This window comes from Diabrotica virgifera, chromosome 9 (assembly GCF_917563875.1).
Source record: "Diabrotica virgifera virgifera chromosome 9, PGI_DIABVI_V3a".
NCBI classification, from domain to species: Eukaryota; Metazoa; Arthropoda; class Insecta; order Coleoptera; family Chrysomelidae; genus Diabrotica; species Diabrotica virgifera.
The window spans coordinates 147603629-147675717 of record NC_065451.1 but is presented as its reverse complement, the minus strand read 5'-3'; the positions used below and the strand labels follow the sequence as shown (position 1 = coordinate 147675717).

Below are 72089 nucleotides of genomic sequence, written 5' to 3'. Positions count from 1 at the left end.
ATTTGTTGGTATTTCGATTTTAACGCTGGCATTTTCAAGTGTAACGAATTGACGCTAATGATATTTTTATATTTTTTCATAAATGCTTGGACATGGTCTATAGTTTTCGTCGATCCTCCCGATAATATAGCATGTTCGCCGATATAAGCCGCAAATAATTTGCAGACTGTCGTAAATATATCGGCGATCGACTTTTGTAGTGACGAAAATGACTTTCTATATGAATTTTGGAACCCAGGTATGTTTTTGAAAATAGTCAACAATTCAGGCTTTGTAAATCTAATTATATCAGCGTCAAAGGGTTTGGTCTCGAGTATATATCTATCGTATCTATTTATTATAAATTTCTGAATCTCTTTTGCCTGCTCTACGATCCCCTTGTCGTATGAGGACACAAATAATGATGAATGTTGCAGTTGGATGTTACAGAATGTTGGAACCCAGGTATGTTTTTGAAAATAGTCAACAATTCAGGCTTTGTAAATCTAATTATATCAGCGTCAAAGGGTTTGGTCTCGAGTATATATCTATCGTATCTATTTATTATAAATTTCTGAATCTCTTTTGCCTGCTCTACGATCGCCCTTGTCGTATGAGGACACAAATAATGATGAATGTTGCATTTCATCATTATGTAGAACCATAACGATAACAAGGCATTATATTTACTCGCATCTCGCCCTTTATATGTACCGACGTCATTTATAATTGCCTGGAATTTTAATTTGATGTGCAACAAACTGTATCCTGATATGTATGTGGGTTCCGCGAGGTCTATATATTGCGACAATTCCGATTGTAGGGCTCGATCTGTAAGCCAACTACAAGTTATTCGCAATAATGTCTTTATGTAGCCGTGTTTTTCGAAATCGTTCCAAGTTAGTAAGTCAGTCGAGTCCAAACAATAATACGCGCGCGCATACAATTGTATTGTGCCAGCGTTAAAGAATTCAGTTTTTTTGGTAATTTGGCCATCGTTTCTGTAATATTTAGTTAAAAGATAAGTGATGTACGGTTTACAGACACGAGGTATCGCGCCTGCTACACAATAGTACTGGGCTATATAGAAATTTACGTCGTTAATTTTCGGGTAAGCCATGAGACAATTATAAGGGTTATCGGAGAGAATTTGAAATTTCTGATAAAAACTCGAATTAAGTAATACGTCTCTATGCAATTTGATGGAATTTTTTCTTTCTATAGTTTTAATACACGTACGTATGGGGACGAGATCGGTGTCTGGATGGTAAATCATTTCTTTATTAGATGGAGTTTTGACAGATGAAGGTATACGCGCCTTTACTATAGGGACGGTGTGTAAAGACGCGCCGAAGGTACCAAGTCAATTTTGGTGATGCACGAGATATGGGGTAAATCTTTAGGGAAAAGTAAACGGTAAACCGGTGTCACGAAACCACCTACCGGTCGCCCACTATTGTCAGACTATTTATTGCACTTTCATAAAGTGTAACAAGACAGCCAAATGGAAACAAATGCATTAATATATGTTACAGCTCACTTATATATCCTTCTTCTAAAACATTGAAATTTACTAGGTGGCTTTAATAATATGATCACCCACTGTAAGGTCACTAGGAGCAAAAGCTTCATCTTTGATTGCAGTAGGGTCAAAAGGAAAAATCCCAGTCGCCCTAAAACCGGAAGTATCATTGGAAGGAGTTGCAGCTTTGATCCAAGCCCGTGAACAAACTTTTCAAAATTTGCTCTTTGTAATGAGGCGACCAGCGCTTACTTCGACGAGAGAATCACCTTTTTGAGCATGCTGAGTCCAAAGTAGCATCACGTCATCGTCCCAATAAGATTGATAAGCACGAAACACGCTTTTGTCCATTGGCTGCAGCTCATGAGTGGTATTGCTTGGTAAACAAAACAACGTTATGTATAGGACTGTTATGTCATTAGCATCTGCAGCCTCTACAATGTTAGCATCCAAATGAGAAGACATACCGTCAAAGATCAGAAGAGCCGGTCCTGGTGCTTTGTATTTAGCAAAGTGATCAAATCACTTAATAAATGTTTGGGTGGGTATTCATCGAACACTAGGGTGTCATAACAACAATGCTGCCAGGTGGTAAATATTCGGCGCATTCTGGACGCAACCTTTCTCCTTTAAAAATAATGACTAGAAGAATAACTTGGCCAAGAGCATTACCACAAGAAACAATTGTAACATTCTCGCCGTGTTCAGAAGCAATGTTGCTAACACGTTAACACGCCGTGTTGCGAGCTAAAACTGGCGGAGGTTTATGCAAACACAAACGGTTACCTTTCTCATGGACGTTGTAAATCGATTGAAGTTTTTTCATGAGGTTCATTTCGATAATGACATCTCTTAGCTTATCAAAATAGTCACCCAAATGAATCTGTTAAGCTTTTGAGCTCTGACTGGGTTGAGATTTTGATATTTTATTTGCTGATGTCAGCGTGTCTCTGTATAAACAACTTAAACCATTTTCTCAGTGCAGAGCCTAACTCATCATTGAATGGATTTTTTATTTTGTTGATTTGACAAAAAGAATAAACAGTCTGTTTCACCAATTTCGGTGTGATGGGCATTCCAACATCAGCTTAGCGATTAATTCTGCCGCACAGATGCTGCTCTTGTTCAAAGGTCAAAATAGACTTACGACCTGTTAATTTTTTAAAACTACCTGAAGTCAGATGGTTCCGAAGAGTTTTTCTTGGAATACCAAACCTCTCGGCAGCTTTTCTGATAGCCATACCGTCATTGAGAATAGCATTCTTTAATGATACGTCGAACACGCATCGACACTTAGAACCGTGCGAGTTTCACAAATCGCGCAGATATCCCCACTCTGTTCCACTTCTCCGAAACAACACTGGCAGAGGAATATTTAGGGAATCCACAAGCAGAGATCCGCCAGTCCTGAAGCGACAGCTTTGGGCTCCACAACCAGCCAACTAAGGTGAGCTAGGTAGGCCGACCTGAGTACCGAGGCACCGTGGTGAAGTGATCTCGCAAGCTAAGGCAGGCCAACTCGAGCCGCAAGGTGTACCGTGGTGAGGTAATTTGCGGCAAGCGTGGTGAGCGAGCTCCGGATAAATTTATATACACACACTCAAACTTATATGTAATCACCATGTATTTCAAAGTAATATTTATTTCTTTTGAAAAAACTTGTTATTGTTGCGAAGATTAAAGGTTTTTATTGAAAATAAACAAATATACAAGACAATCGGAGAGTACAGCTCTGTACGGTATAGGTTATTTGCTTGAGTTGCAAGTTGAACAAAAATAAATAAACTAACTTTTGCGTCCAAAAACGAAAATATACCTCATGTGGGGTTATAGAACTTACCGAGGAAAGATTATTGGTCTTGTGGAGAAAATAATGTTCTCAGATGAACATAGCTGCAGAGCTAAGCGTAATACAGGGCGTTCTGTCCAAAACATATGCTAGGTAACAGGAACTAGGAAAGCTCAAAAATAAAGCAAGGGAAAGTCGCCAATAACGGCTCTCCGCGATCGTTTAATTGTCCAGTCAGCTGGAAGACACCCAACCCTTTCTCACCTGCAGCTCCAAATGCAGCTTTTGGAAGCTACATGTGTAATTGTTTCAGTTGAAAGGATAAGAAGAAGAGTTCGTACCAAGAAGTATACATCAGGTAACAGTTATGGGTTCCCGAGTTAACCAGGCAGCACAAGATTGATCGCCTAAATTGGTGTCTTCACCACCAAAACTGGAACATTGGGAATTGACAAAGTGTGCTATTTTCAAAAACAGTCAGAATTTAATGTAATCAGCTGGAAATTCAGATGACCCACGAAATCGTATACTTAGAGGTCAAGGAAGACAAGCAAGAACCAAAAATTGTCAGATCTGTTCACAAATATACAAGGGGAAGTGTAATGTTCTGGAGAGGAATTGTGATCCGTAAAAAAACTCCTTTAATTTTCATCCAATCAACTTTAACTGCTCACAGGTATGTTGATAACCTGTAGTCAGGCTCTGGAGAGGCGCAGCAGGAAAAAATTTAATTTTATTGCATGATAATGGACCTCTACATACCATTAGAGTGACTACAGACATCACTGAAGCAGAAGGTATCCCTTGTTTGGAGTGGCCTGCTTGCTCACCCGAGCTTAATCCTATAGATTATTTGTGGGATATGCTTAAAAAAAATTAGAGCTCGCCGGGATAATCCACAAAACACCGCACGGCTAGTACAAGCTGCTTTTAAAGGATGGAGCAACCTACCACAACAAAATGTTGATAATTTGATTAGGAGCGTGCCCACGCAAACTGAAGCTTGCATAAGGACTAGAGGTGATAACACTGACTACCACAAAATACAAAAAAAAATAAAAGCAAGTTAAACATTATTCGTTTTACATTGAAATTTTGTATGCTATTGACTTTAAAACAACTACTTTCAATTTGTTTGTTAATTACTTTAATGTCTTATTTAATTGTTATGTAATTATTATTAAATTGCTTTAAAATAAATATTGTTTGATTTCGTGTGTTCGTTTTTTGAAATTCGCCCGAAATGATAAGAAATATCAGGTGATTCCATATAAGTTTGGGTGTGTGTATTTGTATAGCGTGATTGTTTTGCAAACTTACACTGTGCTGAGGTGTGAGAACATTTCGGATTATTGTTAATTTTGCTCTTCTTTTTCAGACGTCTATCCGGAGGGAGACTTCGCTGCGACGAATAGAATTATATTTTATTTTTATTTCTTTTGTAAATAATTAGACCGAATATATTTATTTTGTTTTAACCTGTGTTTTACGTCTCTGTCTGCCTCTACGTTTCTGTCGTCTTAGAAGAACTACCTATCACAATTCATCGCGTTTGCTAGGTCTTCTTCCGTCCATGACCGCCCAAGTTGTCAAGCCACCTTTATCTGAAGCCAACAAACAAAAATACTTACAGAAAATACATTTTAAAAGTAAAACAAACAATAATTTATTTAAATGTAGTAATGAAACACAGACTTACTCACAATCATTTAATAATACTTTGACGACCGGTTTCGATCTCTACACTATTCAGATCATCTTCAGGTCGGCGTTACAAGTAGTTAAATGCTACAATTAAAGAAAACCAGAGTTAGAACATTCTCTGGTTGTACAAATGCTAATAGAAAGCCAAAATTTGAAAAAATTTTGAAAAAAGTTTTGAAAAAAGGGGGTGTGCAACTGTTGACATTTCAGAACAACAAACCGATACATACAAATGCACACCTATGAGAAACAGATACTCATAAATACAGTTTATGACTATTTGTTAAAAAAGGGCTATCACCTAGCTATCCTATTAGCATAAGTTGGACGTATAAACATGTTATCAACGAACTGGCAACGCATGCCTTGTAACGGCATGTAAGTGGATCAAAACAATATTACTATTTATTATTTTTGAGTTTTGAAGCATTTTTAATTTTTGATTAATATTTTTAATAAGATTTTAAATTTTAAAAGTTTTTACCTTTTTCAACAAATAGTCATAAACTGCATGCATCCATGTGCTTATACATGCTTATGAGTATCTGTTTCTCATAGGTGTGCATTTGTATGTATCGGTTTGTTGTTCTGAAATGTCAACAGTTGCACACCCCCTTTTTTCAAAATTTTTTCAAATTTTGGCTTTCTATTAGCATTTGTACAACCAGACAATTTTCTAACTCTGGTTTTCTTTAATTGTAGCATTCAACTACTTGTAACGCCGACCTGAAGATGATCTGAATAGTGTAGAGATCGAAACCGGTCGTCAAAGTATTATTAAATGATTGTGAGTAAGTCTGTGTTTCATTACTACATTTAATATGGACTCACATATGCAACCCATTCAATATTTGAATAATTTATTTATTTATTAACGGTTTCACCATTGTTCAAAAAAGTAATACAATGAATTATAAAATAGTTGGCATAGTTAAATTCTAACATATACAATAAAAACAATATAAAATGTGTTAAATATGATGTAACACCATAAACAAACTAAACATGATCAACACAATCTAACAATTGCCTAAAAGAATAAATTGAACTAAAAAATGGATCAACAGTATATGTGCTAAAGTGCCTAAGAGCTCTAGTCATCGGATTATTTCTACCATAATTAGTACGGTGATACCCAATATAGAATAAAGAAGGATTTCGTAAGTTGTAACTGGTTGTATTAATTCGGATTTCCGATAGTAATTCAGGACAGTTAACAAAGCCGTTAATTAGTTTATAGATAAAAAGCATTTCTAGTTTTATTCGTCTATTTACAAGAAGTGACAAATTCAAATGCTGAAGAACATCATTGTTGTTAAAATTATTGAGAATCTCCAATATAAATCTAGCGTATCGAGCAAAACGTACTTGAATATTCTCAATTAAGACTTTGTCAACCTCATAATAAGGAAACCAAATAATGGAAGCATACTCTAGGGATGATCGAACTATTGAACAATATGAAACTCGAAGAACTGATACAGAAAAAACTTTTGTATTCCTTTTTACAAAGCATAGAGAACTGTTAGCATTCGATGATAGAACATGCAGGTGAGATTTAAAATTTAATTGTTTATCAAAAATTACTCCTAGATCTCTCATCTCATCAACTCTAGACAACATATTTATACCAATATTATATTCATACAGATATGTAGTGTTAGTTTTTGAGAAACTAATAATATGACATTTGTCGATATTTAATAATAAATTGTTGGAAATAGACCATTCATATATACTGTATCCAAGTCATTTTGTAGAATTTTACTATCCAATAAGTTCTCTACAATGTGAAATAATTTTAAGTCATCAGCAAAGAGTATAAAGTTAACATTTTCAATTGCAGATGATAGATCATTGATAAAGAGGTTAAATAATAATGGTCCACAATGTGAGCCTTGTGGTACTCCTGAATGAACCTGAATTTCATTAGATATGTAACTGCCAATTTTAACACGTTGTTGACGACCATAAAGAAAGCTACTGAACCAGGTCACAATGCCATTCCCTAAACCAAGATTCTTCAACTTATATATAAGTAGGTCATGATTGACTCTATCGAAGGCTTTAGAGAAGTCTGTAAATACAGTCAACTTGTAATCCCTTTTCAATAGCCTCTAATATGAAACTGTGATAACAATGTAAATTTGTAACAGTAGATTTACTTGATTGAAAACCATGCTGTTGTGGTATACATAATTACATTTTTACATGCCCAATTTAAGTGACGAGTTACTAATTTATCCAACAATTTAGGTAATGTTGATTGTATGCATATACCCCTGTACTTTTTGATATTTTCCCCATCACCTGATTTATAAATTAGTGTAATAAAACTATCCTTCCAAAAAGCAGGAAATTTTTCTGTTTCCAAAGACAAGTTAAACAAATATAAAATGGGATAGGATAAAGTAAATTTGCAACATTTAATTAAAAGAGCAGGAACACCATATGTGCCAAATGAAGACTTGTTTTTTAATTTGTTAATACCTTCGAACACTTCAATAATACTTTAAGTTACCCTGTTTAAGTCAATTACATCAATAGAGGTAGTAGTTGGTAATGTCATTTTTTTATCTGAATATACTGTGCTAAAGTTTTCAGCAAAAAGGTTATCAACAGTTTGACCATCAGAACTACGTTCATCATTTAAAAACATTGTATTGGGATAACCATCAGATTTACGTAAAGCATTGACAAATATCCAAAAACAACTAGGATCGTTCGAAATATTTGTTTCAGTTTTAATCAAATAGTTTCTATAACAAATCTCACTCAGAGCCTTACATTGTAAGCGTAGTTCACAAAATTTATGATAGTCGAAAGGATTAAGTGTTTGTTTGTATTGTTTGTGCTGCATTTTTTTTTCTTAAAAACCAAATTTTTTAATTCTCTTGTAGTATATATAATAATAGGAGTTATAACATCGTTTTAAGCGAATAAAAGAGTTTAAACAAATAGTGTTTTGTATGGAAATTCAACACGATCCATTTGAGAATTTATATTATACCCCTAAGATATGCTCCACACATAAGTCGACATATTTGGAAAGACGTTATATTGCGATTTGTATTAAGTCTGAAGCCGGCCACTCACGATACTGTGGCGTCATTCAATTTTGTCGAATTCGACTAATTGGCAAAAATTTTAACCGTGTGTGACCGTGTATTTAACAAAATCGTTAAAATTTTACCACAGAGAAACCGGCAGTACTGGAGAATTGGTATCATCGACGATTTTGTCGAACGACCCCGTAATATCGTGACTGGCCGGCTCAAGCCATGATTGTATTTTCTGAGAGAAATATATTTTCAAAGGAGACATGAATGCTAAATCCAAAGGCTGTAAATTAGGGAAACTATGAGGAGAAAGGCAGACAAGGAAGGCTATTTCAATCAGTTCAAGATTTCTTCTATGACTATAATGTCCATCCAAAACAAGCACTACAGGATCATCTTCGGTTGGTTTTACATGCGAAATAAAATGTTTAATCCACTGTGTAAATATATGCTGTTGAACCCAGCCTGATGGATGACATGCTACTATGGATCCCAGAGGAGCACCATCTAACAACTCAGCTTTCTTGCTTTTCCGGGGAAACACGAACAAAGGGGACAAATCCACCAATTGCGCTCATACAAAATACCACAGTCATAGAAAAGAGGAGAGATCGGAAACTCTATAGGCAAAACTGGTCCCGTATTCCAACACCATCGATATTTTTGGAACCCAACTAAGCATTATAAGTGGAAGATTTCTGTAACGATTTGGAAGATCTCTGTAATGTTTTGGAAGATATCTGTACCGTTTTGGAAGCATTGCTAGGCATACCAAATTCTATAATGTGCTTGTTATTAATTTTTAGTTTTTGCCATAAACCATAGTTTTGTTATTAACCATAAAAATAAAAATAATTTTATTGCAAAAATAAAAAATTAATAACATGCACATATAGAATTTAGCATGAGCAGCGGTGATATTTAAAAAATGAGATGTATAGACAATGTAAGAACAATAATAAAACCAACAAATAATAACAGTAATAATTATTATTGTAGGCTTTTATCTTCTGTTTGTCTAGTGTCTAGGGTTGATTCTTTGGTCACAGGTCGATTTTAGGATACAGCAAATACTTTACTCGTAAATTACAAGGATAATGTAACAACTAATGTGAACGGTAATTAACACTGAACTTCTAAAACGGCTTTATAGCAAAAATATGCTATCTTATTTCGTCGTTCGTCTTTATTCTGATGAAAAATGCCGTCTGTCCCCTATCATTAGCGTCTTAATGTCAACTCGACTTTTCTCTGACTTTCTGACTACTGTCACTTGGCCATGATATGTTGAACCTATAGATCTATCGCGTTTTTTTATTATTAGGGAAATGCCACTTAACTGGCTTTCGGCTCGCGTTTATGATAAAATAAAATAACTTAAACGAATGTAATCCTACATTATTTATATAAATCTTGACGACATGAATCTTGAATATATTAAATTGTTTTCATAACACAATGTAAAATAATTTTCGTTCTACCTTAGGAATTATTCACATTACCTGGAAACAACTAGGTATAGTTGAGGGAAGAAAAATAATTTATACACTGAAAAAATGTCTATTAATAACCAAAATATGAAACATTCACTTCACTAATCACTTCAGTACGGAATAAAAACAATAGACAGATAAAAAATTGATAATAAAACAATATAAAACGCATACACAACAATTACAAAATGATACACGCAATTCAATACAAGACAAGGTTGCCACATTTTGTTAGCTAAAATCTACTAAATCAAAAGCTAAAACCGTATTAAATTATTTGAATATAATTTAGGTTTTTTTATGATAAAAACAGCAGCTAACTTAACTAGAAATTAATGTAATGTGAATGTAAAAAAAAACAAACTTTTTTTACATTCTAACAGGGAAACAAAATGACCTAGGTACTTAATTAATTTTTATCAGTTTTATATTTAATATTTTTATATAATATCTTTTCATCCATTGATTTTAACATGTCCATGCCTGGATCAAATTTGGTACAATTCCCAACCTAATTCATACCTTCTTTGACAAATAATCATAAAAATACGTGATCCAAAACAAAGTTTTGTACCGGGTGGCCAACTAAGAACGGCCGTCGGCTATATCTCAGAAACGGATTATGTCAGAGCTTCGGGATAAAAAATTTTATGACAAAAGTGACCTCGAGAAAAGCCTGGAAATTATTTTTAGAATTGTAGGTCTACCGCTAGATGGCGCAATTTAAACAGAAAAATTTAAAAAGGAAAATTTGACAAAATTTTACCAATTAACAGGCATTCAAAATACGATCATCTTATTCTTCATAAAATTATGCGTATATTTTGTAATACAAGTTTTGGTCAATCTTTTAAAATAAGAGGTAGGGGAGAGTGGGAACCTTGTTACGGAAAAGTGCTTGTAAGTCCGGTTCTGCTTAACCGATCTTTACAAATTTGGTCTTGTTGTAAACAGCTCTTTACTGGCAATGTAGGAGTTATAATGTCGAAGCAACCTAATATGTTTGGTACCTGCTAGAGGGCGCTATTTAATTTTTATTTTAAATCTAGTTTTCCTTGAAAAATATTAAATAGAAACATACCGTTTTATTATCAGATTATAAAAGAAGAATAAATTAGCAATAAAATACCGAAAACAGCATGTCGATATCTTCTTCCAATCCGGAGATATCTTAAAAAACGTGTTAAATGGGAGAAACTTTTATGCTTAACTTAACAGTAGTTATAAACCCACTAACTTAACTAATAATTGCATAGGTCTTACAAATTACATTAATTTACAATAACAATACATTGTAAATCATAAATTATAAAAAAAAATGCTCAGATACAATTGGCTTTTAACTACATAAATTAAAATTTATACTTACCTACTACCAATAATACACAAACTAAGTACCTAAGTAAATTCCAAAATAGTAATTACTGAGAAAAAACTAAGACTAATGGCGCCCAAGGTGCTCAAAATGTTGTCCATCGTTTGCAATACAAGACAAAAGTCTCCGACGAGTGGATAAAACGGAAGCTTCAATTTCTGCTACTGGGATGCTTTGTATTGCATCTCGTATTCTTTGAATCATATTATCCCTTGTCGTAGGTCTATTAATAAAAACTATCTCTTTTATTCTTCCCCACAAATAAAAATCCAAACACGTTAGGTCGGGGGACCTTGCTGGCCAAGCAAATAGGCTTCCACGTCCTATCCACCTATCAGGATAGGTTTGGTCTAAGAAATTCCGAACACCTCTATAGTAATGTGCTGGGCACCCATCATGCTGAAAAATCATGTCTCGACGAGTTGCTAATGGTACGTCTTCTAAAAGTAGTGGCAATTGGTTCATTAGAAAATCTAAATAATTTTCTCCATTCAAATTTTCATTAAAAAAATATGGTCCAATTATTTGTCCACCTAGAATACCGCACCATACATTCATGCCTATTCTGTAACTCATTTCGATGATAGAAGTCAGTAAAATCGAATAGAAGTGACCAAGTCGAATAGAAATAGTCCAAATCCGTATTCCATAACTACTTCGGAATCTCTACAATCGTAATGTGAATAGAAATCACTTCGACAGCATTTACCCTGTCGAGATGAGATTTCGATTATCGGAATTCATACCTATTCTGTAACTCATTTCGATGATAGAAGTCAGTAAAATCGAATAGAAGTGACCAAGTCGAATAGAAATAGTCCAAATCCGTATTCCATAACTACTTCGGAATCTCTACAATCGTAATGTGAATAGAAATCACTTCGACAGCATTTACCCTGTCGAGATGAGATTCCGATTATCGGAATTGTAGTTGACGCAAGCGCATTTTGTTTTGTTTTGACGTTTATATTTTATCAAAAATGAATAACCATTCTCAATTTCGTTGCAAAACGAAAATACAGCCGAACCATATTCCAGTCCAATCAGAGAGTGCTGCAAGCACCTCTACCGGTTTCGAAACTTATTAGTCTCTCATCAGGAGGCACATATGCTGCTCTCCCTGATCCAACCAAAACAAACCTCAGCGTGCAGTCCCGAATTGCAACGAACGAAATGGCATAGATGCCCTAGCGGCAACTGCTAGCAAAAGACTAAGTTTTCACTCTAATGGCATATAGCATATCCCACCAGAATGAAAACAATGGGAACCTTCTCTGGTTACACCTCCGAGGCTTCTACAATTTGCAAGCCATACGGATGCTGAGACTAAGGAAGATGAGGGAATTCTACAATTTACAATTCACGTCCCATCTGCTCAGCGCGGTAAAGTTCCAACGAGACTGGTTCCCTTCATACTCCACACAGAGTAAATGTAAATCAAAAATGAATAACCATTCTCAATTTCGTTGCAAAACGAAAATACAGCCGAACCATATTCCAGTCCAATCAGAGAGTGCTGCAAGCACCTCTACCGGTTTCGAAACTTATTAGTCTCTCATCAGGAGGCACATATGCTGCTCTCCCTGATCCAACCAAAACAAACCTCAGCGTGCAGTCCCGAATTGCAACGAACGAAATGGCATAGATGCCCTAGCGGCAACTGCTAGCAAAAGACTAAGTTTTCACTCTAATGGCATATAGCATATCCCACCAGAATGAAAACAATGGGAACCTTCTCTGGTTACACCTCCGAGGCTTCTACAATTTGCAAGCCATACGGATGCTGAGACTAAGGAAGATGAGGGAATTCTACAATTTACAATTCACGTCCCATCTGCTCAGCGCGGTAAAGTTCCAACGAGACTGGTTCCCTTCATACTCCACACAGAGTAAATGTAAATCAAAAATGAATAACCATTCTCAATTTCGTTGCAAAACGAAAATACAGCCGAACCATATTCCAGTCCAATCAGAGAGTGCTGCAAGCACCTCTACCGGTTTCGAAACTTATTAGTCTCTCATCAGGAGGCACATATGCTGCTCTCCCTGATCCAACCAAAACAAACCTCAGCGTGCAGTCCCGAATTGCAACGAACGAAATGGCATAGATGCCCTAGCGGCAACTGCTAGCAAAAGACTAAGTTTTCACTCTAATGGCATATAGCATATCCCACCAGAATGAAAACAATGGGAACCTTCTCTGGTTACACCTCCGAGGCTTCTACAATTTGCAAGCCATACGGATGCTGAGACTAAGGAAGATGAGGGAATTCTACAATTTACAATTCACGTCCCATCTGCTCAGCGCGGTAAAGTTCCAACGAGACTGGTTCCCTTCATACTCCACACAGAGTAAATGTAAATCAAAAATGAATAACCATTCTCAATTTCGTTGCAAAACGAAAATACAGCCGAACCATATTCCAGTCCAATCAGAGAGTGCTGCAAGCACCTCTACCGGTTTCGAAACTTATTAGTCTCTCATCAGGAGGCACATATGCTGCTCTCCCTGATCCAACCAAAACAAACCTCAGCGTGCAGTCCCGAATTGCAACGAACGAAATGGCATAGATGCCCTAGCGGCAACTGCTAGCAAAAGACTAAGTTTTCACTCTAATGGCATATAGCATATCCCACCAGAATGAAAACAATGGGAACCTTCTCTGGTTACACCTCCGAGGCTTCTACAATTTGCAAGCCATACGGATGCTGAGACTAAGGAAGATGAGGGAATTCTACAATTTACAATTCACGTCCCATCTGCTCAGCGCGGTAAAGTTCCAACGAGACTGGTTCCCTTCATACTCCACACAGAGTAAATGTAAATCAAAAATGAATAACCATTCTCAATTTCGTTGCAAAACGAAAATACAGCCGAACCATATTCCAGTCCAATCAGAGAGTGCTGCAAGCACCTCTACCGGTTTCGAAACTTATTAGTCTCTCATCAGGAGGCACATATGCTGCTCTCCCTGATCCAACCAAAACAAACCTCAGCGTGCAGTCCCGAATTGCAACGAACGAAATGGCATAGATGCCCTAGCGGCAACTGCTAGCAAAAGACTAAGTTTTCACTCTAATGGCATATAGCATATCCCACCAGAATGAAAACAATGGGAACCTTCTCTGGTTACACCTCCGAGGCTTCTACAATTTGCAAGCCATACGGATGCTGAGACTAAGGAAGATGAGGGAATTCTACAATTTACAATTCACGTCCCATCTGCTCAGCGCGGTAAAGTTCCAACGAGACTGGTTCCCTTCATACTCCACACAGAGTAAATGTAAATCAAAAATGAATAACCATTCTCAATTTCGTTGCAAAACGAAAATACAGCCGAACCATATTCCAGTCCAATCAGAGAGTGCTGCAAGCACCTCTACCGGTTTCGAAACTTATTAGTCTCTCATCAGGAGGCACATATGCTGCTCTCCCTGATCCAACCAAAACAAACCTCAGCGTGCAGTCCCGAATTGCAACGAACGAAATGGCATAGATGCCCTAGCGGCAACTGCTAGCAAAAGACTAAGTTTTCACTCTAATGGCATATAGCATATCCCACCAGAATGAAAACAATGGGAACCTTCTCTGGTTACACCTCCGAGGCTTCTACAATTTGCAAGCCATACGGATGCTGAGACTAAGGAAGATGAGGGAATTCTACAATTTACAATTCACGTCCCATCTGCTCAGCGCGGTAAAGTTCCAACGAGACTGGTTCCCTTCATACTCCACACAGAGTAAATGTAAATCAAAAATGAATAACCATTCTCAATTTCGTTGCAAAACGAAAATACAGCCGAACCATATTCCAGTCCAATCAGAGAGTGCTGCAAGCACCTCTACCGGTTTCGAAACTTATTAGTCTCTCATCAGGAGGCACATATGCTGCTCTCCCTGATCCAACCAAAACAAACCTCAGCGTGCAGTCCCGAATTGCAACGAACGAAATGGCATAGATGCCCTAGCGGCAACTGCTAGCAAAAGACTAAGTTTTCACTCTAATGGCATATAGCATATCCCACCAGAATGAAAACAATGGGAACCTTCTCTGGTTACACCTCCGAGGCTTCTACAATTTGCAAGCCATACGGATGCTGAGACTAAGGAAGATGAGGGAATTCTACAATTTACAATTCACGTCCCATCTGCTCAGCGCGGTAAAGTTCCAACGAGACTGGTTCCCTTCATACTCCACACAGAGTAAATGTAAATCAAAAATGAATAACCATTCTCAATTTCGTTGCAAAACGAAAATACAGCCGAACCATATTCCAGTCCAATCAGAGAGTGCTGCAAGCACCTCTACCGGTTTCGAAACTTATTAGTCTCTCATCAGGAGGCACATATGCTGCTCTCCCTGATCCAACCAAAACAAACCTCAGCGTGCAGTCCCGAATTGCAACGAACGAAATGGCATAGATGCCCTAGCGGCAACTGCTAGCAAAAGACTAAGTTTTCACTCTAATGGCATATAGCATATCCCACCAGAATGAAAACAATGGGAACCTTCTCTGGTTACACCTCCGAGGCTTCTACAATTTGCAAGCCATACGGATGCTGAGACTAAGGAAGATGAGGGAATTCTACAATTTACAATTCACGTCCCATCTGCTCAGCGCGGTAAAGTTCCAACGAGACTGGTTCCCTTCATACTCCACACAGAGTAAATGTAAATCAAAAATGAATAACCATTCTCAATTTCGTTGCAAAACGAAAATACAGCCGAACCATATTCCAGTCCAATCAGAGAGTGCTGCAAGCACCTCTACCGGTTTCGAAACTTATTAGTCTCTCATCAGGAGGCACATATGCTGCTCTCCCTGATCCAACCAAAACAAACCTCAGCGTGCAGTCCCGAATTGCAACGAACGAAATGGCATAGATGCCCTAGCGGCAACTGCTAGCAAAAGACTAAGTTTTCACTCTAATGGCATATAGCATATCCCACCAGAATGAAAACAATGGGAACCTTCTCTGGTTACACCTCCGAGGCTTCTACAATTTGCAAGCCATACGGATGCTGAGACTAAGGAAGATGAGGGAATTCTACAATTTACAATTCACGTCCCATCTGCTCAGCGCGGTAAAGTTCCAACGAGACTGGTTCCCTTCATACTCCACACAGAGTAAATGTAAATCAAAAATGAATAACCATTCTCAATTTCGTTGCAAAACGAAAATACAGCCGAACCATATTCCAGTCCAATCAGAGAGTGCTGCAAGCACCTCTACCGGTTTCGAAACTTATTAGTCTCTCATCAGGAGGCACATATGCTGCTCTCCCTGATCCAACCAAAACAAACCTCAGCGTGCAGTCCCGAATTGCAACGAACGAAATGGCATAGATGCCCTAGCGGCAACTGCTAGCAAAAGACTAAGTTTTCACTCTAATGGCATATAGCATATCCCACCAGAATGAAAACAATGGGAACCTTCTCTGGTTACACCTCCGAGGCTTCTACAATTTGCAAGCCATACGGATGCTGAGACTAAGGAAGATGAGGGAATTCTACAATTTACAATTCACGTCCCATCTGCTCAGCGCGGTAAAGTTCCAACGAGACTGGTTCCCTTCATACTCCACACAGAGTAAATGTAAATCAAAAATGAATAACCATTCTCAATTTCGTTGCAAAACGAAAATACAGCCGAACCATATTCCAGTCCAATCAGAGAGTGCTGCAAGCACCTCTACCGGTTTCGAAACTTATTAGTCTCTCATCAGGAGGCACATATGCTGCTCTCCCTGATCCAACCAAAACAAACCTCAGCGTGCAGTCCCGAATTGCAACGAACGAAATGGCATAGATGCCCTAGCGGCAACTGCTAGCAAAAGACTAAGTTTTCACTCTAATGGCATATAGCATATCCCACCAGAATGAAAACAATGGGAACCTTCTCTGGTTACACCTCCGAGGCTTCTACAATTTGCAAGCCATACGGATGCTGAGACTAAGGAAGATGAGGGAATTCTACAATTTACAATTCACGTCCCATCTGCTCAGCGCGGTAAAGTTCCAACGAGACTGGTTCCCTTCATACTCCACACAGAGTAAATGTAAATCAAAAATGAATAACCATTCTCAATTTCGTTGCAAAACGAAAATACAGCCGAACCATATTCCAGTCCAATCAGAGAGTGCTGCAAGCACCTCTACCGGTTTCGAAACTTATTAGTCTCTCATCAGGAGGCACATATGCTGCTCTCCCTGATCCAACCAAAACAAACCTCAGCGTGCAGTCCCGAATTGCAACGAACGAAATGGCATAGATGCCCTAGCGGCAACTGCTAGCAAAAGACTAAGTTTTCACTCTAATGGCATATAGCATATCCCACCAGAATGAAAACAATGGGAACCTTCTCTGGTTACACCTCCGAGGCTTCTACAATTTGCAAGCCATACGGATGCTGAGACTAAGGAAGATGAGGGAATTCTACAATTTACAATTCACGTCCCATCTGCTCAGCGCGGTAAAGTTCCAACGAGACTGGTTCCCTTCATACTCCACACAGAGTAAATGTAAATCAAAAATGAATAACCATTCTCAATTTCGTTGCAAAACGAAAATACAGCCGAACCATATTCCAGTCCAATCAGAGAGTGCTGCAAGCACCTCTACCGGTTTCGAAACTTATTAGTCTCTCATCAGGAGGCACATATGCTGCTCTCCCTGATCCAACCAAAACAAACCTCAGCGTGCAGTCCCGAATTGCAACGAACGAAATGGCATAGATGCCCTAGCGGCAACTGCTAGCAAAAGACTAAGTTTTCACTCTAATGGCATATAGCATATCCCACCAGAATGAAAACAATGGGAACCTTCTCTGGTTACACCTCCGAGGCTTCTACAATTTGCAAGCCATACGGATGCTGAGACTAAGGAAGATGAGGGAATTCTACAATTTACAATTCACGTCCCATCTGCTCAGCGCGGTAAAGTTCCAACGAGACTGGTTCCCTTCATACTCCACACAGAGTAAATGTAAATCAAAAATGAATAACCATTCTCAATTTCGTTGCAAAACGAAAATACAGCCGAACCATATTCCAGTCCAATCAGAGAGTGCTGCAAGCACCTCTACCGGTTTCGAAACTTATTAGTCTCTCATCAGGAGGCACATATGCTGCTCTCCCTGATCCAACCAAAACAAACCTCAGCGTGCAGTCCCGAATTGCAACGAACGAAATGGCATAGATGCCCTAGCGGCAACTGCTAGCAAAAGACTAAGTTTTCACTCTAATGGCATATAGCATATCCCACCAGAATGAAAACAATGGGAACCTTCTCTGGTTACACCTCCGAGGCTTCTACAATTTGCAAGCCATACGGATGCTGAGACTAAGGAAGATGAGGGAATTCTACAATTTACAATTCACGTCCCATCTGCTCAGCGCGGTAAAGTTCCAACGAGACTGGTTCCCTTCATACTCCACACAGAGTAAATGTAAATCAAAAATGAATAACCATTCTCAATTTCGTTGCAAAACGAAAATACAGCCGAACCATATTCCAGTCCAATCAGAGAGTGCTGCAAGCACCTCTACCGGTTTCGAAACTTATTAGTCTCTCATCAGGAGGCACATATGCTGCTCTCCCTGATCCAACCAAAACAAACCTCAGCGTGCAGTCCCGAATTGCAACGAACGAAATGGCATAGATGCCCTAGCGGCAACTGCTAGCAAAAGACTAAGTTTTCACTCTAATGGCATATAGCATATCCCACCAGAATGAAAACAATGGGAACCTTCTCTGGTTACACCTCCGAGGCTTCTACAATTTGCAAGCCATACGGATGCTGAGACTAAGGAAGATGAGGGAATTCTACAATTTACAATTCACGTCCCATCTGCTCAGCGCGGTAAAGTTCCAACGAGACTGGTTCCCTTCATACTCCACACAGAGTAAATGTAAATCAAAAATGAATAACCATTCTCAATTTCGTTGCAAAACGAAAATACAGCCGAACCATATTCCAGTCCAATCAGAGAGTGCTGCAAGCACCTCTACCGGTTTCGAAACTTATTAGTCTCTCATCAGGAGGCACATATGCTGCTCTCCCTGATCCAACCAAAACAAACCTCAGCGTGCAGTCCCGAATTGCAACGAACGAAATGGCATAGATGCCCTAGCGGCAACTGCTAGCAAAAGACTAAGTTTTCACTCTAATGGCATATAGCATATCCCACCAGAATGAAAACAATGGGAACCTTCTCTGGTTACACCTCCGAGGCTTCTACAATTTGCAAGCCATACGGATGCTGAGACTAAGGAAGATGAGGGAATTCTACAATTTACAATTCACGTCCCATCTGCTCAGCGCGGTAAAGTTCCAACGAGACTGGTTCCCTTCATACTCCACACAGAGTAAATGTAAATCAAAAATGAATAACCATTCTCAATTTCGTTGCAAAACGAAAATACAGCCGAACCATATTCCAGTCCAATCAGAGAGTGCTGCAAGCACCTCTACCGGTTTCGAAACTTATTAGTCTCTCATCAGGAGGCACATATGCTGCTCTCCCTGATCCAACCAAAACAAACCTCAGCGTGCAGTCCCGAATTGCAACGAACGAAATGGCATAGATGCCCTAGCGGCAACTGCTAGCAAAAGACTAAGTTTTCACTCTAATGGCATATAGCATATCCCACCAGAATGAAAACAATGGGAACCTTCTCTGGTTACACCTCCGAGGCTTCTACAATTTGCAAGCCATACGGATGCTGAGACTAAGGAAGATGAGGGAATTCTACAATTTACAATTCACGTCCCATCTGCTCAGCGCGGTAAAGTTCCAACGAGACTGGTTCCCTTCATACTCCACACAGAGTAAATGTAAATCAAAAATGAATAACCATTCTCAATTTCGTTGCAAAACGAAAATACAGCCGAACCATATTCCAGTCCAATCAGAGAGTGCTGCAAGCACCTCTACCGGTTTCGAAACTTATTAGTCTCTCATCAGGAGGCACATATGCTGCTCTCCCTGATCCAACCAAAACAAACCTCAGCGTGCAGTCCCGAATTGCAACGAACGAAATGGCATAGATGCCCTAGCGGCAACTGCTAGCAAAAGACTAAGTTTTCACTCTAATGGCATATAGCATATCCCACCAGAATGAAAACAATGGGAACCTTCTCTGGTTACACCTCCGAGGCTTCTACAATTTGCAAGCCATACGGATGCTGAGACTAAGGAAGATGAGGGAATTCTACAATTTACAATTCACGTCCCATCTGCTCAGCGCGGTAAAGTTCCAACGAGAATCGACGTTCCAACGAGAATGTTTTGGTTGGATCAGGGAGAGCAGCATATGTGCCTCCTGATGAGAGACTAATAAGTTTCGAAACCGGTAGAGGTGCTTGCAGCACTCTCTGATTGGACTGGAATATGGTTCGGCTGTATTTTCGTTTTGCAACGAAATTGAGAATGGTTATTCATTTTTGATTTACATTTACTCTGTGTGGAGTATGAAGGGAACCAGTCTCGTTGGAACTTTACCGCGCTGAGCAGATGGGACGTGAATTGTAAATTGTAGAATTCCCTCATCTTCCTTAGTCTCAGCATCCGTATGGCTTGCAAATTGTAGAAGCCTCGGAGGTGTAACCAGAGAAGGTTCCCATTGTTTTCATTCTGGTGGGATATGCTATATGCCATTAGAGTGAAAACTTAGTCTTTTGCTAGCAGTTGCCGCTAGGGCATCTATGCCATTTCGTTCGTTGCAATTCGGGACTGCACGCTGAGGTTTGTTTTGGTTGGATCAGGGAGAGCAGCATATGTGCCTCCTGATGAGAGACTAATAAGTTTCGAAACCGGTAGAGGTGCTTGCAGCACTCTCTGATTGGACTGGAATATGGTTCGGCTGTATTTTCGTTTTGCAACGAAATTGAGAATGGTTATTCATTTTTGATTTACATTTACTCTGTGTGGAGTATGAAGGGAACCAGTCTCGTTGGAACTTTACCGCGCTGAGCAGATGGGACGTGAATTGTAAATTGTAGAATTCCCTCATCTTCCTTAGTCTCAGCATCCGTATGGCTTGCAAATTGTAGAAGCCTCGGAGGTGTAACCAGAGAAGGTTCCCATTGTTTTCATTCTGGTGGGATATGCTATATGCCATTAGAGTGAAAACTTAGTCTTTTGCTAGCAGTTGCCGCTAGGGCATCTATGCCATTTCGTTCGTTGCAATTCGGGACTGCACGCTGAGGTTTGTTTTGGTTGGATCAGGGAGAGCAGCATATGTGCCTCCTGATGAGAGACTAATAAGTTTCGAAACCGGTAGAGGTGCTTGCAGCACTCTCTGATTGGACTGGAATATGGTTCGGCTGTATTTTCGTTTTGCAACGAAATTGAGAATGGTTATTCATTTTTTATTTACATTTACTCTGTGTGGAGTATGAAGGGAACCAGTCTCGTTGGAACTTTACCGCGCTGAGCAGATGGGACGTGAATTGTAAATTGTAGAATTCCCTCATCTTCCTTAGTCTCAGCATCCGTATGGCTTGCAAATTGTAGAAGCCTCGGAGGTGTAACCAGAGAAGGTTCCCATTGTTTTCATTCTGGTGGGATATGCTATATGCCATTAGAGTGAAAACTTAGTCTTTTGCTAGCAGTTGCCGCTAGGGCATCTATGCCATTTCGTTCGTTGCAATTCGGGACTGCACGCTGAGGTTTGTTTTGGTTGGATCAGGGAGAGCAGCATATGTGCCTCCTGATGAGAGACTAATAAGTTTCGAAACCGGTAGAGGTGCTTGCAGCACTCTCTGATTGGACTGGAATATGGTTCGGCTGTATTTTCGTTTTGCAACGAAATTGAGAATGGTTATTCATTTTTGATTTACATTTACTCTGTGTGGAGTATGAAGGGAACCAGTCTCGTTGGAACTTTACCGCGCTGAGCAGATGGGACGTGAATTGTAAATTGTAGAATTCCCTCATCTTCCTTAGTCTCAGCATCCGTATGGCTTGCAAATTGTAGAAGCCTCGGAGGTGTAACCAGAGAAGGTTCCCATTGTTTTCATTCTGGTGGGATATGCTATATGCCATTAGAGTGAAAACTTAGTCTTTTGCTAGCAGTTGCCGCTAGGGCATCTATGCCATTTCGTTCGTTGCAATTCGGGACTGCACGCTGAGGTTTGTTTTGGTTGGATCAGGGAGAGCAGCATATGTGCCTCCTGATGAGAGACTAATAAGTTTCGAAACCGGTAGAGGTGCTTGCAGCACTCTCTGATTGGACTGGAATATGGTTCGGCTGTATTTTCGTTTTGCAACGAAATTGAGAATGGTTATTCATTTTTGATTTACATTTACTCTGTGTGGAGTATGAAGGGAACCAGTCTCGTTGGAACTTTACCGCGCTGAGCAGATGGGACGTGAATTGTAAATTGTAGAATTCCCTCATCTTCCTTAGTCTCAGCATCCGTATGGCTTGCAAATTGTAGAAGCCTCGGAGGTGTAACCAGAGAAGGTTCCCATTGTTTTCATTCTGGTGGGATATGCTATATGCCATTAGAGTGAAAACTTAGTCTTTTGCTAGCAGTTGCCGCTAGGGCATCTATGCCATTTCGTTCGTTGCAATTCGGGACTGCACGCTGAGGTTTGTTTTGGTTGGATCAGGGAGAGCAGCATATGTGCCTCCTGATGAGAGACTAATAAGTTTCGAAACCGGTAGAGGTGCTTGCAGCACTCTCTGATTGGACTGGAATATGGTTCGGCTGTATTTTCGTTTTGCAACGAAATTGAGAATGGTTATTCATTTTTGATTTACATTTACTCTGTGTGGAGTATGAAGGGAACCAGTCTCGTTGGAACTTTACCGCGCTGAGCAGATGGGACGTGAATTGTAAATTGTAGAATTCCCTCATCTTCCTTAGTCTCAGCATCCGTATGGCTTGCAAATTGTAGAAGCCTCGGAGGTGTAACCAGAGAAGGTTCCCATTGTTTTCATTCTGGTGGGATATGCTATATGCCATTAGAGTGAAAACTTAGTCTTTTGCTAGCAGTTGCCGCTAGGGCATCTATGCCATTTCGTTCGTTGCAATTCGGGACTGCACGCTGAGGTTTGTTTTGGTTGGATCAGGGAGAGCAGCATATGTGCCTCCTGATGAGAGACTAATAAGTTTCGAAACCGGTAGAGGTGCTTGCAGCACTCTCTGATTGGACTGGAATATGGTTCGGCTGTATTTTCGTTTTGCAACGAAATTGAGAATGGTTATTCATTTTTGATTTACATTTACTCTGTGTGGAGTATGAAGGGAACCAGTCTCGTTGGAACTTTACCGCGCTGAGCAGATGGGACGTGAATTGTAAATTGTAGAATTCCCTCATCTTCCTTAGTCTCAGCATCCGTATGGCTTGCAAATTGTAGAAGCCTCGGAGGTGTAACCAGAGAAGGTTCCCATTGTTTTCATTCTGGTGGGATATGCTATATGCCATTAGAGTGAAAACTTAGTCTTTTGCTAGCAGTTGCCGCTAGGGCATCTATGCCATTTCGTTCGTTGCAATTCGGGACTGCACGCTGAGGTTTGTTTTGGTTGGATCAGGGAGAGCAGCATATGTGCCTCCTGATGAGAGACTAATAAGTTTCGAAACCGGTAGAGGTGCTTGCAGCACTCTCTGATTGGACTGGAATATGGTTCGGCTGTATTTTCGTTTTGCAACGAAATTGAGAATGGTTATTCATTTTTGATTTACATTTACTCTGTGTGGAGTATGAAGGGAACCAGTCTCGTTGGAACTTTACCGCGCTGAGCAGATGGGACGTGAATTGTAAATTGTAGAATTCCCTCATCTTCCTTAGTCTCAGCATCCGTATGGCTTGCAAATTGTAGAAGCCTCGGAGGTGTAACCAGAGAAGGTTCCCATTGTTTTCATTCTGGTGGGATATGCTATATGCCATTAGAGTGAAAACTTAGTCTTTTGCTAGCAGTTGCCGCTAGGGCATCTATGCCATTTCGTTCGTTGCAATTCGGGACTGCACGCTGAGGTTTGTTTTGGTTGGATCAGGGAGAGCAGCATATGTGCCTCCTGATGAGAGACTAATAAGTTTCGAAACCGGTAGAGGTGCTTGCAGCACTCTCTGATTGGACTGGAATATGGTTCGGCTGTATTTTCGTTTTGCAACGAAATTGAGAATGGTTATTCATTTTTGATTTACATTTACTCTGTGTGGAGTATGAAGGGAACCAGTCTCGTTGGAACTTTACCGCGCTGAGCAGATGGGACGTGAATTGTAAATTGTAGAATTCCCTCATCTTCCTTAGTCTCAGCATCCGTATGGCTTGCAAATTGTAGAAGCCTCGGAGGTGTAACCAGAGAAGGTTCCCATTGTTTTCATTCTGGTGGGATATGCTATATGCCATTAGAGTGAAAACTTAGTCTTTTGCTAGCAGTTGCCGCTAGGGCATCTATGCCATTTCGTTCGTTGCAATTCGGGACTGCACGCTGAGGTTTGTTTTGGTTGGATCAGGGAGAGCAGCATATGTGCCTCCTGATGAGAGACTAATAAGTTTCGAAACCGGTAGAGGTGCTTGCAGCACTCTCTGATTGGACTGGAATATGGTTCGGCTGTATTTTCGTTTTGCAACGAAATTGAGAATGGTTATTCATTTTTGATTTACATTTACTCTGTGTGGAGTATGAAGGGAACCAGTCTCGTTGGAACTTTACCGCGCTGAGCAGATGGGACGTGAATTGTAAATTGTAGAATTCCCTCATCTTCCTTAGTCTCAGCATCCGTATGGCTTGCAAATTGTAGAAGCCTCGGAGGTGTAACCAGAGAAGGTTCCCATTGTTTTCATTCTGGTGGGATATGCTATATGCCATTAGAGTGAAAACTTAGTCTTTTGCTAGCAGTTGCCGCTAGGGCATCTATGCCATTTCGTTCGTTGCAATTCGGGACTGCACGCTGAGGTTTGTTTTGGTTGGATCAGGGAGAGCAGCATATGTGCCTCCTGATGAGAGACTAATAAGTTTCGAAACCGGTAGAGGTGCTTGCAGCACTCTCTGATTGGACTGGAATATGGTTCGGCTGTATTTTCGTTTTGCAACGAAATTGAGAATGGTTATTCATTTTTGATTTACATTTACTCTGTGTGGAGTATGAAGGGAACCAGTCTCGTTGGAACTTTACCGCGCTGAGCAGATGGGACGTGAATTGTAAATTGTAGAATTCCCTCATCTTCCTTAGTCTCAGCATCCGTATGGCTTGCAAATTGTAGAAGCCTCGGAGGTGTAACCAGAGAAGGTTCCCATTGTTTTCATTCTGGTGGGATATGCTATATGCCATTAGAGTGAAAACTTAGTCTTTTGCTAGCAGTTGCCGCTAGGGCATCTATGCCATTTCGTTCGTTGCAATTCGGGACTGCACGCTGAGGTTTGTTTTGGTTGGATCAGGGAGAGCAGCATATGTGCCTCCTGATGAGAGACTAATAAGTTTCGAAACCGGTAGAGGTGCTTGCAGCACTCTCTGATTGGACTGGAATATGGTTCGGCTGTATTTTCGTTTTGCAACGAAATTGAGAATGGTTATTCATTTTTGATTTACATTTACTCTGTGTGGAGTATGAAGGGAACCAGTCTCGTTGGAACTTTACCGCGCTGAGCAGATGGGACGTGAATTGTAAATTGTAGAATTCCCTCATCTTCCTTAGTCTCAGCATCCGTATGGCTTGCAAATTGTAGAAGCCTCGGAGGTGTAACCAGAGAAGGTTCCCATTGTTTTCATTCTGGTGGGATATGCTATATGCCATTAGAGTGAAAACTTAGTCTTTTGCTAGCAGTTGCCGCTAGGGCATCTATGCCATTTCGTTCGTTGCAATTCGGGACTGCACGCTGAGGTTTGTTTTGGTTGGATCAGGGAGAGCAGCATATGTGCCTCCTGATGAGAGACTAATAAGTTTCGAAACCGGTAGAGGTGCTTGCAGCACTCTCTGATTGGACTGGAATATGGTTCGGCTGTATTTTCGTTTTGCAACGAAATTGAGAATGGTTATTCATTTTTGATTTACATTTACTCTGTGTGGAGTATGAAGGGAACCAGTCTCGTTGGAACTTTACCGCGCTGAGCAGATGGGACGTGAATTGTAAATTGTAGAATTCCCTCATCTTCCTTAGTCTCAGCATCCGTATGGCTTGCAAATTGTAGAAGCCTCGGAGGTGTAACCAGAGAAGGTTCCCATTGTTTTCATTCTGGTGGGATATGCTATATGCCATTAGAGTGAAAACTTAGTCTTTTGCTAGCAGTTGCCGCTAGGGCATCTATGCCATTTCGTTCGTTGCAATTCGGGACTGCACGCTGAGGTTTGTTTTGGTTGGATCAGGGAGAGCAGCATATGTGCCTCCTGATGAGAGACTAATAAGTTTCGAAACCGGTAGAGGTGCTTGCAGCACTCTCTGATTGGACTGGAATATGGTTCGGCTGTATTTTCGTTTTGCAACGAAATTGAGAATGGTTATTCATTTTTGATTTACATTTACTCTGTGTGGAGTATGAAGGGAACCAGTCTCGTTGGAACTTTACCGCGCTGAGCAGATGGGACGTGAATTGTAAATTGTAGAATTCCCTCATCTTCCTTAGTCTCAGCATCCGTATGGCTTGCAAATTGTAGAAGCCTCGGAGGTGTAACCAGAGAAGGTTCCCATTGTTTTCATTCTGGTGGGATATGCTATATGCCATTAGAGTGAAAACTTAGTCTTTTGCTAGCAGTTGCCGCTAGGGCATCTATGCCATTTCGTTCGTTGCAATTCGGGACTGCACGCTGAGGTTTGTTTTGGTTGGATCAGGGAGAGCAGCATATGTGCCTCCTGATGAGAGACTAATAAGTTTCGAAACCGGTAGAGGTGCTTGCAGCACTCTCTGATTGGACTGGAATATGGTTCGGCTGTATTTTCGTTTTGCAACGAAATTGAGAATGGTTATTCATTTTTGATTTACATTTACTCTGTGTGGAGTATGAAGGGAACCAGTCTCGTTGGAACTTTACCGCGCTGAGCAGATGGGACGTGAATTGTAAATTGTAGAATTCCCTCATCTTCCTTAGTCTCAGCATCCGTATGGCTTGCAAATTGTAGAAGCCTCGGAGGTGTAACCAGAGAAGGTTCCCATTGTTTTCATTCTGGTGGGATATGCTATATGCCATTAGAGTGAAAACTTAGTCTTTTGCTAGCAGTTGCCGCTAGGGCATCTATGCCATTTCGTTCGTTGCAATTCGGGACTGCACGCTGAGGTTTGTTTTGGTTGGATCAGGGAGAGCAGCATATGTGCCTCCTGATGAGAGACTAATAAGTTTCGAAACCGGTAGAGGTGCTTGCAGCACTCTCTGATTGGACTGGAATATGGTTCGGCTGTATTTTCGTTTTGCAACGAAATTGAGAATGGTTATTCATTTTTGATTTACATTTACTCTGTGTGGAGTATGAAGGGAACCAGTCTCGTTGGAACTTTACCGCGCTGAGCAGATGGGACGTGAATTGTAAATTGTAGAATTCCCTCATCTTCCTTAGTCTCAGCATCCGTATGGCTTGCAAATTGTAGAAGCCTCGGAGGTGTAACCAGAGAAGGTTCCCATTGTTTTCATTCTGGTGGGATATGCTATATGCCATTAGAGTGAAAACTTAGTCTTTTGCTAGCAGTTGCCGCTAGGGCATCTATGCCATTTCGTTCGTTGCAATTCGGGACTGCACGCTGAGGTTTGTTTTGGTTGGATCAGGGAGAGCAGCATATGTGCCTCCTGATGAGAGACTAATAAGTTTCGAAACCGGTAGAGGTGCTTGCAGCACTCTCTGATTGGACTGGAATATGGTTCGGCTGTATTTTCGTTTTGCAACGAAATTGAGAATGGTTATTCATTTTTGATTTACATTTACTCTGTGTGGAGTATGAAGGGAACCAGTCTCGTTGGAACTTTACCGCGCTGAGCAGATGGGACGTGAATTGTAAATTGTAGAATTCCCTCATCTTCCTTAGTCTCAGCATCCGTATGGCTTGCAAATTGTAGAAGCCTCGGAGGTGTAACCAGAGAAGGTTCCCATTGTTTTCATTCTGGTGGGATATGCTATATGCCATTAGAGTGAAAACTTAGTCTTTTGCTAGCAGTTGCCGCTAGGGCATCTATGCCATTTCGTTCGTTGCAATTCGGGACTGCACGCTGAGGTTTGTTTTGGTTGGATCAGGGAGAGCAGCATATGTGCCTCCTGATGAGAGACTAATAAGTTTCGAAACCGGTAGAGGTGCTTGCAGCACTCTCTGATTGGACTGGAATATGGTTCGGCTGTATTTTCGTTTTGCAACGAAATTGAGAATGGTTATTCATTTTTGATTTACATTTACTCTGTGTGGAGTATGAAGGGAACCAGTCTCGTTGGAACTTTACCGCGCTGAGCAGATGGGACGTGAATTGTAAATTGTAGAATTCCCTCATCTTCCTTAGTCTCAGCATCCGTATGGCTTGCAAATTGTAGAAGCCTCGGAGGTGTAACCAGAGAAGGTTCCCATTGTTTTCATTCTGGTGGGATATGCTATATGCCATTAGAGTGAAAACTTAGTCTTTTGCTAGCAGTTGCCGCTAGGGCATCTATGCCATTTCGTTCGTTGCAATTCGGGACTGCACGCTGAGGTTTGTTTTGGTTGGATCAGGGAGAGCAGCATATGTGCCTCCTGATGAGAGACTAATAAGTTTCGAAACCGGTAGAGGTGCTTGCAGCACTCTCTGATTGGACTGGAATATGGTTCGGCTGTATTTTCGTTTTGCAACGAAATTGAGAATGGTTATTCATTTTTGATTTACATTTACTCTGTGTGGAGTATGAAGGGAACCAGTCTCGTTGGAACTTTACCGCGCTGAGCAGATGGGACGTGAATTGTAAATTGTAGAATTCCCTCATCTTCCTTAGTCTCAGCATCCGTATGGCTTGCAAATTGTAGAAGCCTCGGAGGTGTAACCAGAGAAGGTTCCCATTGTTTTCATTCTGGTGGGATATGCTATATGCCATTAGAGTGAAAACTTAGTCTTCTGTTTATATTTTATATATAAAAATAATTAATTACATACTACTTATTTATAATTATTTATAGTATTTGTACCTTTTTTTAGCTGCTTAATTTTTAGTCTGTGGTGTTATTTGTTTAGAGAACTATATATATTTCATTTAGACATGTACGAGTATGAATAATTGGACCTAACCTTATTTATTTGCTACTTGGCGTCTGAATGTTTCCCATTCACATTGTTGCCATATTTTGTTCGTATATTTCTTGTACAATTGCAATCAATGGTATAATGCACAAGAATAGCTTGATAAATAAATATTATACCAGTATACTTGTATATTTATCAGTCAACGCTCATAGCCTGAACAAATTATAGAAAAGATGCCATTTTTGGGAAAAGTTGTTTAGCAGTTATTTCAACTGAAATCGAATCTTAAAGATTGCATATTATTAGTAATATCAATTTTAATAATTTATTAATAATAATGAATTAATAACATCAATTTAAATATCTTTGATTTAAAAGCATTTATACTTCTTATCTTCACTTATCTTTTTTATTTATCAGTTTATCTTCTTTTTTATATCAATTTTAATTAACTTTAATTTAAAACCATTTATCCTCTTTTAAGCTTTTTGCATCCAGTATTTACACGAATATTTTATTTACTTCTCAAAACTTTGAGGATAGTATGAAGAAAGTATGAAAACATTGAGGAAATGGCAACGGTGTCATATCTCAAGTAACAAAATAGGTCACAGAACACAATTTCGCTGGTTACTGCGCGGCTGCCACCTCCTCAGAACCGCGTGAAATAGAAGTCAGAGATTCCGATTACGATATGAGTTACAGAATACCGATCCAAACACAAAAATGACGCGATAGATATCAAACATTCCGATTTTGGGTAATTACGATTCGACTTGGTCATTTCTATTCGATTTGTTAAAAGTTACAGAATAGGGCTGATTAACAGACCAACGACCCTGATGCCGAACCTCCTGCATCCAATGGGGATTCGTTTCAGACCAGTAATGCATATTATGGCGATTTACATGGCCATCACTACGAAATGTAGCCTCATCTGACCACATAATACTTGAAAGTAATTCGGGGTTGTCGTCTATCATATTTAGTAGCCAGTTACAATAATCCAGCCTGGTATCGAAATCTTCAGCATTTAAATGTTGGTGTAGGACAAGGTGATATGGATGCAATCTAAAATAGTAAATTTTGAGATAATTAAAATTTTGCAAAATGTGGAAAATATAAATATTTACAAACTATCATTCAAATATTGGATGAACTATAAAAATTATGGCGTATTCTAATTGCGAATAAAGTAAACGAATATGATTTACTAAAGTTACCTGTGGTCTCTTAAAATATTTTGGACAGTGGTTCGACTTATTCCCAAACTTCTGGCGATAGCTCTTGTGCTTAAATGGGGGTTTACATTTATAAACGCTAAAACGTTTATTACATTTTCCTCAGTGCGACCTATACGACGTCTTCGATGCAAAGGTAAATGCACACTTCCTGTCGTACGTAAACGTTGTGCGATTCGAATAAAAACTCGTCTACCGTGATGTCGTCTGTTGGGATACTGCTGTGCATATACTCTAGCAGCAACAGTGGCATTTCTCATACATTCAAAATAAACTGCCAACATGTCAAAAGCTTCTTCATTTGTAATAATCATATTTTTATATTTATATTAACGAATGTAATTAATTAAAAAGGTAACAACATAAACAATAGACACAATTACAACGCCATTAAAAGTTTTGACATTAGAAGCGATATTCATTTGTTAATCATAGCCTTGCTTGTAGGTATGTAAAGGGCAATTTATTTTATACTTATTACTGAAGTGTAATAATTTGACTGTTACTGATTAATCGACTTAGGTAATAGTTTCCTAATACTTTTCATCAGTCCTTGATTCATAAGATAAATGGTGGTACAATATACCTACTTACCTAATAATATAGTAACATAATAAGTCGAAATTAGAATATGCATAAAAGTTTCTCCCATTTAACACGTTTTTTAAGATATCTCCGGATTGGAAGAAGATATCGACATGCTGTTTTCGGTATTTTATTGCTAATTTATTCTTCTTTTATAATCTGATAATAAAACGGTATGTTTCTATTTAATATTTTTCAAGGAAAACTAGATTTAAAATAAAAATTAAATAGCGCCCTCTAGCAGGTACCAAACATATTAGGTTGCTTCGACATTATAACTCCTACATTGCCAGTAAAGAGCTGTTTACAACAAGACCAAATTTGTAAAGATCGGTTAAGCAGAACCGGACTTACAAGCACTTTTCCGTAACAAGGTTCCCACTCTCCCCTACCTCTTATTTTAAAAGATTGACCAAAACTTGTATTACAAAATATACGCATAATTTTATGAAGAATAAGATGATCGTATTTTGAATGCCTGTTAATTGGTAAAATTTTGTCAAATTTTCCTTTTTAAATTTTTCTGTTTAAATTGCGCCATCTAGCGGTAGACCTACAATTCTAAAAATAATTTCCAGGCTTTTCTCGAGGTCACTTTTGTCATAAAATTTTTTATCCCGAAGCTCTGACATAATCCGTTTCTGAGATATAGCCGACGGCCGTTCTTAGTTGGCCACCCGGTACATTATTCAAAAGTTCATTGCGATCATCAGTTTGGTTACGGTTAAAAACGGAAAAAATTCTTTCGCATTTTACTTTAATAGAAACGGGTAAACACAGTATTTTTTGATAAGTAATAGTGTTTACATATTTTAATTTTCCGTCGTTAGCTTTTAATAGCTATTAACTGCCTCACCGAATAGCTATTAACTGCGACACTCACCGAATGCCAGAACTCTTGTTCTATAAATATTACCCGAAATACTACTGCACTGCTGCTTGAAACAAGAAAGTTTGGTATCAGACTCCATTTTCGGTAATGACATTAGGAAATTGTAACAAAATGTCAAATGTAAATACTATTAAAGAGTTAATTTTATTTTAGTCATAATGCATAGCACAAAAAATGTTGATAAATACCAAAAACCTACTAAAAAATATTGTCTACTAGAATTAAAAAAATATATATCATAAATCTATCCAAAAAGTAGGAATCTGCTGAATGTGGTAACGCTGATACAAAATAAACACAACTGTCCAACTCGAAATTCAATTGTCAAACATTCTTCTTCTTTTCAATTAGCCGTGTACCACATATTTAGCGATCCATATTATGTCTCGCCATCTGTAATTTTGGAAGGTCACTATATACATATGGAACCACTTTTTTCCATTGAGAGCGTGGGGCATGACCACAGTCAACAGTGACTAGACCCATCAGATCAGGGGTACTGCAAGGAAACGTTCTGGGACCACAACTGTATCTGATTTACACAGCCGACTTACCCACAAATCGTGATACAACGACCACCACCTTTGCAGACGATACTGTGTTCCTAGCAGTACACAAAAATCCCGTCGAAGCTGCTGCAAAACTCCAGAGAGTATTAAATCAAATAAATACATGGGCACAAAATTGGAGAATTAAATTGAATGAACAAAAATCAAACCATATTGTTTTTACAAAATGTCACGGTGAATCACCGACAGTAACAATAAATAATAAGGTAATTCCCTCAGTTACATCTGTAAAATATCTGGGCATGCACTTGGACAGGGGATTAACCTGGAGAACCCATATATGGAACAAACGGAAACAACTGGGCACAAAAGGGGGTAACCATTATTGGCTTCTAGGGCGTAAGTCTAAGCTCACGACAAGAAATAAACTGCTAGTCTACAACACAATATTCAAATCAGTCTGCAGCTATGGTCTGCAGCTCTGGGGGATCGCACAGAATTTATTTATTAAAATATAATCATAAATCACTATAATATTAATAAACCTAAAATGTAATCCAACCTAACGTAAAGGCTGTATGACACTATGCATTTTCTTGTATCATTTCTAATATTGTTTCTGAAATGTCAAAAAAATGTATAGTGTCATACACAGATACAAAAAACGATACAAGAATTTGTGTCAGGCACAGATTCTTGTACAAGAACTGCGCTAATTTCTGCGCAAAGATCAAAAACGTAAAACCTGCTGGTAAAACTTTTAAATGTCATAATGGCGGCTGAAAATGAGATCATATGATTTATGTCTTGATGAATTTATTTGTGTTTTTGTAGGTATTATTTATAAATCTTTTATTGATTCTTAATATACCGTTTGGTATGGACTACTGTGTTCTACTGTGCCAATGGACTATGGACTGTAGAAGTACGTGCCGAATTTCATACAGTTTTCGATACAAGAACTTACATAGTGTCATACAGGGCACAAATGTACGTACAAGAAATGATACAAGAAAATGTATACAAGAAACGATATTAGAAATGATACCAAATTTAAAAATTGAAAACTTGTAATTTTCATAAAAAACCATATTTTATATAACTATGGCAACACTGTCAGGATTCTCCTTCTTGCGTTTATAAACGGTTGTCATTCCTGTCGTTTCTTGTTGCTTCATGGTATATAATGGCGGAAAATAGCGGCGATTTTTAAAAATAAGACATATTTTAAATTTTAATTACATGAAAAGTAATATTCGCCCCCAATAAAAAATTATTCTACAATTATCAGTAAGTGACACAGAATTCATTGGTATAAATTTAATATCCTTAATCCGTCTACCCATACGGTAAACTAGAACCGAAAAAATCACTAAAAATACTAGAAAAAAGGAACACATTCGAAAAAAAAGGAACACATTCAATTTATTTACATATTATAATATTATTATGGTACTGATGCCGATGCTGCTGTTACTACTACTACTCCTACTGATCTTTCTTTTTCTTTTTTCAATTTATCTTTTTCTCGTTTTTGTTTTACATATACAATTAAATTGGAGCTATAAGTACCTCCAGGTTTAGGTGTTTTCGTGATAACTGTATTGTCTTTATTAAAAACATAGGGTAATTTTAATTGTGCTTGAGCATATGTTGCGATACTCTCGTGATTTATCAACCTATCTTTTGGATCTTTTAAATAATCATATATTAATGTCGATAAACACGTTTTACAACACAACATGCGTAATTGTGGCGTTATTTCGATCTGAATTTTGGTATGACATTTTGCACACATCGGACAAACTCGTCTACGATTATCTTCGTGTTGTATAGCACGTTGATATGGAGTATCGTGATTAGTTGGTATTTTGTATAATTTTCGTACTATCTTCTGTTGACTGACTAGGGTCATATTCTATTTCTGAATCTGAAGGTGGATCGATATTTGATGCGTCAATAGTAGTCGATTGGTGTTGTTGTTGTTGCGATATTATCGGTTTTTTTATCGTTATGGTGTGATTTTGTCAAAACGTCGGTAGAAGAAGGATACTCCATAGTTGATTTTTTCATTTTCTTTGTCAATTTCTTATGTTTATAATTTTGAATCATAGGTACTTTAAAATTATCGTCATCATCTCTTGACGAAGATGATGAATATTCAACGTGCTTGCGTTTAGCATGTCTATGTTTGCCGCTCGTATCTTGTTGTGCTGTATTATTATTTTTATTATTATTATTAAACCCTCCTAAATCATCAAATTCATCAATATTGTCTATATCTGAGGGCAAAGGCGTAGTTTGATGAATTTTTTCATCATCTTCGATATGTTGATTATAGTATGGTATATTATTTAATGGTTGTGGTACATCTATTGTATTATTTATTAGTGTTGAATCTCTATTTTTTACTTGTTTTATACTATCGTTATGTTTCGATGATACTGATGATGTTGATGCTACTGCTGTTGTAGCGACGACATTTAATTTATCTATAGCGTTAGATGTGTCATAATCTGTTAACGGTGTTTGATATTGTTCTAATTCTTGCTGATTATGTTTATATTGAATACACGTTTCGATATGTTGATTAAATAATGATTCGATTTTCAATTTTTCCGTTTCTAAATCCAGCTTTTCAAGCATCCATTCGTTGTCAGATTGAGAATCGTATTCATTATTTTCATCATCATCATCATCACTATTGCTGCTGCTAACTACTACTATTATTATTCGATCGATAGTAATCATAATCATCATCATTATTATCATCATCAGCATCATCGTGATTAGTATTTTTATCGTCTTTGTCGTTAGATTCCTTTAATAATTTATCAATTTTAAACGTGGCCTCAACAAATGTATAAATATTAAAATTGTCAGAATCTGTCTGACACCAAGCGTCCACGTTATTAATATTTGTAAAAGTTGGAAAAATTTTAAATTCTACTAGTGCATCGTGCATTAATGATGCCATGGACGCGTCGCGTACAACCGGATTTTGAGCCATAGAATAAATTATTGGATCTATACATTTTAAAATAATCAAATATATGGCTCCGGTTAACGCTATTGGTGCAGATTCTTCAAAAGTGATTTTTAATAACGGCGTCGTGTTAGCGTCTAACGTATTTAATTCATTTTTTATGACTTAACATTTGTTGGTATTTCGATTCTAACGCTGACATTTTCAAGTGTAACGAATTGACGCTAATGATATTTTTAAATTTTTTCATAAATGCTTGGAGACATGGTCTATAGTTATCGTCGATCCTCCCGATAATATAGCATGTTCGCCGATATAAGCCGCAAATAATTTGCAGACCGTCGTAAAAATATCGGCGATCGACTTTTGTAGTGACGAAAATGACTTTCTATATGAATTTTGGAACCCAGGTATGTTTTTGAAAATAGTCAACAATTCAGGCTTTGTAAATCTAATTATATCAGTGTCAAAGGGTTTGGTCTCGAGTATATATCTATCGTATCTATTTAATTATAAATTTCTGAATCTCTTTTGCCTGCTCTACGATCGCCCTTGTCGTATGAGGACACAAATAATGATGAATGTTGCATTTCATCATTATGTAGAACCATAACGATAACAAGGCATTATATTTACTCGCATCTCGCTCTTTATATGTAGCGACGTCATTTATAATTGCCTGGAATTTTAATTTGATGTGCAACAAACTGTATCCTGATATGTATGTGGGTTCGGCGAAGTCTATATATTGCGACAATTCCGATTGTAGGGCTCGATCTGTAAGCCAACTACAAGTTATTCGCAATAATGTCTTTATGTAGCCGTGTTTTTCGCCATCGTTCCAAGTTAGTAAGTCAGTCGAGTCCAAACAATAATACGCGCGCGCATACAATTCTATTGTGCCAGCGTTAAATAATTCAGTTTTTTTGGTAATTTGTCCATCGTTTTTCGTGATAACTGTATTGTCTTTATTAAAAACATAGGGTAATTTTAATTGTGCTTGAGCATATGTTGCGATAATCTCGTGATTTATCAACCTATCTTTTGGATCTTTTAAATAATCATATATTAATGTCGATAAACACGTTTTACAACACAACATGCGTAATTGTGGCGTTATTTCGATCTGAATTTTGGTATGACATTTTGCACACATCGGACAAACTCGTCTACGATTATCTTCGTGTTGTATAGCACGTTGATATGGAGTATCGTGATTAGTTGGTATTTTGTATAATTTTCGTACTATAGGGCGATCTTCTGTTGACTGACTAGGGTCATATTCTATTTCTGAATCTGAAGGTGGATCGATATTTGATGCGTCAATAGTAGTCGATTGGTGTTGTTGTTGTTGCGAGATTACCGGTTTTTTATCGTTATGGTGTGATTTTGTCAAAACGTCGGTAGAAGAAGGATACTCCATAGTTGATTTTTTCATTTTCTTTGTCAATTTCTTATGTTTATAATTTTCAATCATAGGCACTTTAAAATTATCGTCATCATCTCTTGACGAAGATGATGAATATTCAACGTGCTTGCGTTTAGCATGTCTATGTTTGCCATTCGTATCTTGTTGTGCTGTAGTATTATTATCCAGATTTAGCCACACGGCCCGCACTCCCTCTACGGGGAAAATTCACTCATCCCAGATACCTAGGGTATCAAAAGGATTGAGCTCTGGTGGGACCCTTTCCGTGTTATCGAGCCCGAGGTGACTTAGTACGCCGGAGTATCTCCCAAAGATTTTCGCACGCATCTTGAGGTCGAGAGTAGCACAGCTTTCTGCATAGTCTTGTAAAGATGTTCATTTAAACCCACCTTTTTGATGTTTTCTATGAGGTTCTTTGGAATGACTCCAGTAGTAGAAAGAATAACAGGTATTGTCTGGGTACTTTCCATTCTCCATTGTCTCCTTATTTGTATTTCGAGATATTTTTATATTTTTTCATAAATGCTTGGACATGGTCTATAGTTATCGTCGATCCTCCCGATAATATAGCATGTTCGCCGGATTATTATTCGATCGATAGTAATCATAATCATCATCGTGATTAGTATTTTTATCGTCTTTGTCGTTAGATTCCTTTAAAAATTTATCAATTTTAAACGTGGCCTCAACAAATGTATAAATATTAAAATTGTCAGAATCTGTCTGACACCAAGCGTCCATGTTATTAATATTTGTAAAAGTTGGAAAATTTTTAAATTCTACTAGTGCATCGTGCATTAATGATGCCATGGACGCGTCGCGTACAACCGGATTTTGAGCCATAGAATAAATTATTGGATCTATACATTTTAAAATAATCAAATATATGGCTCCGGTTAACGCTATTGGTGCAGATTCTTCAAAAGTGATTTTTAATAACGGCGTCGTGTTAGCGTCTAACGTATTTAATTCATTTTTATGACTTTTAACATTTGTTGGTATTTCGATTTTAACGCTGACATTTTCAAGTGTAACGAATTGACGCTAATGATATTTTTATATTTTTTCATAAATGCTTGGACATGGTCTATAGTTATCGTCGATTCTCCCGATAATATAGCATGTTCGCCGATATAAGCCGCAAATAATTTGCAGACCGTGGTAAATATATCGGCGATCGACTTTTGTAGTGACGAAAATGACTTTCTATATGAATTTTGGAACCCAGGTATGTTTTTAAAAATAGTCAACAATTCAGGCTTTGTAAATCTAATTATATCAGCGTCAAAGGGTTTGGTCTCGAGCATATATATATCGTATCTATTATAAATTTCTGAATCTCTTTTGCCTGCTCTACGATCCCCTTGTCGTATGAGGACACAAATAATGATGAATGTTGCATTTCATCATTATGTAGAACCATAACGATAACAAGGCATTATATTTACTCGCATCTCGCTCTTTATATATAGCGACGTCATTTATAATTGCCTGGAATTTTAATTTGATGGGCAACAAACTGTATCCTGATATGTATGTGGGTTCCGCGAAGTCTATATATTGCGACAATTCCGATTGTAGGGCTCGATCTGTAAGCCAACTACAAGTTATTCGCAATAATGTTTTTATGTAGCCGTGTTTTTCGCCATCGTTCCAAGTTAGTAAGTCAGTCGAGTCCAAACAATAATACGCGCGCGCATACAATTCTATTGTGCCAGCGTTAAATAATTCAGTTTTTTTGGTAATTTGGCCATCGTTTTTGTAATATTTAGTTAAAAGATAGGTGATGTACGGTTTACAGACACGAGGTATCGCACCTGCTACACAATAATACTGGGCTATATAGAAATTTACGTCGTTAATTTTCGGGTAAGTCATGAGACAATTATAAGGGTTATCGGAGAGAATTTGAAATTTCTGATAAAAACTCGAATTGGCTAATACGTCTCTATGCAATTTGATGGAATTTTTTCTTTCTATAGTTTTAATACACGTACGTATGGGGACGAGATCGGTGTCTGGATGGTAAATCATTTCTTTATTAGATGGAGTTTTGACAGATGAAGAAATACGCACCTTTACTATAGGGACGGTGTGTAAAGACGCGCCGACAGGTACCAAGTCAATTTTGGTGATGCACGAGATATGGGGTAAATCTTTAGGGAAAAGTAAACGGTAAACCGGTGTCACGAAACCACCTATTTTCTTTGTCTTATTCTTTAATTTTTAATTATTTTGCAGAATACGGTAGCGGCATAATTGACGGAATTTCTATAATCACTGGCAGATGTGCACATTTCGCGTGGATTATTTCTCGTAAATACAAATGTGTCGGTAATGAAATATTTATATCCTGTAAATATGAAAGCCGCACTTATGCTGCCATATACTAAACGAGATAGCTTTTTTTACTTCCAACACATCCACGAATACGGTCTTTATAACTCGCATTACTTTCATTACGATAGCTTCGTTTACGTGCGGCTCATGAGAAGTTATACCTAATTTACGACAAGTACAATCTAAATCTATGGAAAACGTACGTATATACGTTAAAGTATTATCTATACCTAAAGTATGGCCGGTCTGTTGAAAATGTTGTGATAATTGCGTTATAGTGATGGGTTTTTCTTTAGGCCATAAATAATGCGTATTTAAACTACGAGAATAAATAACCGTAGACGTATCCGAATCTGAATATATGTATCGTTTAACGTTAAATTTTTCTAAAAATTGTAATTCTATACGTTGTGTTTCTTTACACGTAGTATTCGGTAAAACGTTACTATTTGTCTCTTCATGATTCAATAATATTTGTAATTGAATCGATCTATTATTAGCATCAGAAACAACATCAGCAGCAGCAGTAGCAGTTGTTGTTAAATTATTATCTATATTTTTATTATTTTGTATCTTGCGATTTTGTATTTCCAACAATATTAATTGTATTTGACTTTCTATATCTAAATATGTATCATTTTCCATCATCGATTGTTGATGTGTTGATGATGATGATGATGATGATTGTTCTGCTATTAAATCGTTACACGACATTGTAATGTGTATATATATATATATATATATATATATATATATATATATATATATATATATATATATATATATATATATATTAATACGTTTGTATAAATACCACAAGATACATCTTAATTATCTATTATATATAGAATCTTACATCACACCTACTACCATTTACTTTTTATTATTATCGATAATGATGATTATTATATAAATTTTTTATATAAAAAATACATCCTACATCGATAATATGCTTATAACGTGGAATTTTATGATTATTTATTGCATTACTATAATATGTATAATTTGTATATATTATATTTATATTTTTCGAAAAACTACCAACGTTAATACGATTATCGATAAATCAACACAAGATTCTGAATATCGACCGACAGTCTTTAAAATATATGATAAATCTACTGAAAAAATCTGTAATCGTTTTATAATCGTATCACCGTTCGAATGGTATATATGGGCGTGTCGCGGTGAATTGTATATAGTAAATCCCGAAGGTGGTATAAAATGTGCTCCAATTACTACGGCTGCAGTACAAGTATTTTATAATTATTTTCAAGAGACCTGTTTAAACGTTAGTTTAGATTCCATTTTACACGCTTACGTTCACAATATACCATATATAATACCTTATGATATACCGGTAAATACTACGACCTTTACGATATTATCAGCTTTAAATATATTAACGAAACGATGGATTACATTTCGTAACGTCGATACTATCGACGATACTACTATCGGCAAAAATGGTGACGACAACAACGACCACAAACATTCTATACATAAACGTAACGACGTTGCGTCAACATCCGATTTATTAATACCGATATTGCGGCGCGATAATCCTCATAATTTATATAAAAAACAACCTAAAACTATTCGACATTTAACGGCAGCTAACGTCGTATCGATTACTACTACGCCTAATAATAATCTATCAGAATTACAAAAAATTTATACTCGACACACACATCACAAATAATTAATTAATCATCATTCTTAATCGTCATTATATCGTCGACACTAGAAGGAGGTGTTTCGTACGGATTAAATTCTTCAGTTTCTTCCGATATTGCTGCTAGTTGTTGTTGTTGTTGTTGTTGTTGTTGCGCTCGTGATAATATTGTCGTCCTCGACGACGACGTTCTATTTTTATTACGTAACATTTGTATTCTACGATTTTGTAAAGGTGTATTGATAAAAGTTACTGCTTGTCGTTTAATATGATCATCTTCATCATCCTCATCATCGATGTTATCTGACGTTCGGTCTATACCGCGTTTTGACGATATCGAACGAGTAGAATTTGATAAATTCTCTAAATTAGGTGTAGATAACTTGTCGAATGCTGCATTTATATTATCGTACGTATCTTGTATCGCTTGTGAGGTATGCATAGTATAATGATCTAATGTATTAATAGAATTATGATTATTCATAGCTTGCGCTATAAAATGACCGCCTTTTTCTACCAATATAGTAGTCGTGAATTTACGAAAAGAATTAAAACCCAACGTCGTACGTTTAATACCGAGTACCGCGGCAATTTCGTGTAATTTTTTTCGCATATAATCCGACGACGAGATCAATAAATATCCATCGTTGTAGCGTTCTTGTTGAATTTTCGATACGTAATCGGCCTTTTTATACTCGATATTGTTCTTTACGTATATTCTTTGAGTTTCGATAGTATTCAATATCGTTAATAACAAATCATTCGGCGTTATAAATCGTACGTTTTGTGATTTTTTCGATTTAATATTTACGGGATCGCCATTTTTTATTTTCTCGATATGATTTAAAGTCAATTGTCGCAATTCTTCGATACGTAAACTAGTACTGCTCGTCAATAACATGGCCATACACGTATCGTATATACTTAAATCTTCGATTTTTTTTACCGTATACACTTCGTGCATAATAGTAGAAGCATATTCGTACATTTGTCGAATGGCAGCGACGAATTCGTCAGATGCCAAACGTGTTTGTTTCGGTCGATTTCGTGCGCTATCGTAACGATTTAATTGTACGTTACTATGCGGCCATAATCTTTTAATAGTTATACCTATTTGTCTTTTATACGTATCCGTCAACGGTTTACCGTTTCTATCCAATAATTTGTCCAATATATTAGACGTATTTAACGTTATCGATTGTTCGTCGAGCGACACGTTATTTCGCTTTAAAGTTTGCACGTGTGATATTAAACTACGTATAGTCGATAGAGACAATTTTGTCGTATCCAACGAAGATATAGCTCCTAATTCTAATAAAATTTGCGTTTGATTTAATAAAGGTTTTCGTACGTTAGTGCTCGTCATAATAATAAAATAATAATAATAATACCGCTAAGATCAGAACAAGACGGGGTACTAATAACGGAAGGACTTGTAACAGGACTGCACCTTGGGAAAAAAGACTTCTCGGAAAAATTGAATTACTGCGTAGGGATATTGGTCAAGTAACAGAATATATGAGAGGTGTAACAAGTACAAAAGTCATTAAGAGAGCTGAAGAAATAATGCGGAGCACTGCAAAACACTCGAGATACGATCCGGAAAATAACACAGCCCAACAGTGTCTGGATACATTAAAACAAAAACTCTCCGTCTATTCAGGTCGATTAAGAAGGTATAAAGTTAGTGACAACCGAAAATGTGACAATGCACTTTTTGAGAACTCTGAGAAGGCGTTCTACCGAAAACTCAATTCCACCGTAGAAAGTGTCGACAAGTCTTACCCAAGCCAAGAAGAGATTCATGAGTTTTGGGGAAATCAACTTTCCACACCAGCTGCTCTTAACAACAATGCTGGCTGGATAGAAGATACGACGCAGAACTGTCGCCACTATGTCACAGCTAACTACGAACCATTCACTACCGATGAGGTCTCAAATATCATCAAAGAGCTTCATAACTGGAAATCTCCTGGACCAGACGGAGTTCAGAACTTCTGGCTTAAGAAGTTTTGGAGTATTCATGAGTGCTTGTCAACATTAATTAATCATGTTATTTCTAAACCGCAGGAAATACCATCATTTCTAACTCAGGGAACCACTTATTTAATACCGAAGGATCAAAATAACACCCAAGATCCAGCCAAGTACCGCCCAATTACTTGTCTTCCAACTTTGTATAAATTGGTCACATCCTGTATAACCCGGCGTATCTACCAACACTGTGCTCTAAACAATATCATAGAGCCTCAACAGAAAGGATGCGCTAAGGGTTCTATGGGTTGCAAAGAACAACTGATCATCGACTCAGTCATTTCTAACCAGGCATTCACCAAAAAAAGGAACCTCTTTACTGCCTTTATTGACTATAAAAAGGCCATTGATTCAGTGCCGCATGAATGGCTTATAGATATATTGAGAATATACAAAGTCGATGATAACATAGTGACTTTTTTAAGGCATATAATGACAAGTTGGAAGACTAAAATTCACCTCCAAATACCTGGTGAAAACAATATCGAAACGGAAAATATCGCAATCAATCGGGGTCTGTTTTAAGGAGACTCGCTGAGTCCATTGTGGTTCTGTTTGGCTATGAACAGCTATTAAATTCCACTGACTCAGGTTTTAGCATTAAAAACAACAATACTGTAGTAGCGAAGCTTAATCATCTGTTGTATATGGATGATTTGAAATTAATGGCTTCTACTCGAGACAATCTAGAAAAAATGCTAAAAACAGTAGAAACATTCTCTAATGATATTAATATGCACTTTGGACTAGACAAGTGCCGCGTTTTAAATATAGTCAGAGGAAAGATACAGCCCGGTGGATTCGATATGCAAAATGGCCAGAACATCGAGGCCATGGGTGAAAACGATATATACAAATATCTTGGAGTAAAGCAGGCGCGGAAAATTGACCATAAGCAAATGAAAACTGAGATAACTACTGAGTTTATACGAAGGATAAAACAGCTGCTTCGTTCACAGCTTAACAGTAAAAATTTGTTTAAGGCACTAAACACCTACGCTTGTTCCACGCTTAGCTATTCATTTGGTATTGTTAAGTGGACAAAAACAGATATAGAAAATCTTCAGCGAAAAGTACGAACACACCTCACAAAGGCACAAAAACACCATCCTAAAAGTGCAGTAGAAAGAACGACATTACCACGGAATCTACGAGGAAGAGGACTTATGGATATAGGTGAGCAATTAGATAAACAAATTGCTAATTTAAGATCTTATTTTCAGATGCAAGCTGAGACATCTACTCTACATCGCGCTATTTGCGCAGTAGATGACACAACACCGATCAAACTGAGGGAACCAGAAATGCGCATAAACCACCTCACTAAAGACGAAAAAATGCGCGCCTGGATGGGTAAACCTCTGCACGGGCGACATCCCAATGAGGTCAGCCAAGACTATGTCGACAATACAGCGTCGAACTATTGGTTGACAGCAGGAAAGATGTTCCCTGAAACGGAGGGTTCATTACTGGCCATTCAGGATCAGGTTATACCAACCAGAAATTACCTGAAATATATTATCAAATACCCTCAGGTTCAAAACGACAGATGCCGATATGGATGTCAAGCCCAAGCATTTGCTGCAACTGAATACAAGGAACGGCATGATGCAGTTGGAAAAATACTTCATCAAGAGATAGCTATCAAGCTGGGACTTCTCCAAACGGACCATCTCCCGTATTATCAATACGTCCCCGAGAGTATGCTTGAGGATGGCAACTACAAGCTATACTGGGACCGCACTGTGCTCACAGACCAAACAGTGGCACATAATAGACCAGATCTCGTACTAGTTAATAAATTAACAAGACAAACAACACTAATTGATGTGGCGATACCTAACAACAATAATCTACGTAGTAAATATACTGAAAAGATCGCCAAGTACAGAGATCTGGAAATTCAAATACGAAGGCAATGGAGAATGCAAAGTACCCAGACGATACCGATTATTATGTCTACTACTGGAGTCATTCCGAAGACCCTCCTCGAAAGCATAAAAAAGTTGGGTCTAAATGAACACCTTTATAAGACCATGCAGAAAGCTGTACTACTCGCGACGGCCAGATGCGTACGAAAATTTCTGGGAGAATCTCCAGCATACCAAGTCACCTATGGCTCGATAACACGGAAAGAGTCCCACCAGAGCTCAATTCTTTTGATACCGTAGGTATCTGGGATGAGTCAATTTCCCCCTTAGAGGGAGTGTGAGCCGTATGGCTAAATCTGGATAATACCTAGTGTGACCAACTCCAAGTCAGTCGAATCCGGGACAAGGCTGAAAAAAATACCTGAAATCCGGGACTTTTCAATAAAAATCGGGCCATTTATTAAGACAACGATAATTAAAATACAGAAACGAAAAAAATCCACCATTTTAGTATTTATAGAAATATCTTCTTCTTCTTGACGTGCCTATCCGTGACGAATGGTGGCGATCATCATGGCAATCTTCACTTTATCTGCAGCAATGCGAATAAGCTGCACAGATGTTGTGTTGAACCAGGTTCTGAGGTTCTTTAACCAGGATGTTCTTCTTCTTCATGGATCTCGCTTTCCAAATATTTTTCCTTGCAGAATGGCTTGTAGGAGGGCATATCTGGATTCATTTCGCATAATGTGTCCAAAGTATTCCAACTTTCGAGATCTGATGGTGGTTAGTACTTCTCAGTTCTTCCCCTTTCTTCTAAGGACCTCCTCATTTGTGACCCGATCAGTCCTATAGAACTGTAGGAGTTCTATAGGATATCCTATAGTCCGTAGAACTATAATAATCTATAATACCACGATATAAAATGCATGGGTTTGGACGTGGTGTTAGTATTACACTCTAGAAATTGTCGACTTTTTTTCGTCCCACGAATTCAATCTGATGTGAATTCATAGAAGAATAACGTATTCAAAATTTCCAAATATAATTTTAGCAAAACTTTGAAAAATCGGATGGCCCGGAAGCCTTGTCCGGGACGCCGGGACACGACTTCGTAATTCGGGCCATGTCCCGGATTTTTCGGGCTAGTTGGTCACACTAATAATACCGCATATACTATATTTTACATATATATATATATATATATATATATATATATATATATATATATATATATATATATATATATATATATATATATATATAGTACACCTATTCGTTATACATATTAATAAATATCATGTTACAATCTCAATCATATTTATATGTTACTATAGATTCTAATATCTTTTCGTTATCTAAACGTATCGTCGATAAGATACCTAACGATTCACACACAAATATTATTAAACAAGAATGGTGTTCCTCTCTAAATACATGTAATACCAACGTAAATACACATATTTTAATTAATGATGATGAAATAGAAGATAACGTACAAAAAGTAGAAAACGACGAAATAAAATCGATATGGCCGAATCGTTTTTATTACAATACACCCATTTCTATGATGGATGACATTACTTTATATTCGGACATTATACGAGATTCTAAAATCAAACGTTGTATACATTTTATATATCTCGATTATGCACATGGCGTTTACGAAGAAGAAAAATCAAATATACAACGCATTTTGAATAACATACAACATTTGTCCAATACTATCATTATATCTAACGCAAATTCCGTTTCTATAGGCCAATACGCTATACATCCAGGTAATTGTACTCATACTCAAATCGTCGATATTATAGCTTCGATCATCACGTTAGATATCATCATACGAGATCGCGTCACGCATCAAGAACTATTGTATAGATTAAACACATCTGAATCGATTTTACCGAATACTATGATTACGACACCCGAATCTAAACAACCAAACCATATTTACGTATATGAATTATTAGACGCTCATAATCGTTTATCTATACAAAACGATTGCGTTCAATGTTCTATATAAATGTCATATTTTCTATACGATTTCATCTAAATACTCTTAAACTGTACTCATATTTTATGTAAAAGTATACTTGTAAAAAAAAGTACATAGTTACTATATAATTTGCTGTTTTATAGAAATCATATATTTTTTATATAATAATTTTTTAATCATGTATACATTTTGCTTATGTCACGTGATACGATACGTCATAGTGGAGGTAGTGGGGGTAAACGAAACAATAAAACTGTTTTGCACACTACTAACTTTGTTAGTCGGATAGAGTGCCGGCTAATAGAAACTTTTTTGAGGGGGGTATATTATTATTATTATTATTATTATTATACATATATGTATATATATATATATATATATATATATATATATATATATATATATATATATATATATATATATATATATATATATATATATATGCTTTCTGTTGTTTTCCGGGTTTGACTCCGCGTTGAATAATTTTGGTTTTGATAAAAACCATTATTTTGACGACGTTTCGGCAAGATCTCACTTGCCATTGTCAAGTCAGGTAGTTCCGCTTCTCGCTGCTGCTTGAAGTAAACTGAATTTTTACTCACGATACCGTCGCTTATGTAGTTGATCCTGATGCTGCTTGCCCTGCGCGAACTCTGGCTCTTGTTATTGGTCCGGTGTAGGTTGCAGTCGTCGGCGGGATGTTACGCGTGGATGTTGCGGCCTGATTTATTTTGGTCTTTTTCTTCAATACCGTTTTCCAAGTTGTAGGAAGCCGTTGCGCATCATCTCTTTGGTTTAAGCCGTTGGGATTTCTTTCAATTTCTATCGATTCTCTGATTTCCCGTTTGCTTTTTATTTCGATGTTAGCTAACATCGTTGTTTGGTTCAGGTTTATTATGTGTCCTGTATTTGCGACATGTTGAGCCAGGGATGACGTGGTTTCTCCCCTTTCGATAGCATTTCGGTGTTCTTCTCGTCTTACCTGGATTCTTCGGTTGGTCTGTCCAATGTACGACTTTCCACAATCCCCACACGGAATCTCGTATACACCTTGGCTTTCTAACGATATTTTGGTCTTTGGTGTTGGTAAAATAGTTGAGATCTTTCTGTCCGTATTAAATATCGTTTCTATGTTGTGTTTTCTCAGCACTCTCCCTATTTTCTCTGTCGTACCCTTCACATATGGCAGAATGGTTTTGCCGATCGGCTTATTGTCTTCTGTAGGGTCCTTATCTCTTCTTCGAGCATTTTGAGCTTTTTCGATGTTGTATGTTGAGAAGCCGTTTTTTCTTAACGCTGTTTTCACGTTATGCATTTCTTCATTTTGATATTCTTGGTCTGTCAGTCTTTCGGATCTTGTAATCAAGGTTTTGATGACTGAATGCAATTGTGCAGGATGGTGGTGTGAAGCAGCATTTAGATATCTATCGGTATGTGTCGGTTTCCGATACACTGTATGGCCTATGTGTCCGTCTTGTTTCTTTATTATTAATTAACACATCTAAGAATGGAATTTGATCGTTTTCTTCCAGTTCCATGGTAAACTGGATTTTATGGTGGATATTGTTGATGTGTTCTAAAAAAGCCTTTAGTTTTTCTTCTCCGTGGGTCCAGATAATAAAAGTGTCATCCACGTATCTAAGCCACAGTTTGGGTTTGTATTCAGCTGTTTCTATTGCCCGCTGTTCTATTTCCTTCATAAACAAGTTCGCTATTACTGGTGACAGTGGAGAACCCATCGGTGCTCCCTCAATTTGTTTATATCTTTGTTCCTTATAGATGAAATAAGTGTTATTTAAACAGTGTTTGGTTAGGTTAAGGGCCGGTTGTTCGAACGCTAATCAACAATGATCATTATCAAATAATTAATTACTGTCAATGTCAACTTTAAAAACATAATTAATTACAATTCTGAGACTATAATCAATTAATATAACAATAATTATTAACATAATTAATAATAAATCTCAAAATTGTAATTAATTATGTTTTCAGCAACCCAAACAAAGTTGACATTGACAGTTTTGGTGACAGTAATTAAATATTTGATAATGATCATTGTTGATTAGCGTTCGAACAACCGGCTCTTAGTGTATCCGGTGATATTGGATACTTTTTGCTTATGATGTCCAGTGATTCATCTATAGGAACATTCGTGAAAAGTGAGACAACATCGAAGCTGACTAGCAAATGTCCCGGCTCAAGAGTCACACCTTTTATACGCTCGATGAAGTGGCTCGCGTTCTTGACGTAAGAATCCGCTTCTTCCGCGTATGGTTGCAGCTGTTGGGCCAGAAATTTCGCCAGCGGTTGTAAGGGAGATCCGATGGAACTCACAATTGGTCGCAGTGGTAATCCTGCCTTGTGTACCTTGGGTAGGCCGTAAAATTTTGGGCATCTAGATGACTTCTCTCTAGGTATGAGATGGACCTGTTGTTCTTTAACTGTTTAACTGGACCTGTTGTCAAACAAATGCTTTAACACAAACCCAATTTCTTCCAATGAAAATGGTTTTGTATTGTTTTAAGAACTCTTCAACTTCGGCTTTTTTCGGAGATACCTTGTCTTTAATGTGCCGATGAAAATGTTCAATAACAACTTGTTTTTGCTCCTCCGTCCATCTTTCTCGGACAATCTTTTTTTTTTTCGCCGACCATCAACAGACTTTTCTGAAATTTAAAACAAAATATAAGACAAACCAAACAAAAAAAACAAGAAGCAAAATGTAGACCTCACTGATTTCATTTATTTTAAGGTACTAAAACAATATTTATCACTAAAAAAAATTTTAAATACCCAATTCGCTTCCAGCACCCCTGGTGGCCCTCCTAAGGGGTTAAAATGTAGATTATTTTAAAAATTGAAAATTGATGTGTATTCTCGGGTATTTTAAAACAGTTTATGATGAAAGAAAATGTTTTCGACTACTCATTGACACCCTGGTCATACTCTGTGACCCCAAGGGGTCAAAATATCACTTATTATAAAAATTAAGAATTGATGCGTATTCTCGGGTCTTTTGGTGAACTGAAACAGTTTATGGTAAAAGAAAAAGTTTACCACATTATAAATTGAAGAACATAATCAATAATATCAGAAAAGCTTCATCAAACTTAAATAGAATTGTTGCTAATAAATCCTAATAGTTAAATGTTAATAAAAACTTTCAATTGGAAACCAAAAGGAAATAAGATTCCCATTTGTAAATGTTATGTTTAAGAATAATAAGATCTAGCACATATTAAGCAGTGATTGCCATTTAAATAAAATAAACAATAGATTGAGTATAATTGTAACCCATATGTGTGTATTATTTGACTCTTTTCTTTCCTATCCCGATTAGGAACCATTGAGAAATACTTAGAAGCCACGTAAGTAAGTAATTAATTTTATAATTCGCCCTGAGATTGAAAACATATTGATATGTGATCCGGTTAATTAATTAGATTATTATTGATGCATTGATTAAATTAAATGACATATAAGAATATTATCTCATATCAATAATCAAGATCACATCAATATATATATATATATATATATATATATATATATATATATATATATATATATATAAATTTGGTTATTGGGTTATGCAGCAAATGAAAAAGTGTACTCTTTTAAATTTCTTTAATCCTAGCTTTCGGTTAAGATTTTAACCATCATCAGGGTGCTACAAAGATATTTTTGGTGTAAGATAATATGAAAACATGTATAAAATTTTGTACTTACAAACTTATTGAGGATATTTCAAATATGGTGTAACTAAAATGAGAATCAAACTTAACATGGTCATGTAAATGCTTCAATGGAAAAAACGTAAAATAAAGTAGTAATTTAGTAAAATAAAAGTTAATTAATTTAGCACAACTTCAAAATCAATAAAAGATAAAATGACATTTAGACATGACATGACATTATTTGAAATATCTTACAAAAATTTTTTAATATAGATGAACAATTTATTGAAGGACCAATAGGGTCAATGATATTGAAATATTTTTAATTTTTATAAAATATTGTTAGCACTATAGAGGGATCGCAGTGATTGTGACTATAGGCCGACTATACTCAAAGGTAACACGAAACCTAATAGAAAATGATATTAAAGACAAAAAACCCGAAGAACAAGCGGGATATAGGGCCGGACGCTCCAATATGGATAATTTTTTTTTTCATTAAAATTTGCAATGGAAAAACTAGTGCAGAGAAATAGAGAAACTATATAGCTTCAATAGATTTGGAAAAAGCATATGACAGTGTACCGACCTCCCAACTATGGATAGAATGGGTAAATTGAAAATAAAATTCTTATTAACGCCACTCAAAATTACTACGAACAAAAATTTCTTCGGGTTTTTTGTCTTTATTATCATTTTCTATTAGGTTTCGTGTTACCTTTGAGTATAGTCGGCCTATAGTCACAATCACTGCGATCCCTCTATAGTGCTAACAATATTTTATAAAAATTAAAAATATTTCAATTCTTATCATTGACCCTATTGGTCCTTCAATAAATTGTTCATCTATATTAAAAAATTTTTGTAAGATATTTCAAATAATGTCATGTCATGTCTAAATGTCATTTTATCTTTTATTGATTTTGAAGTTGTGCTAAATTAATTAACTTTTATTTTACTAAATTACTACTTTATTTTACGTTTTTTCCATTGAAGCATTTACATGACCATGTTAAGTTTGATTCTTATTTTAGTTACACCATATTTGAAATATCCTCAATAAGTTTGTAAGTACAAAATTTTATACATGTTTTCATATTATCTTACACCAAAAATATCTTTGTAGCACCCTGATGATGGTTAAAATCTTAACTGAAAGCTAGGATTAAAGAAATTTAAAAGAGTACACTTTTTCATTTTCTGCATAACCCAATAACCAAATTTATATAATTACTGTCAGCAAAGACTCATTGTCTTCTTATATATATATATATACATACCAATCGGACAATTAGAAGCCCGGAATACTTAACAGACAACCCACAGCCCGGGTGAAATATTCATCTTATAGGAGTGTATTTTCTATTAAAATGATCAGGGTAACGAGCTTATCAAGAGCAACCTGAGAGGGGAAATAATTTCCTTCATTTATTTTTTTATATGTACTAAATAGACTATTAGTAGCCCGGAGTATAATCCAGCAAATCGAAGCCCAAATGTGTAAAAAAGTATACTTAATACATTTTAGGAAGCCCTGCTTTGTTGCCAGCTTACTTTACGACCCGGGCTTTGAATTGACTGTGTGCTCTTTACATGGGATCACGCATTATATGTTTTTTGTTGGTTCTTTAGTTTATAGCAGGGACTCCTAATGAGTGTTGGTCAAGTCCTTTGGAAGTTGAAATTCACAACAGTTACAAGTCAAATGTGACTAAAATGGAATTAGACCATTTTGAATTTCCACTCTTCAATTATTGTTTAAGACCATCGGTACATAATTCGCAAATATTTTACGGCTATCCCTACTTTTTCTGTCTTTACACGGCAAATTACGTGTATTAAAATTCACACTGGTATGGATATGTAAACATTACTAGAATGTCATTCTACTTGACAATGTCATGATTAACTTTAAAGAGATGGCTTTTAAATGTTCTTGGATAACTGCTATTTGTATAATTGCAAATTATTAATTCAGTTAATAAATGTGATAATTTTTTCACTAACTAGGTATTCACTGATTGTAATAATTTATATGTACAACAAAAACTAATACTCAATCGAGAAAAGAGGAAAAATGTTAAAGTGATTTTTTAATAATATATTGTTACTATGGAACGCTTACAATTTTGAACATCTTCAACAACAAAATACTTGGATCACAGAATATATTATCCTGATGTATTCTCTCCTTGGACCTTCCACAAATAATACACAATAAACAACTTTTTATTAAGTTCACGTCTTAAATCAATTATTTGTCAAATACACTATATGTATATCAATATTATTTAATCAACAACTCAAAATATTCATGATGCCATGTCAAATATTTAAAATTGTCACTGATTGTCGCTGTCTGACAAGCAATATGCTGACAATATTCTATTCGACTGAGTGCGTTGTAAGACAAAGATAGATTTGGAAAATATTACCACGGACATTGTATTCATTTTTTTCGAATCCTGAAAAAAACAATAAATATTTTTGAAAAATTTAAACGCAGAATGAAAGACGGAATTATTGCCAAGGGCCGAAAGTCCCTTAGAATAAATAAAAAGTTTATTTTGAATGAGATATTTGAAATTAAAAATCACACTAAATTTTCTCTTAGTTTTTCACCCCTGTAACTTATTAAAATAAACATTATAGAAGTTCTCAGGGACTTTCTGCCCTCGCTAATAACGTAATCTTTCATTCTGCGTTTAAATTTTTCAAAAATACTTATTAGTTTTTTCAGGATTCGAAAAAAACAATTAATCCCCATTTGAAGAGCATTGCAGCCGAAAATAATACCCATCGTCTTAATGGTCAACAAACTCACTCCCAATGTTAATTTGTATTATTTGTGATTAACTTCAATGGATTAATCTGTAAAGCCATGAGAAACAAAAAGTTTGGGAACGACTGGTAATAGGATCAAATGCATATTGAAAAGTCTGACAATGTGATAAAATGGTTTATTAATTTAACACATCCTATTTAAAAAAAAAAAGGTTATATTCGGTAGAACAAACATGTGAGTAAAAATAGAAATAAACTAAAGAAAAAGTAAAATATCTTATTATATAACTATTAAAGAAAAATGCATTCGGTTAAACTAATAAACATTTCTAATTTAAAATGAAAAATGGTAAAATGGGTCATTTTGCTCTAAAAGTATTATACACTAAAGTCTTTATTTTCAGCCAGTCTTTATTCTTTGGAAAGTCCTTATATTTAGGGATGCATTCTGCACACTCGCCTGTTTTGGGCGCAATTTTCTTCTGAATATGATCCTTAAAATAATGACATACTAGTGACTTTTCTGCCTTAGACCACCGTTCACGCCCAGCGTTACTTTTCTTTTCTACAAAAAAATTGATTATAGTTCTACATGTTTTGTATAGTGTGTTCATCAACATTATTTTATTTCGAAAAATATTTCAAAAAATCTGTCGAGTTTTACTTTTATTGTAACAGTCGTTTATTTATTTTATAAAACACCTTGTATATTGTGAACATATTAAATAGCACTTCCTTTGTATATTGTGCCAATGTGTGCTTTTGACCTGTGGGTGAGTTTCACCTCTTCTCGGGGGTGAAAAATATACGTTTAAAAGTAAGTCCAGAAATGGATAAACTGACTAATTATAAGTAACTTTTGTTCTATTCTATAGCATTTTTTCACGAAGTTAATACTTTTCGAGTTACGTGCGAGAAAATAATATGTTCACTGTTCAACAAAAAAAAAAAAATTTTAGACGGTTTTTTGCAAATAACTTAAAAATGAAGTATTTTATCGAAAAAACATTCTTAGTAAAAATATAGCTTATAAATAATTGAAAAAAATGGTCTATGAAAGTATGAACTCTCTAGACTCTAGATCCAGTAGAAGCAAAGTTGTAGGTAATGAAAAATAGGTTCATATTCGTCAAGTGTCAAAGCGAATATTTCAACGTGAAATAACCAAAAAATGATGCACTTCTTGGGGAAACTTCCTTATAGCTTTTTAAAGTGTTTAAATAACTATATCAAAATAAATGAAGACACAAGTGCATGAAGGGTCTATGTCACACTCTTAAGTTATTGAGAAAAATGATGTTAAAATTTTTATACTAGAATTTTTTTACTATAAGATCAAAATATAGTAAATTTATAGAATATGTAGTCCTAAAACTAATATATTTGTTAATAATATTTAAAATAATAATTTATTATATATTTTTTATACAGTGATGGGCGTACTAATAACCGGCAAAATAGCGCAAAAGATGAAAAACATATTAAGTTGTGAGAAAAAAAGAGACGAACACTAATGGAGGTGTTAAATTTAGCGATAGTAACTTATAGATTGACATTATATTGATTGTTTATCACCTTTAAACGTATCGGACGAGTTTAAGAAATGCCACTGTCACAGTTACAGTTTTAGTTGACATACTCCTCTGATACGTGTAAAGGTGGGAAACCATCAATATAATGTAAATGTATAGGTTAATATCGCTAAATATCCCAGCTCGACTAGCTTTATCTTTTTTTATCTCACAATTTAGTATGTTTTCCATTTTTTGCGCTATTTTGCCGGTTATTAGCGCGCTCATCACTGTATAATATGTACATTGTGTACATAGGTCCTTTATGCAGTTACATTTTAAAAATTTACTGTGTACATAGATCCTTTACACTCTAGAAAATATTAATTTTAAAACGTGTTTGACTTCTTTGAAAGATCTCTAGGTTCGAACAACGTACTTTTAACATAAAAAACATATTTTGAAAAAATTGTCACATACACCCTTCATGAACTTGTGTCTTCAAATATAATAATAAAATAGAATAATAAACCTTATTCTTATTGTATTTTTAATTTATTGCAATTTTCTGTTTGCATTTTATTCATAGATAAAAATAATAATTTATTTATTTAATTAAATTGTCAATATTAACTAATGTATTTATAGAAGACGTTTAATTATTTGATTTTTTAAATAATTGAAATAAAAATTATATATTAACAAGATGCCTAGTTGCTACTAGCAACTACTTACTTATATAAAATCTCATTACCAGTTTACCATTCACCGTTTATTTTTTTAATATTAACATAATAGTAAATTTAAGATTTTGTTCACAGTGAATATTTCACAGGTAGTGAATTTTTGATCAATTCTAAAAAAATGTCCGTACCTCATTTTCATTAATGCCGTTTTGATTGGCATTTATTTTGGCCATCGCTACCATTCTTTGAGATCGCTTCATCTCGTTATGCCGGCACAACCTATTCATTAGAAGGTGATATTAAACAAATGATCTAATATCTTTATCGAGAAAAATGAAAACATGTTGTGTTACTACGTAACAGATTTAGGGCGTCGTAAAATGCGTACAGCATATATCTGGGTCTGGGTAATATATCCGGTTTATATACCGGCTAGAACAGAGGCTTGCGCAACAAATGCATACCGAATTTTATTCGAATATTTATTTAAAAAAAAAACTGTTATTTTCGGATCTCAAAAATGAAAAAAGAATTTGCTACAGCTATAGACAAGAAAGTTAATTTTTCGATAAACAATAACCCTTAAATAAATAAAAAAAAACCGCAAATACATTGCATAAGTCAGTGGTCCGCGCTTAGTTAATATATTTTTTATTACACTGGTTTTAAAGAACTAGAAAAAGAGATTTTAAAAGTGCTTGCCTTAAAATAAAATCATTTGTTGATTCCAGAAATGCCATTAGTTTAATTGAATCAGATTGGGTGCTTGAGCCATAATAATAAATTATAATTGTAAAAACATACGTTTTGTAGTTAAAAGCTAGTTTCTATTTTGTAATAAAGATGTTGATCATGCAAATCGTCCAGATTTTTAGCTTTTTAGCTGCTACATCAAACAATAAATTAAAAAGTCAAATATTTCAAAACTATATGACTGAAAAAAAAAATAAAACGATAGTGCTTAATTTTCACTTATTTTTGAAAGAATTCAATTACAAATATTTTCAACTTATTTTCAAAAACATCGATGAAGATTCGGGTATGTTTCGGGTGTTTTCTTCAAAAGATATGTACATTTATAAAGTAAATATAAAAAATTAGCTTAACTTTTTAACTTAAGTGCACTTATGTTAGCACTCCTACACATTAATCTGAAACCTCATGTTTAAGTGAGTTTATCCTCCGGTTGACCTAACCAAAAAATTTTGTTTACGATCTCTAATTCCATTAATCTTGATATAAAAAAAGCAAATGAAATATATTTGAATTTTTAATATAATTTTTCTATTCTACTGTCATAAATTTGAAAGAAAACAGGGACTTTCTCCAACAAAGCTTGTCCAATTCGGATTTTACCAGCCTCTACAACACAAAATAGGACCTATATTTGTTATCCTTTTAAAAATAGTACTTGTTTGTATAAATATGTGCAAGTAATGTGATATAAATCCATGAATCGATCTTAAAAAAGTAGTTTTAAAACCTGTGGATTTAATCTTGTTGAGTTAACCAGTCTGATTTTCACTTAAATTGTGGTACACTTAAATTAGTTGGGCTATGAGATGTAATTAATTATAAATTTCGACTGTAAAGCGGAGTCATATGGGTGGTTTATGTGAAATTTATTGAATTTATCTATTTAAAAAATATACTCACCTCACTTCCATTTGTCCTGATTTCATCTTCATGACTGGCATTTACCATTGCTACTATTCATTGCGAACGCTTCATTGGGGACGCACAAGGCCCGCACAACGTATTCAATCAAACACAATGTATAATCACAGATTTGTTATCTTTAAGATGAAAAATTAAAACATATGATATTGCCATGTTGCCTTTTTTAGGGCTTCGTAAAATGCTTACAACATAAATCTGTATAAAAACATATACACCGACTACAACAGCGACTCCGCGGCAAAAGCTTGCACTAAATGGTGTATATATAGATATAAACTCCATCATTATGAAGCCCGAAAAATTGCAGGTTTTCTAATATTTACTCATTATATATGCGAACTTTGGGCAACTTAAAGACGGCAAGCTATTAGTAACCCCCCAATACATGTGTGTGTTCGACCAGCTCCTTCCCCTTCCCCCTGTAAGTCTAAGAACGACAAGAAAATCATACGAAGCCCAAATTCGGGCTTCGAAAAGGCTGGAGGGCTGTGAATAAGCCGTAGAATGTTCACATTTTGGCTTCCTATTGCTGGTTAATATGTATGTATATATATATATATATATATATATATATATATATATATATATATATATATATATATATATATATATATATATATATATATATATATATATATATATATATATATATATATATATAAAAACAAAATATGCACAAGATGGAATGCAACCATAGACACGTGTTTCTGACTTATTAGTCGTCATCAGTATGATATAGCTCCTTGTTATATATATATATATATATATATATATATATATATATATATATATATATATATATATATATATAAGTAGTTTGGTAATATTGACTGATACTATGTATAATAGTTTTGTTTTGGGGTTGCAGTCACTTATTTTTTAGGGGCAGGATAAGTAAAATTCTTTGTTATTATCGAGCTTTCGCAAAATTTATTTGCTTTTTCAAGATAAGCTAAAATAAGTATATGATAAATACAATGAAATTAGAGATAAAGTGCATTGTATATAAAAGCATAAAAAACTTACAACTTGAGGTTATTCCATAAAGTAAACATTTTTACAAAACATAATGTATATAAATTTCTATTTTATATAATCCAAATAACAATGTTCCAATTTGTAAAAAAATATGAGGAAAGATCTGATTTAATTTAGTTTTAAATTTGACTAATGCCAGAAAGACATTTCAAGTAATGTCAAAAAGAATACCAATATCTGTTTATTTGAAGTTGTTATAAACTAGTATTAGATTATTCAATATTAGTATACTTTAAATTAGAGTAGGTATATCTAGATATATGAATTTTGCCAATTATTCTTTAGTTAATAAAAAATTAAAGTGGTGCCAAAATTTGAAAATTTAATTTATGAAATTTAGTTAAGGAATTTAGTGTTTTTTAATTAAAATATTATTTATCATAAGATAAAATGTAATTGTAGATGTTACTTAGTTTATTTATGTCAGTTTTTTTATTCACACATTGATTTTTATTTATGCATACCATTTCAAGAAATTCCCTTTTATTAAGTTGGTTCTCATGTTTCAATATCGTTGTTTCATTGAAGTTGAATGAATGATTTTTATTTAGTGCATGGTTTACTAATGCACATGTATTTTTGTTATTTCTTAGATCGCTTTTGTGTGACGTTAATCTACCTATTAGATTTCTAGATGTGTGTCCGATGTATGATTTTTCACAATTTCCGCATGGTATCTTGTACACTACATTAGAGTTTTCCATAATACCAATAGGTGTTTTAGTTTTTGTATACAGTGATGCTAACGTTTTTACATTTTTAGTTGTAATTTTAACTTGTGAGTAGTTAGCAAATACTTTAGTTAATTTGGGTGTTAATATTGGTATGTAAGGTAGTGAGGTGTAAGTTAATTGGGATTGCAAAATTTGGTTATTTGGTTCTGTTGTTGTATTAATATCAATCGTTCTATTATTAGGGTTGTTAAATAAAAATTTGTTTATTAGTTTAAGTGGGTAAGAATTCTCCAATAAAATGTCTTTGAGTTCCATTAATCCTTTATTGATGTTGCTTGGGTGAGATAATTTGTTGATTCTGTTTTTGAGACCTAATATTAAATTTATTTTCATATGAGGTGGATGCTGTGAATGATAGTTGATAAATCTGTTATAGAATAATATATAATGTTATACTGAATGGTATAGAAAACCTATAGATAGTAACAGATTTATCAACTATCATTCACAGCATCCACCTCATATGAAAATAAATTTAATATTATATATATATAGTGGCTAAAACACCCCCGTGGGGGTAGCGTCGCCTTTACAGGCTCTCTAGATCCATGTTTTCGAGGTGGATCAGTCCTCCGTTCTTCTCTTTCTTAAACTGCATTACATATCCGGTTCCAGCTCCTTCTGTCTCTTGCTTTTTCTTCTGCATTTCTAATACCCATGCCCTCTAGATCTCGCTTCACCTCTTCCAGCCATTTGGACCTCGGTCTTCCTCTTCGTCTCCTTCCGGCCGGAGACCACTTTGTCACTATGTTTATTATCGCTTCTTCTCCTGCTCTCCATACATGCCCAAGCCATCTCAATCTTTGTCTCTTTATTCTCCTGACTATATCTTGTCCCTTCAATTCCTCATTTATTTCGTTATTTCTTCGACTCCTGTATTCACCCTCTGCTGTTTTTATTGGTCCTAATATTGCCCGAATTATTTTTCTCTCAGTTCTTCTCAAATTTTCTTCGTCTGTCTTGGTCATTGTCATCACTTCTGCTCCATACATTAATGTCGGTCTAATTAACGTTTCATAGAGCCTTAATTTAGTAGTTTTTGTTAATATTTTGCTTTTTATCATTTTTTTGTTGGCTTGGAATGCTCTATTTATTGCCAATGTTTTCTCTTTTATTTCGTTTTCTCTTGTTCCATCACTTGACAGCATGACTCCCAGGTACTTATATTTACTTACTTCTTCAAATTTGTATCTTCCCACTTTAACCTCTCTATTAGTAGGATTTTTCCCTAATCTTAAAATTTTTGTTTTGTTTTCGTTAATACTCAGACCCACTGTTTTTCCTTCTTGAATGAGTTCCTCTACCATTTGCGTTAATATATCTCTTCTCTTTGCCATTATCACAACGTCATCGGCATATGCTACAATTTGACCTCCTCTATTTCTGAGTGTACCTTTGTTCATTTTTCTGGTAATATATTCTATTGCCATGTTGAATAGTGTTGTGGATAAACCATCACCCTGCCTCACTCCTTTGTTTGTTTCAAACTCTTCTGTTTCCCCTATTTGCGTTTTTACACTCGCTCTGGTATGGCTCATCGTCATTTTTATAAGTTTTCTTAATTTAAGCGGTACCTGTAGCATTTTTAATATTTCCAATAGTTGGTTTCGTTTGATGGAATCAAAAGCTTGTTTAAAATCTACGAAAAGTATTTCTAAGTTTATGTTAGCTTCGTTCGCCTTCTCCATTATTTGTTTTAGTATGTATATCGCATCTATTGTGGATTTTCCTTTCCTGAATCCACACTGATATTGACCAATCTTATTCTCTGCTGCTTCTTGTAATCTTCTTTGTATTATGGTTGACAATACCTTATATACTGTACTCAGTAATGTTATTCCCCTGTAATTTTGACATTCTTGTTGGTTTCCCTTTTTATGTATCGTTATTATTTGGCCTGTTTGCCATTCTTTTGGCATTTTTTCTTCTTTCCAGATGTTTACTATCAGTTTGTGTATTTTCCTATGCAACGGTTTCCCTCCTAGTTTTATGAGTTCGCTGTTTATGTTATCTTTTCCGGGTGCTCTTCCGTTTTTGTTATTTTTAATTATTTCAATTACTTCTTCGAATGTTGGCTCCTTCATTCCATTATTTTCCCACTCTTCCTCCATTTCTGTAATCTCTTCTGTTTCATTTTCTGCCAGTAACTCCTTGAAGTGTTCCATCCAGACTTTCATATATGGTTGATCTTGTGTTACTATTTGCCCTTGTTTATTTTTAACTCCATTTACTTTTGGTTTGAAACCTCTGTTCTGTTCTCTGATTTTTGTGTAGAATTTCTTGGTGTTCTGAGTCTTACTTTCCGCCTCAATTTCCTCCAACTGACTATCCATGAATTTTCTCTTTTGTTCTCTTATTACTTTGTTGCTTGCCTTTCTTTTTTGCTCGTACATGTCTCTATGTTCATTTTTGTGAGTCCGCATCCACTGATTTCGTGCTTTTACTTTTTCTTCAACTGCTTCTTTACATTCTGTATTGAACCAGTCCTTCTTTCTTGTAATTTGCTTCGTCCCTAATGTAGTCTCAGCCGTGTGGTTAATTGCTTTTTTAATATCACCCCATATTTCTTCGACATCATCTCTTTCCTTATTCAGTGCGGCAATTCTTTTACCTATTTCATGTTCATACTTTTGTATCTCTTTTGCTTCCTTCAATTTTTCGATATTCCACCTCTTGTTCCTCTCTTTCTGCCTTCTCATTACTTTCATCTTTTGTCTCAGCTTTGCTACCACCAGGAAATGGTCTGAGTCTCCGCATGCACCTCTGTAGCTTCTCACATCCATTATACTTGATTGTCTTCTTTTCGATATTAATATGTGGTCTATTTGTGACTCTGTTTTTTGGTCTGGAGAAACCCATGTGACTTTGTGTTTTCTTTGATGCTTGAACATTGTACTGCTGATAGACATATTATTTCCTGTCGCCATATTGCATATTCTGTGCCCGTTGTCATTCGTTTTCTCATGTATTGTATGTTTGCCTGCTATTTGCTGTATATAATCCTCCTTTCCTATTTGTGCATTAAAATCGCCCAATATTAATATCACATCTTCTTTTGGTATTTTTTCTAGCTCTTCTTCCATAGTGTCGTAGAAATGATCTTTTTCCTCCTCTTTCGCATTTTCTGTCGGTGCATAAACATTTAGTAGGGATATGTTTGCCTGTTTAGCTTCAATCCTTAGGTAAGCTATTCTTTTGTTTATTAGTCTGACTTCCATTATTTTGTCTCTCATATTTCCAATTACTATGAATCCTACCCCATGTTGTCCTTGCTTTTCTTCCCCTGAGTATATGAAGGTACTATTCTGTTGATCTATTTGTCCTTTCCCTTTCCATCTAATTTCCTGCAGTGCTGCTATTTCCACCTTATACTGTATCAGAACTGATGTAATTTCTTCCAGTTTTTCTGCTCTAAGTAATGTTCTTATATTCCATGACGCTATTCTTATAACACCTCCCTCTCTTTTTTTCTTTTTTGTATTACCCTTTCTTTCTTTCTTTTTGCTAATCTTGCTTGTTCTCATATCCTTTTGTATCATTGCCTTGTCCATTTTTCGTGCCATTGTCGTCATAATGTGTTTCCGTTCCAATTCTAGTTTTTTAATGTTTGATTTTCGTTTACTTTCTTTATTTTTTCTCTTGGATCTAGTTCTGTGTCTCCGTTTGGTGATCTTTCACTCACTGTTCTCGTTCCAGTTTTATTCTTTGTAGTTTCGGTCATATTATCATCTCTCAAATCTTCGACTTATTTTTTAGGGGCAGGATAAGTAAAATTCTTTGTTATTATCGAGCTTTCGCAAAATTTATTTGCTTTTTCAAGATAAGCTAAAATAAGTATATGATAAATACAATGAAATTAGAGATAAAGTGCATTGTATATAAAAGCATAAAAAACTTACAACTTGAGGTTATTCCATAAAGTAAACATTTTTACAAAACATAATGTATATAAATTTCTATTTTATATAATCCAAATAACAATGTTCCAATTTGTAAAAAAATATGAGGAAAGATCTGATTTAATTTAGTTTTAAATTTGACTAATGCCAGAAAGACATTTCAAGTAATGTCAAAAAGAATACCAATATCTGTTTATTTGAAGTTGTTATAAACTAGTATTAGATTATTCAATATTAGTATACTTTAAATTAGAGTAGGTATATCTAGATATATGAATTTTGCCAATTATTCTTTAGTTAATAAAAAATTAAAGTGGTGCCAAAATTTGAAAATTTAATTTATGAAATTTAGTTAAGGAATTTAGTGTTTTTTAATTAAAATATTATTTATCATAAGATAAAATGTAATTGTAGATGTTACTTAGTTTATTTATGTCAGTTTTTTTATTCACACATTGATTTTTATTTATGCATACCATTTCAAGAAATTCCCTTTTATTAAGTTGGTTCTCATGTTTCAATATCGTTGTTTCATTGAAGTTGAATGAATGATTTTTATTTAGTGCATGGTTTACTAATGCACATGTATTTTTGTTATTTCTTAGATCGCTTTTGTGTGACGTTAATCTACCTATTAGATTTCTAGATGTGTGTCCGATGTATGATTTTTCACAATTTCCGCATGGTATCTTGTACACTACATTAGAGTTTTCCATAATACCAATAGGTGTTTTAGTTTTTGTATACAGTGATGCTAACGTTTTTACATTTTTAGTTGTAATTTTAACTTGTGAGTAGTTAGCAAATACTTTAGTTAATTTGGGTGTTAATATTGGTATGTAAGGTAGTGAGGTGTAAGTTAATTGGGATTGCAAAATTTGGTTATTTGGTTCTGTTGTTGTATTAATATCAATCGTTCTATTATTAGGGTTGTTAAATAAAAATTTGTTTATTAGTTTAAGTGGGTAAGAATTCTCCAATAAAATGTCTTTGAGTTCCATTAATCCTTTATTGATGTTGCTTGGGTGAGATAATTTGTTGATTCTGTTTTTGAGACCTAATATTAAATTTATTTTCATATGAGGTGGATGCTGTGAATGATAGTTGATAAATCTGTTATAGAATAATATATAATGTTATACTGAATGGTATAGAAAACCTATAGATAGTAACAGATTTATCAACTATCATTCACAGCATCCACCTCATATGAAAATAAATTTAATATTAGGTCTCAAAAACAGAATCAACAAATTATCTCACCCAAGCAACATCAATAAAGGATTAATGGAACTCAAAGACATTTTATTGGAGAATTCTTACCCACTTAAACTAATAAACAAATTTTTATTTAACAACCCTAATAATAAAACGATTGATATTAATACAACAACAGAACCAAATAACCAAATTTTGCAATCCCAATTAACTTACACCTCACTACCTTACATACCAATATTAACACCCAAATTAACTAAAGTATTTGCTAACTACTCACAAGTTAAAATTACAACTAAAAATGTAAAAACGTTAGCATCACTGTATACAAAAACTAAAACACCTATTGGTATTATGGAAAACTCTAATGTAGTGTACAAGATACCATGCGGAAATTGTGAAAAATCATACATCGGACACACATCTAGAAATCTAATAGGTAGATTAACGTCACACAAAAGCGATCTAAGAAATAACAAAAATACATGTGCATTAGTAAACCATGCACTAAATAAAAATCATTCATTCAACTTCAATGAAACAACGATATTGAAACATGAGAACCAACTTAATAAAAGGGAATTTCTTGAAATGGTATGCATAAATAAAAATCAATGTGTGAATAAAAAAAAAACTGACATAAATAAACTAAGTAACATCTACAATTACATTTTATCTTATGATAAATAATATTTTAATTAAAAAACACTAAATTCCTTAACTAAATTTCATAAATTAAATTTTCAAATTTTGGCACCACTTTAATTTTTTTTTAACTAAAGAATAATTGGCAAAATTCATATATCTAGATATACCTACTCTAATTTAAAGTATACTAATATTGAATAATCTAATACTAGTTTATAACAACTTCAAATAAACAGATATTGGTATTCTTTTTGACATTACTTGAAATGTCTTTCTGGCATTAGTCAAATTTAAAACTAAATTAAATCAGATCTTTCCTCATATTTTTTTACAAATTGGAACATTGTTATTTGGATTATATAAAATAGAAATTTATATACATTATGTTTTGTAAAAATGTTTACTTTATGGAATAACCTCAAGTTGTAAGTTTTTTATGCTTTTATATACAATGCACTTTATCTCTAATTTCATTGTATTTATCATATACTTATTTTAGCTTATCTTGAAAAAGCAAATAAATTTTGCGAAAGCTCGATAATAACAAAGAATTTTACTTATCCTGCCCCTAAAAAATAAGTGACTGCAACCCCAAAACAAAACTATTATATATATATATATATATATATATATATATATATATATATATATATATATATATATATACGGGGAGGGGGAGGGGCTACGTGCCTGGGAGAATCTGAGATTTGTAAAACTTAAAATGTGAAAAAGTGCACTTTTTAGTACCACGAAATCGACCCTACTTTTCATGTTCCCGTCAAGATATGAGGCTCGGCGCTAGAGTAAAATGGTCAATAATCATACTGGATTAGTACAACATTTTCAACTACTCTTCTATATACGTTGAAAAATTTGTCATTTCGTATACAAATGTTGAAATAATCAATTTTTAAAATTTTCAGTTTACTCAAGACTCCACGAGGTTGGGAACGTTCTTTTAATGTTACGAGACCGTAAACTTGAATTTTATTTTCGATTCAGGTTATGAGGATCGACGCTCGAGCAACGATTACGAAACGAGTCGTCAAATCAACAACAACTTGTTATTGAAACAGTGACATGTATTAAAAATTATTATGAAAAAGATAAAGAGTACTTTTACTTTCCATGCATCGTCTCAACCCACACGTCGTATTTCTTCATTTTTTTTTGTTATCTTTATCGATAAATTTTACTCGGGTATTATCGTCTATAAATAATAGGTTTAAAAATATTAAAATGCAGACTCAAATAGTTATATATATATATATATATATATATATATATATATATATATATATATATATATATATATATATATATATATATATATATATATATATATATATATATATATATATATATATATATATATATATATATATATATATATTTACATATTTATAATGTACATTTTTAAAATATTCTCATAGTAAATGACGCTTTTTTACAATCTTTCATACGAGACGATTGTAATTTGGTTTCTGCACGATTTACGATTTTATTCGTATCATCCTGTTGATCGTTATTCGAAGTAGTAGTAGTAGTTAACGTCGGACATAGTAATTTAAGCGTAGCTTCTATCGATAAGGCACTTTTATGTTTGCATACTTTATGTTTTCGACAATAGGATACGCTTTTCGAACAATCGAAACATTGAGCGCACACCACACATGACCGATTCGTTTTAATTTCTTCTATACATCGACTATCATTTTCACCCATTATTACATACGATTGAGACCATGGTAACCTGCGCGTACAATAATGCCGTACCGTATGATAATCTTCTAATCGCATCGACCATTGTGTGCAATTATTAGAGCATTCGGAACATATCATATTCGTATCGTACCGTTTCAAATAAATGTATAATTTTCTTGACCAAATCGCCTTACTCGATATATAACATATCGTGTGTGTGTCGTTAAATCGTTTCATTATCGTCGGTATGAAACCGTAATAAACGCAATTATTTCCTGCAATGCTACATTCGGTGTATTGATAAGCTAATATTTGACCGCCAGTAACGCGAGCTCGTAAAGTGGTCCTGTTAATTAACGGACGCATACCTTGTTCGACATACAATTTATACACCCATCGTGTATGTAATAGAGGTTTAATTTGCAACGGTGCATATTGTATAGGAAAAGGTGCGTCGCTAATGAGTACATAATCGTCAAATTCGATTTTATACAATTGATTTTCGCCGATAAAAGTTTCGTTACCTATGGTATATATCGAACCGATCTGTATACATTGTCGATCATTTTTATCGTCGTCTTGTTGTTTTTTTAGTTGGTGTATTTTACGTCTTTTTTTATTACTACCATTCATAATATATTATTTGTTGTTATGACACACGAATAAACTCTTAATGATGTGTTTATTATTTATAATTTAATTTGCATAGTATTAGTAATACGATTCTATAATAGATACCGTGGGTCATGGATGTTTGTTTTTATATTATTATATCTTTCTCGCTCGCTCGTTCTCTTAATAAACAAAAATATTAAAAAAAATCACCTTTTATCGCTATATCACCCAACGGCGGACCATATCTTAAAAAATTTGGATGATTTTTACAATAATTCTTGATAAATGTATGTAATATTTGACTTTCTGTTAATTCCTCTATTATATTTCTCGCCGATATCTGCAATAGTTTAATATCATACAATCTAGTCGTATTTTCCAATATTTGATTTATTGTGCACGTCGATAGAGGTTTTCCACGTTTATTCATAAAGATGCTAAAATTTTTTACTAAACATCGGTTACGTACATGATCCGTATGTGATTCACAAACGCATACATTCATAATAATTGTATATGAAACTAAATGTAAAATAATAGTAACGAGTCTATTTATATAAAATTTTTATTAAAATTAGGTATAAACTATATATATATATATATATATATATATATATATATATATATATATATATATATATATATATATATATATATATATATATATATATATATATATATAATAAAGATAACAATAAAAATTTAATTACGATTGTTGCTCACGACTATTATATTCCGATCTAATGAACAGACCAGGACCAAAGTTTTCACCTCGTCGAACGACCGTCGTTGCGATATTCCATTGTTGGTTACACAACGGACATACCGGCTCGATTGTTTTTATACATCGAAGACAAAAATGGTGACCGCACGGTTGCAGGCTACCCATTTTATATCCTAATTTATACACCGTGCAAATCACACATTTACATTGTCTAAAGAATAATTTGTTATAAATGTACGAAATGTTTGTTGCCGATATGTTATGGTCCGCAGGTACAACAGGTGTAGTCGTATGCAATATATCGGGAATAAGAGACGGTCGTTCGTCGTTATCGCTGTCTTCGCTACTAGATTCAAAATTGTAATCATTTCCTATGTCTGTGTCTACGTCTGTACTAAAATCATGTCCATCATAGTTACCACCACCGTTATTACGGCCACTACTACCACCACCACCACCACCACCACCAACACCATTTACAGTAGGTGTTATCGGTACATTATTCGAATCGTCATTTTGTTGTTGTATATTCATATCATTATTATTATAATTATTATGGTGGGGAATGTTAGGACGAATACGTGCTGCTATCCGTCGTTTTAATCGTGTTCTAAATTGCGTCTGATCATTTTCAGCCGACGTCGATGCTGCTGCACCAAACGATGATTGTATATTACTACGCTGGCTATTGTTGGGGCGTCTACTAGAATTTGAGACGGTACGACGACGACGACGATGACCCGCTTCATCATTATCGTCGTCCGTATCAAATTCGTTGTCATAATTATTATTATGTGCTATAACTGATCGACGTATTTGCCGAAAGTCATCAGTAGACGCATTGTTACCGTCTTCTGTAACATTATCCAAATTATCAACAGACCTCGTAAATATATTGAAGGCCTCTTCGTCTGATTTTTCGTTGCCTTGTGCTGGGGATGTCGTTTCGACATTATACAAGTTAGAATTATAACGCAATAGTGATCTCAATATTTTAAAGTCTTTGGTCAAAATTATTTGCATATTTTTCAATTTTTGCCGTAATCGATCACTTTCAAGAGCAAAATGTGCAGATACAATTTCATTTTTTACAAAACAACTTTTCACCCTATGAAACTCATCGATTCTTTGTTGAATATGCGAGATTAATTTTGTATTCCCAGTCATGAACATTGGATCACCTATTATAATATCTAAATTGTATACTGTTGAAAAAACATCTTCCCAGTTTTTGCTCAAAGGCAACGAATTTTTAAAAAATGTTTTATCTACAGTTTGGATTGTATCGGTCTTACATGTATCGATGGTACAAAATGGATTCGTGATAATGTTTGATGGTGTAGACGATTCTTGGCCTTCCTCCTCGTCGTCGTCAATGATTATAGTGGCAGTGCTGGTGGTAGTGGCGGTAGTGGCGGCGGCGGCAGCGGCGGTGGTGGTGGTGGCGGTGACATCTCTGATGCCTTCGTATTTAAAATAAGTCATCTCTTTTACTATATTGGTGAGAGTATTTTCGATATTTGTAAGTACTGGCGTAGTTTGTCGCTCTGGTATTTCGTCGATTGTCGAAATTGGAGATGTGGCGAACAGCGATGGTATCGTTAAACGATATAAATGTTGAAAACCTAACCGCAATCTTTGTTGTGATGAAGAATTTTGCATATCGGTTAAAAATGTCACAACTCTTTGATCGATAAGTGGTGCTGCCAAACGTCTCGATGTTATAGAATCGTTTTGTACGGGCCATAAACGTCTTCGAACACTATTTGGTAACAATAATCTTCTTTGATGTTCTGAAACGGACATCGAGGGTCGTACTTGGTTTGGTTGTTGTTGTTGTTCTTGTGACATTTTTAGATTTTCTTCTTCTGCTTCTAACTCTTCTCTGTCTATTAGTACTAGTAAAGTACTATTTGTATTTTTAAAGTGTCTTGTACGAGATCGCCTCGTAAACTACAAAATTCACAAATATTCGAACCCGTTATATAGAGATGCAGTGATGGTGGTGGGGAGGGGGGACACGTTACGGATAGTAGATATAGGGATGCAACCGCATGTGTTTGTGAATCATTTTGTATTATACGAAAACTAAGCCATCTTTTATGGATATTGTTAATCTTTTCCATATACAAGCGTCTTTTATTCATTATAATATCGAAAAGACTCGTACATCGAAAATAAAAACATTTATGAAAATTTGACCGTCCGTCGTAAAGGATCGTTTGTGTGTATTAGACTTTGAAAATTTTGCATTCTATCATAATATATCGATTTCCAAAAATTAAAATTTTTGTACGATTGCAAGGCGTCGCGCGTCGATATAGTAAAGTATGAGACGTAGTAGAGGGGGGTGGTGGTAGTGGTGGTGATAGTAGAAGAAGAGGGTACATTGTCGTTTTCTTACATTATACGCCGGAATGGGACGTTTCGATGCCGCCGGTTCATCGCCGGCCGTTTCGATGCCGCCGGTTCATCGCCAGCCCATTTCATCGCCGTCATATCTCGCATTTCCTAGAATTCCTAATTAATACTAAAAATAACTAATAATTGTAACTGTCGAAAATTCGGAAATATATCAGATAGCGATTAATTGACTGGCGATGAATCGGCAACTGGCGGCATCGAAACGGCGGCGATGAAACGTCCTAGACCCTTATACGCATAGCGTCTGGATGAATGACGATACGATTCAGAGGTATATTTTTTCTTAAATATAAAAATTTATAGAAATCGTCAATACCGAGAGCGTCTCTCGATATCTAATAATTTTCGCGATATAGAATTAAAAACAACTTAATTTATACAAATTTTATTGTTATAAAATATATATACATTTAATTAGTAAAATAATTATAATTAATTATTAGTTTTTCATAATTATTTATTGATCGGGTTCACAGGTCTAATACGGATAACAGGACCGTAGATTTCGCCTCGACGAACGACTAACGTAACTATATTCCAATCTTGTTTACAAAGTGGGCATACGGGCTCGTATTTTTTATACAATGGAGACAAAAATGGTGTCCACATGGTTGTAAAGTACCCATTTTATATCCTAATTTGTAATATGTACACATTACACATTTAGATCGTCGAAAATATAATTTATTATAAATGTAAGATAGGGCATTTTTTTACGATCTACACATAAAGAGTATTGTGCTTGACTTGATCGTTGATCGTTTGTATCGCTATCTTCGGTACTACTTTGCGACGTAAATCCATAATCATCGTCTGTTGCTGAATCGAGATCTGAATTAATAAAATCCTCATTAGTATAAATAAAATCGTCATTATTTACTTGATCCCTCGTTCCTGTTACATCTTGTTCGTAATGTAGTACTACTCGGTCTCTTGGTTCTTCTGCATGTTGGTCTTCGTCTTGTATTACATCTATGTTAATATTTCTATAATTTTCTATCGGTCTAGTGGCTCGTTTTCTAAGTCGCAAGCGTAATCCTTTTGATTTAGACTTTGAGTAATTTTTCAACGTCGATGGTTCTGCCAACAACGGTGGTGATGGCTCTATCGCTGACGACGGTCCTGGCGACGACGGCGACGATTGGTGATGTTGAGCGATTGTGGATGATCGTCGTTGAACGGTATCGTAACCATCATCATCATCTGTATCAGAACCATCGTCGTTGTACGATAATAACATAGATCGTCGCTTGCTCGTACATTTTCATCTTCCATTATATTGTCTAAATTTTCTTCAGATCGAGTATACAGATTTATAGTATCAACATTCAAATTAATAGTAGGTGTGTGTGTGTGTGTGTGTGTCGGTCTGAATCGTAATTATATAAATTAGAAGTATAATCGACGATCGATTTTAGCATTTTAAAATCTTTAGCCATTATTATTTGCATATTTTTTATTTTTTTTTCTGCAATCTATCACGTTCTAACGCAAAGTAGGCCGACATAATTTCGTTTCTTACTAACACACACACACTTTACCCTGTGAAATTCATCAATTCTTTGTTGAATGTCGGATACTATTTTGGTAAATTTGTTGTTGTACACGTTAGATCACCGATAATAGTATCGTTCGCAGTAACGATCCTGTACTAGTCCAGGATTACTTCGCATGAGCACTTTAAAAAAGAGCGTTCGCTATAATCGAGTTCTGATTTGATTTTGTCAAATTTGTCGTTCGCGGTAACCGAACTGCCAGTTCGGAACCAGTCCAACCGATCCTTGGGATCTGAAGCGAACTCGGAGTCCGAATATGCGCAGTAGGAATTTCAAAATACTTGGAAACATTTCTATAAAATGAATAAAATAACAGGTATATCTATGAAATCTTCTGACCTACCGGTATACATTGTCTAGTGACATTTAACAAATCGTCATTTACCTCGTCTTTTTTTTTTCGTCTTAATTTACTTTTTTTTTAACGTCCATCCTAAAGTTTTTTTTTAACCAGTTAGTATTTATGAATGACTAGCACATCGATCTTACTATATTTATATAGTATATAATTATTATTAATATACATTAAATGTAAGCTAATTTAAAAAAAAATCACCTTTTAT

At 35.5% G+C, this 72089-nt stretch overlaps 1 long non-coding RNA gene across 1 annotated transcript; it reads right to left on the bottom strand.

Annotated features, from left to right (window-relative positions):
- Positions 1-53346: 53346 nt before the first annotated feature.
- On the bottom strand, positions 53347-57328 carry LOC126892419 (uncharacterized). Its single transcript, XR_007700818.1, has 2 exons — positions 56943-57328; positions 53347-53654 (listed from the first exon to the last, which is right to left on the bottom strand). It is a non-coding gene; the product is annotated as an uncharacterized LOC126892419 (long non-coding RNA).
- Positions 57329-72089: the final 14761 nt, after the last annotated feature.